This window comes from Benincasa hispida, chromosome 6 (assembly GCF_009727055.1).
Source record: "Benincasa hispida cultivar B227 chromosome 6, ASM972705v1, whole genome shotgun sequence".
Classification (NCBI taxonomy): Eukaryota; Viridiplantae; Streptophyta; class Magnoliopsida; order Cucurbitales; family Cucurbitaceae; genus Benincasa; species Benincasa hispida.
Window position 1 is genome coordinate 20,910,816 of NC_052354.1, and position 72,089 is coordinate 20,982,904.

General features: G+C 37.3%; 1 protein-coding gene across 2 annotated transcripts; it reads right to left on the bottom strand.

Annotated features, from left to right (window-relative positions):
- Positions 1-24,902: 24,902 nt before the first annotated feature.
- Positions 24,903-57,844, bottom strand: LOC120079753 (anaphase-promoting complex subunit 2). Of its 2 annotated transcripts, XM_039034119.1 has the most exons (16): positions 57,467-57,843; positions 57,296-57,388; positions 56,909-57,146; positions 54,796-55,091; positions 54,557-54,628; positions 41,486-41,727; positions 32,285-32,701; positions 31,967-32,168; positions 31,732-31,846; positions 29,971-30,053; positions 29,516-29,635; positions 29,303-29,391; positions 29,137-29,218; positions 25,515-25,706; positions 25,248-25,316; positions 24,903-25,168 (listed from the first exon to the last, which is right to left on the bottom strand). In XM_039034119.1, exons 1-16 carry the CDS (start codon positions 57,695-57,697, stop codon positions 25,046-25,048), a joined length of 2,664 nt encoding a protein of 887 aa, XP_038890047.1. In that variant the 5' UTR covers positions 57,698-57,843; the 3' UTR covers positions 24,903-25,045. The 2 variants fall into 2 exon arrangements, with proteins under 2 accessions (XP_038890047.1, XP_038890048.1); XM_039034120.1 differs by lacking the exons at positions 24,903-25,168; positions 25,248-25,316 and having other exon boundaries at positions 25,519-25,678; positions 57,467-57,844.
- Between the last annotated feature and the right edge of the window lie 14,245 nt (positions 57,845-72,089).

Below are 72,089 nucleotides of genomic sequence, written 5' to 3' on the forward strand. Positions count from 1 at the left end.
TACACGTTACTACCGCTGAAAAGAGAGGAACGTCCTCCAAAAAGCCTGATGTTGCTTCCTCTTCACAGTGTAAAGTATTTCTGTTAAGAAGAGCAAAGGGTAAGGGAAGAAGAAAACCGCTGGGAGAAAAGACAAGCCTAATGCTGCAGAAAGGAAAGTGTTTCCACTGCAACGAGGAAGGGCATTGAAAGAGGAATTGCCCTCAGTACCTTGTTGAGAAGAGAGCAGAGAAAGAAAAACAAGCAGACTAGTTCCTGAGGACTGCTTGCTCCAGTGGGAGATGTTGCTGTTTGAAGATAATTTTATCTACTTTTGTTATCTTGTAAAGAAAAATTGTATATATTTTTGTTGTAAATGAAATGTTCATTTTCGAAAATTATATTTGTTCTATCGCATAGCAACTTCTGTTAAAGAACCAACCTAATTAAAATCCATTTGCAAATATTCGGATATTTAAAATGGCTAAAAATCAATTAAGGTAAGTAGTTATTTAACCTATATGATAAGTTTAGAACACTTGAAAAATTCAGAGTGTACAAAACTTGTTAGGAAAATAAAACCAAAATACTTTGATTAGATCAAAAGTATAGAAAGTTTAAAAGATTTCTAGATCTATTTGATAGAACATGAAATCCAGTGAAAAACTTTCTAATTACCTTAAATTGGTTTCTCAACATCATTGAATATTGTTCCAGATCACCTTGTATTATTTGTTTCCATAAAAACTTGCATAAATCAATAAAGAGTTATTGAATTAACACTGTTAACAAGAGTTGTTTAGACAGGTCAGATGCATCTTACTCAAAGAGTTGTGAGTACCTCGATGTAATGGGAGGAAAGTATGACTTCCTGATCATTATTGAGAATAAGATACATTCTCTATATAGTTTAATAAGAAGTCTATTGTACACTAATATGTTTACAAAGATTCTCTCGGCTAAAGTGTTTGAGAATCACCTAGTAAGACTAGGTTGACCAGGTTAATAACCTAGGGCAAGTGGAAGAAAATCGGGTATGGGATACCGTATCATAAACCATGAGTATATGATGCCTTAGTTTGTTGTATTTCCCTGTAACACTCAGAAACTCAGTTTTATATATTCGGATATATAAGCTACCACTAGAGTTTTAGTACAAGTGGGAGTTTGTTGGGTTTTATGTCCTAAAACTCGTGGTTTGTAAACAATAAAACTTATTTTGAAAATTCAATAAGTTGCTATTGAATATATGTATTACTTATTTTGTTTTAGAAATAAATCCAATAAATTAAAACATTCATGACTATTACATGAGTACTTGAACTTTATGTGGAGATATAAAAGTGGATCAGGTTCAAGTAAATAATCAAAATGATTTATAGTATATGAATGAGGTTGGTGTCTTATTCTGGTAACACTATTAGACACGACCAACTCTGTAGTTGTTACAAAGAGTTGTAAAGTGCTATAGATGATGTGATCCTAATTCGTACATGTTATGACATGAGGAGTGAGGGCGTCTTGTGCAATGAGTTTGTACAAGATCGGACCACGAAATAAGTCACTCTTACTTTTTAACGTTGTTTACTGTTTAAGACTGACTATTTCAAAGCAATGACCTGAGTTAACTATGAACTCCTATTTATTCAAGATTATCTTTAGATTTGCATAGGTAATGTTTTTCTCAACAATGTCGGCTCTATAAACCTCCATTTTAGAGGTAAGACCAGATAGATAGTTGGAGACACAGGGTGCAAGACGAAATTCACTCTTACCATCTTTTAGGGATAGTAGAGAGGTTGTTCCCTTAAGTTCTGACTCCTGATCTTGAACAAGGGGCCCCACCCTCTCATTGGCCTGAGAAGAACTCGGTTTGTTGATCGGATCAAAAATCAATTGTTCATTAGAGGATCAGTGGGACTTAAGGAACAAGACGTAATCTCGGGGGTAAAACAAACATTTGACCCAACCATTATTACGAACAACCTGTGAAGGGTTAACATACTAATCATGGTTATATCGAATGGACATAATATACCTACAGTGAGGGGAGTGCAACTATGGGCTTTAGTGGAGTGACCCATTAGTTAACAAATGAGGGTTAATTCGGTGTAAAGTGTTTAGCCAATTAATCTCGGATCGTTAGAGCCCATGATTTGTAGGTCCACAAGGTCCCCCTACTAGCTCGTAAATGGATTAGCTTTAGAATAGCGTGATAAATTAATTTGAAACGTTCAAATTAGAATTAAGAGAATTAGTAATTATATGAGATATAATTACACGTTTAACTTTGGAATTAAACGGAATTGGAGAATTAATTAATATTTAAATATGATTTAAATATTAAATTCATAAAGGTGGAATTTGTGTAAAATTAATTTAATATTTGATATTAAATTAATTAGAATTAATTGAATTGTTTAATTATTTATTAATTATTAATTTTATTAGAAAATTAATTTATGAAATTAATTTTGTAAAATCAATAAAGTTTTAATTTGAAAATTAAATTGATTTTGGAAATCAATTTATAAAACAAAATTGAAATCTAAATTAGAAAAAACACAAAATGGGAAATATGGGATTTCTCCATTCACCTTCTTCAAGTTGCACACACTAAACCCACTTGACTCTTGCTTCAATTCACCAAGCATGAGCTCTCCATTGCATGATAGTCTTGCAATAAATAGAGTAGATTGAAGTGGAAATGAAGCATGCATCAATTGAGTTTTTGCTGAAAATTTCAAGTTGAAGAAAGTGTTTTTCAAGTGGGTGCAACAATGTGTTCTTCTCCAAATTCCCTTCATTCAAGCTTATTTTGAGTCCCATAACTCAATCTAAAGCTCCAAAAGAATAGTAAGGAAGATCTTGAGGTGGTTCACAAGAAGAATTGGAGAAGATTTGCAGCTGAATTCGAGATTACTTGAAACCCTCTTATTATTGTATGAGCATGCTTCATTTATAGCCAAAATTGATGAATTAGAATGCTTATTGTTCGTTGTTGCTTCTGCTGCATGTTGATATACTCCTACAAGATCTCTTCCAAAGAGCTTCTTAACTTTTTGCACTAACGTTGTAATGAATAAGATTGATTACAATTTGACAACTCTCTTAAATGAACTCAAGACTTATCAATCTTTAATGAAAAATAAAGAAGGGGAAGCAAATGTTATTACCCAAAAGAAATTTATGAAGGGACTTACATCGGGTACAAACCCTTCAAAAAAGAAGTCTAGTCCTTCAAAGGATAAAAGTATCCAAATGAAGAAGAAGGGAAAAGGGAAGAAGAAGTCTCCTGCTAAAAAAAGCAAGACAAAAATTGCAAAAGAAAAATGTTTCCATTGTAATGTAGATGGGCAATGAAAACGTAATTGTCCAAAATATCTTGCAGAAAAGAAAGCTAAAAAGGAAAACCAAGGTAAATCTGATTTACTTGCAATAGAAACATGTTTAGTGGAAAGTTCTCATGTGACCTAGATACTGGACTCAGGCGCCATTAATCATATTTTCACTTTCATTCAGAAAACTAGTTCCTAGAGGTAGCTGAAGGAAAATGAGATGACTTTCAAGGTGGGAACAGATGAAGTCACTTAGGCTGAAGTAGTAGGAGATATCAAGTTATTATTTGGAGAATCTTACATTTTGTTAAAAAAATGTATATTATGTACCTAAGATGAAAAGGAACTTAATTTATGTCTTCTATTTAGTCGAACATATGTACAAAGTTACTTTTGATATAAATGAAGTGTTCGGTAGTTCAAGAGGTGTTCAAATATGTTCTGCTAAACTTGAAAATAACTTGTATGTGTTAATCCAACTGAGGAAAAAGTTATTTTTAACATAGAGATGTTTCAAACATCCAAAACCCAAAATAAAAAACAAAAGATTTCTCCCAACGCTTATCTTTGGCATTTAAGACTTGGACACATAAATCTCAACAAGATTGAGAGATTAGTAAAGAATGGACATCTAAGTCAATTAGAAAACAAATCTTTACCTCCATGTGAATCATGTCTTGAGGGAAAAATGACTAAAAGATCTTTTTCAGCAAAGGATCTTAGAGCCAAAGAACCTCTAGAATTAATACATTCGGATCTTTGTAGTCCAATGAATGTTAAAGCTCGAGGAGGATCTGAATATTTCATCAATTTTATTGATGATTACTCTAGATATGGTTATGTTTACCTAATGCATCATAAGTCCAAAATTCTTGAAAAGTTCAAAAAGTATAAGATAGAAGTTGAAAACTTATTAGGTAGAAAGATTAAAACCCTTCAATCAGATCGAGGTGGCGAGTATATGGATTTACAATTCAAGAAATATTTAGTAGAACGTGGAATTCAATCTCAACTCACTGCATCTGGTACACCATAACAAAATGATGTAACAGAAATGGGAAATTGAATCTTGTTAGACATGATTCGTTCAATGATGAGTTATGCCCAATTACCTCAGTCCGTTTGGGGGTATGCAGTGCAAGCTATCGTATATATTTTGAACATGGTTCTCTCAAAAAGTGTTTCAAAAATACCATACGAGCTATGGAGAGGACATAAAGGTAGTTTACATCACTTCAAAATCTAGGGATGCCCGACACATGTTGTAACATCCCGAGTTGTAGAAAGTTTTAAGTTAATTATCTCAAATTTTTAGTTTTAATTTCTTCTAGGAATTTGGGATTAAATTGAGATAATTGAAAAGTTTTTATTGGTTAAGTGAATTTAATTGATCTAGAGATTTGAATCAATTATCTTGAAAATGTTGGATTTTATCTTCCTCTAACTTTAGATTTTGGAGCAACAATTAAATTAATTGGAATAGATAATTGAACTATTTGGAGAAAATTGTGATTGGAGGAGATTTTGATTTTTTTTGAAATTTTGAGTTTGAAGGAATTGATATAAGAAGGAAAAGGGAAAATTTGTGGTTTTAAAATTTTACCCTCTTTAATTTTGGAGTTTGGATCCAAAATTAAATTAAAAGAATTAGAAGAAGATAATTGGTTTATTGGGAATTCATTAAAACAAATATTTGAAAAGATTTGGAAATTTGGATTTAGTTTAAGGAAAGTTGGATAGATTATTTTGGAAACTGAATTTATATTTGAAGTTTGAGAAATTAAAATTTTGGGAAGAGATAATATATATATATATTATAATATTACTATATATAAACAAAGAAAGAATATATGTATATAAAATAAAGAAAGAAAGTGGAAAGGGATTATTTTATGTGTGTGTGTGTTAATTTTCTCTAGAGAAGCATGCTAAAAAAAAGAGAGAGAAAAAGAAGAATTTTCATTTTGTTCTTCGTGAAAGAATTGGCTATCATTGATGCGTTGTTGTTATGTGATAAAATAATGGTAAGAATGCGATGGTAGAAATGCGTTGTGCATGCAAGTTTTCTCAGTAAGATCCAAGTATAAATCCTACTGAGTTTCCTGGTAAGCCCAGGGTCGAACTTAGGGACTAAGGAAAACACTATGCGATTGTAATTTTTAGATCACTTTGCGGTGACAAATAAAATAAGTGGTTGGTTGGTTGGTTGTTTGAAATATAAAAGCTATGCGGCAGATTTGAGAAAAGAGTTAATAATACGGAAGATGCGATGAATATGCGGGGGAACGGGTTGAGAAAGGGTTTAGCTAACACTTCCTAGGAATGCGTTCATGTTATACGATCATGCTACACACATACAATAACAAGTCATCTCTCAATGTAAATGTTATGGCTTCTAGTTTAGAACACAAGCGATGTATGCAATGGTGTCTATAGGACCTACGTTTAAGCCTTTATTTTTGTCTATGCGGTGACGAATGACACACACATACACAAGGCGACCGCATACTATCATCCTATTTCTAGGCTACTTGCAATGCATGTTGGCAAACAGAGCTTATCTCTAAGTCTCTATCTCTTGCTTATGTAGATCTAATCTTGCTCTCTTGAGTCTAGATTCTAACCTAGCTCTCTCAAGTATTAGGTTCTTTCATTAGACTCTCTCTCAAGTCTTCGGTTCTTTCTTTAGACTCTCTCTCGAGTAGCTCTAAAGGACGATGGGCGCAACATAAGACAAGATGATCGCATGCAATGAAGATCCTAGGTTATGTTAGCTAAGTGCTTCTCAATCCATTCGACAAATTTACTACTCATGCGTATTTTACAGAGAGTGAACAGATGTAGAAGTGCAAGTTCCATTCTATATATATATAATCGAAGTACAGAATGATAATGCGAAATAAGAATAAAGAGCCTGGTAGCAATTTCTTGCTTCCCAAGGCTTTTACACTGTTCTTTTCTACTCTGCTCAAAAGATATTTTTGCTCTCGCAAGAGTCGGTCCTCTCTTTGCTTTTCCACTCCCCCTGGGTTCTCTCTCGAGCTGACCAGGACGATCTTTTGGCGTCTTTTCCCTTCTCTCGCTTCCGCCTTCTAAGTATAAAATAAGAACTAAGAACAAGGCTAACTAACTAACTGGTCGAACTCCTTCAGTGAAGGTGGCCCTCGATATTTATAGAGCTTCAGGGTGAGAAGCTTCTTCTCTTTTATGATTGCACTGATGGGATGACATTAATTCTCTGTCTGATGTGCCGAATAATTGTCATCGAAAAGTTAAGTGTACTTGTTACAGTAGGTCGTTAACGGCTTCTCAACTTAATTCGGAATCGACCGTCATTAGATTTCTATCCCATCGTGATTTATTAAGCTTTCACCCAAATGCGCCCACCTTGATGTGCTGGGTCTATGCGGCCACCTTCTCGAGCAGATTTTCGAACGCAAACGATCGCATAGCTTTGCGGTCGCAATCTTGAGCAGATTTCACGAGCGCAAATGATCCCATAGCCTTGTGGTCACAATCTCTTATGTGTTTAGACGTTAATTTCTTCGAATCGTATTTCTACCTTGTGTCAACGCATTTTTCTGCATAAAATACATAAGTTAGCTGTTTTAATGTGATGGACACAAGCGATCGCAATGTTGTGAACTTAGTGCTTTTGAACGCAATATTGTATATTTTTACCATCGCAATCCTACATTATTTTATAACGTAGCACTATAATAACGTGCATTTCTATCCGTTATCAGTCATCCCTCTCTCTCCAGCTCACACCACCACTGCTGATCGACTAGAACTTCGCCAGCAACCGTTGTTTATCCTGTCATCGATGGAGTCATTGTCTTCCACCACAGCTTCATGCCAGCACTCAGTGTGTGCCGGTCCTCGCGTTCGTCGGTAGGTGATCGCTGTTAGGCTATGCACGCACCAGATCTGAAGCCTAGCCATCCGCGTCTGCCGTTCGCGAGCCCATCCGACGCTGCCCGAAGTTGCCGCGTCAGTTTCTTCTTCACGACCTCCATCTGCCACTGCTCAAGCATTGTTTGCTTTTTCCGTCACTGGATCTATCGATTTGGGTAAGATTTCTACCGTTTGGGTTTGTTTTCGGTTGATTATTGAATACTCATTTACTTTTGGCATCAATTGGTTGATACCCATTGTGTTTCAACTTTGGATTCAAGTTTGTGAAGGTATTGAGGTGTTGTTCAGCGAAGTTGGAGTTTGTTTTAGCGAGTTTTGGTAAGTATTATGCTTTGATGACCCTCTTAGTAAAGTCATTTGGAAGTGATTTTTTGACGAAGCTACATATGAATAATTTATTTGAGACATTGGTAGTGAAGTATGTGTTTGATTCAAGCTTTAATCATGTAAGCCTAATTTCAAATTATGATTGGGGGGAAGGGGGGTTGATTCAAGAATTTCATTCAAGATGAAGAAGAGTTTGGTTTGCTAATTATTTGGGCTTAAAATTGGAGGTTTGGAAGGTGAATTCATATTGTTTGGAATTTGGCCTTAGTTATTAACTTTAAAGCTTGGTTTATGTTTAGGCTTGATTAAGGATTCAAGAATTTCACAAAGATTTAATTGCTTTTTGGTTCAACCTAATATCAAGGTAAGTAATCTTACTACTAGAACTACCCATGTGTCAGGCGATGAAAACTACGATTTATTGAGGATTTTTTTATTAGCAAGATGTAATGTATGCCTTCATTGACTGAGGTTTTAAAGGACTAGAGCTAAGTATTGATAATTATGATTTACTGAGGATTATTAGTTAGCTGCACATAGAGATATATGAATGCTAACATGATTTGAGTATATTATGATTCTTGGAGATTCTGTTGAATCTAAGGATGATGAGATGTATATGTATGTTATGGGACTAGGACGATGAGATATATATGTATGTTGTAGAACCATGATGATGAGATGTATATGTATGTTATGAGACTAGGATGACGAGAGGTATATGTATGTTGTAGAGCCATGATGTTGAGGTGTATATGTATGTTATAGAACCATGTTGTGATACTTGTGATGTTGAGATTGTGATAGTGTCCTCACTAATTAGTTAGATGCCCATTACAGGCTATGTTTCCTTCGAGATTCACCAAAGGTTGTGTTTCTTCAGGATTCACCAGAGGTTGTGTTTTTTTCGGGATTCACCAGAGGTTGTGTTTTTTTCGAGATTCACCAGAGGTTGTGTTTCCTTCGGGATCCACTAGAGATTGTGTTTCCCTCGAAATTCACTGGAGGCGGTGCTTTCCTTTGGGATTCACTAGAGATTGTGGGTCTTATGGGACTTACTAGAAGTAGTGAATAGGATAAAAATCAGTTCTTCATGTATGTATATGTCCCATGAGGACTAGAGAAGTTATATGTTCCACCAGAGGTAGGCATCTAGAGGACATAGATGCCTAGCCTGACCCCAGTAGTGGGGTTACTTACTGAGTATTTTATACTTATCCTTTCTCATGTTGTTGTTTCAAGTAAAGGTAGAGATGCATTAGTGATTGACAAGCGGAATTTGTGATCAAGCCACTGGGACCAGTTTTATGCTTCCACTCATGATATTTAGATTTCTTTTCATGTTTTTCAACCTTCAATTTTGATGTTTGAAACTTACTATTAAGATTTGTTTTCAGACCTATTTATTATCATTTATGATTTATGGGTACCCTATCGTCTGTTTTTAATATTTGAATTTAATGAATGTCTTTTGAATTTACCTTATTTATTTACCATTTAATTCACAATAAAAAGGTGTCATTTTAAGTTCTATGCATGCATGTGTTTAGTAACGGCCTAACTTGAGTCCTTGGGGGTTGGGTTGTTACACATTTGTTGGTGCAAAATCCTAAGAAATTGGAACGACGTTCAAAAGTATGCATGTTTGTAGGACACCCTAAAGAAACAAAAGATGGTTTATTTTATGATTCTCAAGAAGACAAAGTATTTGTATCAATAAATGCTACATTCTTAAATGACACATAAGAAATCATCAACCTCGTAGTAAACTGGTATTAAATGAGATGTCCAGAGAATCTACAGATAAATCAACAAAATTTCTTGATCAAGTTGGTCCTTCAACAAAATTGTTCATGAAATTGGACCGTCACATCCTTCTTACAAATTAAGATTGCCTCGACATATTGGGAGGGTTGTTCAACAGTATGACTGATACATGGGTTTAATAGAAATTCAAGTCATCATACCTGATGATGGCATAGAGGATCCATTGACTTTTAAATAGGCAATGGGAGATTTAGATAGAGACCAATGGATAAAAGCCATGGACCTTGAAATAGAGTCTATGTACTTCAATTCTGTCTAGGAACTTGTAAATTTTTAACCAGATGGGTCAAAACATATTGGTTGCAAGTGTATTTACAAGAGAAAACAAGACCAAACTGGTAAGGTGCAAACCAACAAAGCCAGACTCGAGGCGAAAGGTTTTACCCAAAGAAAGGGAGTAAATTATGAAGAAAATCTCTCTCATGTTGCCATGATTAAATCTATTAGAATACTTTTATTCATTTCTGCTTTTTATGATTATGAAATATGGCAAATAGATGTCAAGACAACCTTTTTGAATGGTCATCTTGATGAAAGTATTTATATGTCTCAACTAAAAGTGTTCATTGAACAGAGTCAAGGACAAAAGTTTGCAAGCTTAAAAAATCTATTTATGGGTTAAAACAAGCATCTCGATCCTGGAATATAAGATTTGACACTATAGTCAAATCTTGTGGCTTTGAACAAAATGTTGACGAACCTTGTGTTTACAAGAAAATAGTCAACAAGACTGTAGCTTTCCTAGTACTTTATCTTGATGATATCCTGCTCATTAGGAATGAGATAGGTTTCCTTGCTGATGTCAAGAGATGGCTAGCGTCCTAATTTCAAATGAAAGATTTATGAGATGCACAATATATTTTTGGAATCCAAATAGTTCGATATCGCAAGAACAGAACGCTAGCACTATCTTAAGCATCTTATATTGACAAAATGTTATCGAGATATAATATGCAAAATTCCAAAAGAGGTTCGTTGTCTTTTAGACATGGAATTAATTTGTCTAAGGAACAGTGTCCTAAGACACCTCAAGAAGTTGAGGGAATGAAAAGAATTCCTTATGCATCAGCAATCGAGAACTTGATGTACGCTATGTTGTGTACATACTTAGACATATGTTTTGTAGTCGGGATAGTCAGTAGGTTCCAGTCCAACCCTGGACATAGTCATTGGAGTGTTATTAAAAACATCCTCACATATCTTCGGAGAACGATAGACTATATGCTTGTGTATTGTTTTAAGGATTTGATCCTTATAGGATACACTGCTTCTGATTTGCAGACTACTGTAGATTCTAGGAAATCTACTTCAGGATCAATATTCACTCTTAATGGAGGAACTATAGTATGGAGGAGCATCAAACAGAGTTGTATTGCTGACTCCACCATAGAAGTTGAATACGTAGCTACATGTGAAGCAGCTAAAGAAGCAGTATGGCTCAGAAAATCCTTAACAAATTTGGAAGTGGTTCCAAATATGCATCTGTCAATCACCCAGTATTGTGATAAAAGTAGAGTTGTTGCTAACTCAAAGGAACCTAGAAGTCATAAATGCGGAAAACACATCGAGCGACAGTACCATCTTATTAGGGAGATAGTACACCGAGGAGACGTGATAGTTACGAAAATATCCTTTGAAGATAATTTTACTGATCTACAAAGACCCTCACGATTAAAGTCTTCGAGGGTCAACTGGTAGGATTGAGACTACGAGCTTCATCAATCTAAGACAAGTGGGAGAATTTCAAGGGTATTTAGATGCCCTAGTTTATTTTATTTTTCCTCTCACACTCAACATTATATATTTGTATATATTTGTAACTCACTTGAGTTTTAGTCCAAGTAGGAGTTTGTTAGAAATGTCCTAAAACTCGCAGTTTGTAAACATTAAACATATTTTATTTACAATAAAAGTATTATTAAGACTTCAATGAAAGTGTTATTGAACTGCATTTATTTATAAAATCCAAAAAACAAACCCATGGTTATAACGTGAATACTTAAACTTTATGTGGAGATATAAAAGAGGATCAAGTTTTAGTATATAGCCAAAAAGTCTATAAGTATATGGATGAGGTTGGACACCTTATCCTGGGGACACTATGGTACGACTCACTTTGTATGGATACAAACGATGTGATTCCACATGTGGAGACATGCGAGTGGGGGAATCCTATGCAAATGGCATTTGCATAAGACCAAACCATGAAATAATCCCTTTTCTTTATAACAATCGTTTACTATTAAAACTAACAATTTCAAATTGATAACCTAAGGTAACTCGATCTTAATCCTAAGCTAACTATGAACTCCTATTTATTCGAAATTATCCTTTAATCTACATAGGTGAGAGTGGCTCAATATCACCGCTCAATAAGCCTCCCATTTTAGGGGTAAGACCGAATAGATAGCTGGGGATATAGTCTTACAGGATAGAATTCACTCCTATTCATCCTAGGTATTAGCAGATAAGTTGTTCCCTTAAGTGACTCTTAGTCTTGAACAAATGGGCCCGACCTTTTCATGGTAGAGAGAGATTTGGTTTATTGATTGAACCATAAACCAATTGTTTGATAGAGGATTAGTGGAGACTTAAGGAGTAAGATATAGGGGTAAATCGGTAATTTTGACTTAGCTATAAATACGAACGACTTGTGAAGGATCGACTTACTGATTATGGTTAAATCAAGTAGACAAAAATATATCTATAGCTCAGAGTGCAACTACTGAGCTATAGTGGTATGTCTTGGTTGTTAACGAATATTGATTAATTCGGTTTAAAGAGTTTAGCCAATTAATCTTAAATCGTTGGAGCTCATAATCTGTAGGTCCATTAGGTCCCTCTACTAGCTCCTAAAATGATTAAATCTTAGATTAGAACATTGAGTGAATTTGAAATGTTCAAATTCGAATTAGGGTTTAGATAATTATATTTGATATAATTAATGTTTATATTTATTGGAATTAAACATATTTGAAGAGTTCAATGTATTCAAATATTGATTACATGTATGAGGATTCATGTTTGAATTAGGTGTTCTCTTAATTTAATATTTGATATTAAATTATTATTAATTAATTAAATTTATTTAATTAAATCAATTTTATTTTTTTAGATGCAATTTTAGAAATTGAATTTATATTGTATTTAATTTAATTATATTAAAGAATAAAATTAAATTAAACTAAAATTGAAAATTTGGTTTTTTAGTGGATTTATCCCAAAATCAAATTTTTAGTAGATTTTTCCAATTTTAAACACCTAGCCCACTTAGTTAGTGCTATTTGAAGTGTCAAATAGTTAACTAAGTAATTTTGTTTGTTTAATTTGATTAAATACCTAAGATTTCATCTGATTGAGAGGTATGCATTTGAAATTTTTTAGAAAATTTTTTGTTGAAAACCACTTGTCTGAAAACTCTCCAAACCAATCTAAATCTCATCTCATTTGGAGTTCCGCTACTCAATCCAAGGCTGAGATTAGTAGAAAAGATTCTCTTGGTGGTCTTCTGGTGGTCTTCTGCAAGAATTGAAGGTCAACTTTTTGTCAATTTCATGGAGAAAGTAAGGAACCAGTGAAAATCATCAAAGGTATTCATATTGAAGCCCTACTGTTGGAGACTTTGAGTTTGCATGTTTGTTACTCAAATTAATGGAATTAAAGTGCTTAATGATTGTTTACTTCCGTGTTATGCATGTTTACTCTAATAGTAAGTCTGTCCACTATAACCCATTTGCTGACATACTCAGTTATCTCCTGTTTTATATTGAACCACCAACAATACTACTTCAAATCTTGATACATCTTGGTACTGCAAGGATGTATCGAGAATGGGGAGCTATGGACTTCTGCCAACAATTCACTTTTAAGGCCATTATATGCAGGTAAGCATAATCGTCGCTGATATAGAAGACCGTGATCCATGTACACTAAAAATTCACTGTCTTGACCTAACTCCACCTGACGAAATTTCTGAACAAGGTACAAATTGCCCTGTTGCGCAACAATGATCCTCTACCTCAAAGTCGGTCATATCATCAGCGCTAGCTGCGAGGTGACTTCCCCCACTGCTATTGCAATTTTTGCTCGCTCTAGATCATTACATAGCATGACCTGTTTGGTGATCAAGGCAGCTGAATGAGCTGTCTTCCTACTGAGAGCATCGGCCACCACATTTTCCTTGCCTGGATGGTACAGAATCTCACAATCGTAATCTTTCACTAACTCGAATAAGAATCAAATGTTTAACTCCTTATGGGAAAGAAGTATTTCAAACTCTTATGATTGGTGAAAATATGAATCTTCTCCCCCATACAGATAGTATCTCCAGTTCTTCAGGGCAAAAACCACCGATGATAGTTCCAAGTCATGAATAGGATAATCTCGCTCATGGTTCTTCAACTGGTGGGAGGCATAAGCAACCACTTTAATGTGTTGCATAAGCAAACAACCCAACCCCTTCTTAGAAGCATCATTATAAATCAGAAAACTCTTGGAGCCATCCGGTATTGTAAGAACCGGTGCAAAACCAACTTCTGCTTGAGGTTCTGGAAACTATCCTTATAAGCCTTACTCCAAAAAAATGAAGCTCCCTTCTTGGTCAACTAGGTCAATGGGGTGGCTATGCGAGAGAAATTCTCTACAAACTGATGATAATAACCAGCCAACCCCTAGAAAGCTATGCACCTCACTGTCTGTTGTGGGGTGGGGCCAATTTGTAAGGGCCTTAATTTTTGCTTGGTCCACCAAAATCCTGTCCTTCGACACCACATGTCCAAGAAAGAACACCGTATGTAGCCAGAATTCACACTTTGAGAATTTAGCTTACAACTTATTCTCCCTCAGAGTTCCTAGGACTTTTCGAAGATGCTCCTCGTGCTCTGCTTCTGTCTTGGAATAGACTAAGATATAATCAATGAAAACAATCACAAAGGTGTCAAGGAAATCCTTGAACACTCTGTTCATCAGGGCCATGAACACTACTAGAGCATTGGTCAAACCAAACGACATTACAATGAACTCGTAATGTCTATATCTAGAATGGAACACGGTTTTAAGGATATCACTGCCGTTTATCCTCAGTTGGTGGTAACTGGACCAGAGGTCAATTTTGGATAATACAGTAGCTCCCTATAACTGATCAAACAAATCATCAATTTTGGGAAATGGATACTTATTCCTGATGGTTACTTTGTTCAACACCCTGTAGTATATGCATAGGCGTAACGAACCATCCTTTTTCTTCACGAACAACACAGGCGCACCCCAGGTGACACACTTGGATGTATCAAACCCTTGTCAAGTAGCTCTTGTAACTGAGTCTTAAGCTCTCTCAGTTCTACCAGAGCCATTCTATAAGGAGCTTTAGAGATCAAGGTAATGCCTAGTTCCAACTCAATGGTGAAATTTATTTTCCTGTATGGTGGCAACTCTGGGAGATCCTTTAGAAAAAAAACCGGGTACTCCTTCACCACTGGCTCGAATGACAAGGTGACCTCAAAGTCTCTAACATCAATGACACTGGTCAAAAGGCCCCAAGCACCCTGACTAACCATCTTCCTAGCTTTTAAAGTTGAGACTGACCTAAGTGAAGCATCAGTCTTAGCTCCCCTGAACTTAAAGCTAGCTTCCACAGGCAGACTAAACAAAACTTCTTTATGAAAACAATTTATGATGACATAGCTGGAAGCCAACCAATCCATGCCTAAAATCACATCAAAATATGTCATATCCAAGACTAATAAAGTCATATCTAACATACCCTCTGCTATTACAAGCTGACATACTTTTACTCTTTGTGTCACATGAATAACTTCTCCAGACAGAGAAGAAACTGACAATACATAATGCATCGACTCTAAATCCATACTAGCATATTTAACAAACATAGACGATATAAACGAGTGCGTCAAAATAAAGTCAAACAATACATAAGCATAATGCCCAAGATAGGAAGTGTTCCCATCATGTCGAGTATAGCATAAACTCGACCCGACTATTGCTGTCGACCTGAACTCCCATATGTGAATCTAGGGCATTGATCGGTCGTAGTTCTGCCTGCTTACACCTGAAGTAAATCCCTTTACCAATCAGTCAACGTCCCTAATGACCTTTTCCACACGATTTGCCCACCAGTTCATCTGTAAACCCCAAACCCTAAGTTTCCTAGATAAGCATGTTTAGCCAAGGGAATGTTATATTAAATATTTAACAAGTTGAAATCTATGTTTATTTATAGAAGTTATGGAGCAAGGAAAAGAAAAACATATTAAATGAGGAAGCTCACTAATTGGCTTGGTTGGAGGCACTAAGTATGGGGTGACGTGGCGGTTTACTGTTTGAACTCGGGAGGCGACAGGAAGATTAAAAGGAAGAGGAATTTCAAAAGCTTGGTTTCAGCAATTGGCATGGGAAAATTTAGTGAAATCGATGCCATTTGAAAGCTGAGAGAATCTAGTTTTCGAGGTTGTCTTGCCAGAGAAAGATTGTAGGAGGAGAAGAACAAAAAGTGAAGAATTTGCAGAAGAGGCAGAATCTCAGATTAATCAGGGCTCGAGGTGAAGATTGGAAGCTCCAGGCCAAACTATAAGGAATTTTCAGCTGAAATTTTAAAAGAAAGTTAACTCAATTCTAAACAAGTTTGTAGAAGGAAGTTTCTCGAAAAGAGTTCTGGATTTTGAGTTATGATTTTTTGAAGTTGAAATAGAGAATCTATGCATAAGCAGACAGCTACTTGGGAAGAACAAGCAAACAACTACCGTAGAGAGCGAGAGCGAGATAAAAAGGATGAGGATCTCGCTCAGGATGATAATCTCGCTGATTTTTGTGCTAAATCTCGCTCAAGAAGGAAATCTCGCTGGAAACTTGGGCTGAATCTCGTTGGTGAGGAAGCAAAGCTTGTTAGAAGAGGTAACTATTGCTAGGTTGAAAGTTTTGCTAGGAAAAAGCTTGATCTCGTTCATGAGGATCTCGCTCATGAGGATGAATTCACTCATGATGATTATCTCGCTAGTCATGTTGTTTTTGTTGATGAAAGTTCCATTAGTAAACGAGCCATCTGAGGTATTTTGCTAAGAATTTTAAGGAATTTAACCGGAAATTATGTCCTTTCAGGCCAAGAAGAGCTAGGAGAGGCGTACAAATTGTTAAGAGCCCCGACGAGCTGTGAGTGACTAAATGAACTTAATGTTTTCAATAATTATGCATATAAAGCCAAGTAAGTTACAGTGATGTTGATGATGAATTTATACTTTCTCAAGCAACAATTGGTTAATGAATAGCTTAACGTATCTTCTCCGGTTTGTATATGTTTTAATGCAGGCCAAGGTATGTTATGAAATCATTACAAAAGTTAAGTTTCATGCTTTCTAGAAAAAGGCTATAGTAGAATGAGTCCTTGTGTAAATGACATACAGTGAAACTTAATTTGATGTTACGAAATAACCCGATACTGAAGGACATGGAGAAGGTATCTAGGTAATAGTACCTAAGGTAATGACGGTACTTAGAAAACTCTACGTGCACGTAGGTAGTTCCGAATGAGAGGCCGAAGTTGGGTCTCCTAGATCGTATACCACCAAAGGGAGGCTGAAGTATGGGTCTCTTGTCCAGTAATAGACGTTGGGAGCTAGAGCGTTGTAGGCTCATTCTCAACTAAGGAATAATGATGTTTAGTGATGTCTAGGAATGGTTCTTAATGCTATATTTAAAGAAAGTTGCTTGAGATGCTCATCGGTATATTTACATGTTTATAGTGATGTAATGCATGGTGTATATGATTCTATAGTCACTCACTGGGCTACTAGCTCACAGATTTTCTGTGTTTTCCATTTACAAGTAGCGGTCAGATTCCTCAAGGTTGATCCTGCTGCTGCTTGCTACTGAAAGGCCCAGCTTATTAAGAAGACTTAGGTTGATGATCTGTTTATGTACACATGTTTTGAGAGGGACTAGGGCTTTGTTAGAGATGTTTGGGCCCAACTGTGAATATTTTTCCCATAGATGTTATGTCATGGTTGTATGCATGTGTTTATATAATCTTATGTAGAACTTAAAGAGGCATGCTGTATGCGTACATTATTAATGATTTAACAGGTTGGTATTTAAATTAGAAGGCTAAGGTGGTGAGTGCTGGTAGTAGGGGTAGTAACTACCACGGTCATATCCTCTTCCAGTTTAAGAGGGTAATCTGGGAGGGGGTGTGACACCATCCCTCTAGACTCCCCCTAAATTAGTAGCTTGCTACTTGACGTGCCCTAGCGGTCTGTCTGTGTTCTGAACCTTCAACAGAGGCTTTGGTGCTTTCTGATCAGCTTTCCTCTTCTGCCCTAAGGGGGGTTCTGTTGTCAAGGACTTCAGAAACTCTAGGCCCGATGGACAGCCTACTCATGCTACCGCAAGGAACGCTACTGCATAGGTGGTAGGCTCAAATGCTTACACAATGCCTCGTACCTCGTCTCAAAGTCCCTAAACAGATCTTTCAACTCTCTTTGCTTTAGTGGACACCAAGTTGGTGTTGGGATTGGTGTCCTAATTCTCCCAGAGTCTCGTTGTTTTGTAAAGATACACATTATTCAAGGAATAAAATGAGTGTTATTTAATTCTGGCATTTACTCATATTCAATAAACAAAGCTCCTTGGTTATCTTATATGAACTTAAGCATGTATATGTGATATACAAGTGGATCATGCCTTAAGTGATAACCTAAATCGGTCTGTAGTATAAGGATTAAGGTGGGATATCTGATCCTGGTGACGCTACGGATACGGCCTGCTTTGTAGAGGTTTGCAAGTGTTATAAACTACTACAGATGGTAGATCCTGATCATTCATGTGGAGACGTGGAGTAGGGTGTCCTATACAAAGAGTTGTATAAGGCCTGAACCACGAGATGACTAGACTCTGTATATAACACCGTTGATACTAGAGACTTGCATCTCACCTAAACGACCATAGGTGACACAACCTCAATCCTAAGTGTTTTGGAAACTCCTGCCTTTGAGGGCGATCCTTTGATTAGTATGGGTGAGAGTGGCCAGATTGCCAACTCAACATGCCTACCTTTTTGGGACTTGTCTGATCTGGGAGCTGGGAACTCAATCCACAAGATGGAATTCACTTCTTTCCCAAAGCAGGGATAAGTAGAGAGATTGCTCCCTTAAGGGCTGATTCCGGGGTTTGAGCATAGTGGCCACAACTTCTCTTTGGAAAAGAAGATCAGTCATAGTAGGATATGATTTATGTTCATTAGAGGGATCAGTGGTACTTAAGGAGACAAATGTACTACAGGGGCATAAGGTTATTGGCCCAGTTGTACTTACGGCGATCTATGAAGGGTTGTCGCACTGCTGATTGGTTAAGATGGACACATAATATATCTGTAGTAAAGAGAGTTCAGCTGTTGATCTTTAGTGGAGTGTCTGGCAGTTAACGGATGGTGGATCCCGTGACTAAGAGTTTAGTCAGTTATTCACGTATCGTTGAGCTTCGGAGCTACAGATCCATGAGGTCCCTTGGTAGCTTGGATTCTGTTGAGGATCAGCCCTTGGTGTTGATTCGAAATGTTCAAATTGACAAGAGGTATTTTGATTATATATGATATAATCGGTATGATGTATGAGATACATCTAGTGGAGGATTGATGTAAATGAGATTTACATTAAGTACCATGGAATAGAAAAAGAACTATGGTTTATATGTTTCATGAGATGAAATATTAAAACAATAGGTTATAATAATAGTATGATAAGTTGGTTATAATTTATGTTTAAAATAATATTAATTATTAGATAATTAATACTTTTTCTTTTAAATAACCAAGTAGTGTGGTTTTTGGATCATGGTAATCGTGAGTTTAAAAGAAAAGTGTTTCCTATTTTAAAAAAGAGGTTTTACAAAAGATTGAAAAGGATTTTGAGTTTTTCTCTCCGGCGAAAAAGAAACTCACGAAGTCGTCAAGTAAATTCAGATTTTTACTAAACGACGACTGAGCGAGCTAAATGATTGTGCAGTATTTATTAAACGATCGCATAGCTTTGCTAGACGATCGTTGGCCCAAGGTAACGATCGTGTAAAGTCTGTAGGCGATAGACTGAGCTAAAACGATAGGCTAAACATTGCATAAACTTTTGCTAGACGATGCATAGCTTTATCTAAACGATTGGGCATCGACTATACGATAGGTCTCAGCATCTCCCACTTTCCCAGTCGTGTACGCGATCGTTATTTCTCCCTTCGTCTGCTCATACCAAGTCCGAACAGAGCCATCTCTATATTCTTACACCGGAAATCAAGGTCGCCTTGTTTAGTGGTGTCAGACTCACTCGACACCGGTCAACGTTTTCTGGAGGCCATTTCGTGGTGTTGTGGAGGTCGTTCGTGTTACGAGAGAGTTCGTGACCGAGGAGAATTGTTGAGGACGAGCACGAAGTGTTCATTGCGGTGTTCGTGCTGTGTTCGTGCGGTGTTGCGGTCGTGTAGATCGAGTGTTTGTGGTCGTTGGTCGTTCGAGCTGGTCGCCAATGGAGCGCAGAGACGCTTCTTGTCTATGTGCGTAGAGTTTTTACTCTCTGATCTGTTGTATTTTACATGCTGTAATTTATGTATGAAATTGCTAACCGTTTGTTTGAAGTGACTGTAAATGATTGTTGATTCATGATTGTATTTGGAATAGGTCGTTGTGTTGCAAAAGATTGATCAATGATCAAGAAGAAAGGAGAACTTGTTCCTAACTTCAAGATTTCGAACTCTCCACAATCTAATTGATCAAACTAGATTGAAAGTTCTAATACATGCATTCTAAACACAAGAATACAAAGAAAAAACTTAAAGCTTGAGAGAATAAACTCTTATGAAATTTCATTCAAATTCAAAGTGTTCTTCTTTAAATGTAGAGATTACAGCCCTATTTAAATTAATTGAATAGACACCATGAAAGGATGCAACCTTTCACCTACATTGGCTACATTCATCTAACACCCTTTCAACTACTTAATAAATGTAAATTCATAACATTAATTAAATACATGGGATGTTAATAATGTAAATGAATCTGAATTTTTAGATTCATGGTGGCTTTTGGATGGCTTTGATTCTTGAAGGGTTGCAACTCTTCATATTTGGAAGCTTAACTTGGAAGCAAACCTTTTAACACTCTAGCTCCTAATCATTGCCAATTATTTGCTTATCATTCTCCTCTTCTTCAAGAAGATTTGTCCTCGAATCTTAGATGACCTTGTAACGCAACTTTGTAATCATCTTCTCGAACTTTGGAAGGAAGTTTTAAAGTCTCGTCTCCTCCAAAATCAAATGTGAAATTTCTTTGTAGTACATTCCACCCCAATCGTCTTTGATGAAAATTTTCAAACTTGGCCATCCCTCATCATGCCTTCAATGCAGTATATAAAACACAAGGAAAATAATAGGAAAAAATGTCAGTTGGAAAACTACTCCTATGATTTTTCTCGCATGAATATTTTCCTTCACCTCCACTCTTAATCACACTCTCTTCTTTTTCTTTTGACTCTAATTTCTCACTTTTTGATATTTTCTCAATTTCCACACTACCTCCACTTCTCTAGAGAATTTGTTATGGTCTCATTCACAACACATACTTCAAATTTCTCCACACTTTCTATAACTACTTTACCTTTTAATTCATCTCTCAAACTTTTTTGATCACCGTCATTCATTTCAATAACATCACCAATGGAATCTTCCTTTTGACTTGTGGATGAACTCCATCATTTGGAATTGGTTGATCAATTTCTGGCAATTGAATATTTTCTTGATTTTTAATGGCTCATGCGGCATGATTCTTTCTTGCTAGCTTTTGCAACTTCAATGTTTCATTCAATTGGCCTATGTAATCAATGGATTGGTGCAATTTAGCCAAACTTTCTCTAAGATTCTTCAAAAAATTATCATCATTGTCGTAAGTCACATGACAATTTCTTCTTCGATGAGACATATCATAAGACTTCTAATATCTCAAACTTCAGCAAATCTTATATTATTATTATGAGAACCATGCAAGAAATTTCAATATAGCCTAGAATGCGAAAAGTCACAAAATCTCGAAATTAAAAAAAAAAAAAGATATGGAAAGATGCAAAAGACTTTTATTTTTTTCAAATTTTTCCAACAAGTACACTTAAATATGAAGGATAAATAAAAGAAAATGAAAGGTCACAAGAAAACAATAAGACTTTTTTTTTCACGTCTTTGTTTTTTTAAAAAAAAAACCAGCAAGTGCACAAAAAAATGAAGGAAATTGAAAAAGATGGAAAGTCACAAGAAAGATAGATAGAATAGAGTTAGACAGAGAAAACAAAGATAGAACGAAAAATAGAAAGAAAATATATATATATATATATATAATTTGTTTAGAGCCAAAGCTCTGATACCAAAATGTTTAGAAAGCTTATAAGCTTTCTGATAACTTGTAGAAATACACGTTATTTATGTTGCATTATCTAGATATTGCGGCCAAAAGTGAAGGAATATGCGTCGATTGTATGAAAATTATCTCAAAAATACAATAATTATAAATTATCACAATTACGCCCACTAACATCGTCAAGATGGTAGAAGAAGATATTTTTACTCTGTTTTGCAGGAAACCAAGTCACTGCTTGCGATCAAGGCTTAACGAGAAACTGAACAACGCATCTCTGTTACATTGCACCCGTCAATCAACAATGAAGAGACGATTAATGCAATGACGGCGCAATGCGACAGTCGATCCAAAGCTGAATTTCAACTGCATGCGGTAATAAAAACAACACCGCATGCGAGCACCCGATCGAAAGATGCAGCTGAGCAACGCAAACGCGGAGGATGTGACACGTGTACAACTAACCATTGTGCAGATTTGACGGTCTGATTGCATAACAGAAAGAATACTTATTCCTTCATCTTCGAAATTTCCATAACAAGAAGTGGGGTCCACAAGCCAAGAGTCAAAGTTGTTCACCTATAAATACCCCCATAGAATTCAGAGAAGATATACTTGATACAGGTATAATTGATACGAGGGCTAATTGCTATTGGATTATTGAGAGAAAAGGCTGAGTTGAATACGGATCGGAAGAAATCCGGGAAGAGAAGAGACAAGGCCGAGAGGTAAGTCTCAGTATAAATCTGCCAGATCCTCGCCGTGAAGCTCTGTGTTTAGATTCCCTGCTACCGGTTGAGCAAGCCTGAGAGGGAAGCTCATCCATCCATTCACTTTAACCACGCCGGTAAGCAAATCTCCATCCAAATCGGTGCTAAGACATTGACGCTTATTTGTATTTGTTTCTAACTCTATTTCATCAAGTGTCCATCTTCTTAATCTCTTCATTCACAAATCATGTATCAGACGCTTAATAGTTTTATTGAATGTCTCGATCACTTTCATTACCACTTTTCTGCCTACTTTCATTCCTCCATTAATCGATTTCTCCATGAAGTTTTCTTAATACCTTGGTAATTAATATGGATTAAACGAGTAACTTAATCTGTGCTAAAGAGATAAATACATTTAGCTAAGGCATGCTAGACGGCATCTTCACCTATAAGAGCATAAGTGAAGATGTCATTCTGATCTGTCGAGAAAAGGTTAGAAGAATGCGTTAACTAAAGCGAGTAATACTTCCAAAGATGGAAGCAACCTTGCGTTCGTTACGTTCATCCCTGTTTCACCACAGAGATGTGGGAACTTGGCCGATCATCGAGAGGTGTACGCCAAAGGAAAAGCGGAACAGTACTTATATTTTTAACGCAATTAAGGAACTTGCGTTGTTTATATTAGTTATCTTTTCTGTTTCTTCTTCGTACATAAGACTTGTCACCGCATTACACGATCTTTGCATAATCTTCACAGCCATTCTTGACCTCAGTATCTTGTATCATGAATCCTATATCTTGTATCATCTTAGCTTAGATTTACTTTGTCGCAATTTGCTTTAACGCAATTTATGTTATTATCGCATTTTTACCGCTTTATTTTGCTTTATCGCATATTTAATTATTTGTACACAAAATCTTTATTAATTTGAAAAACCCCTGGTCGCATATATCACAAGCATAACGCAATAACCTAAAACATTCCCTGTGTTCGACCTCGAATCACACCGAGAAACTTGCGGTGAAATTATACTTGGTTTCAACGCAAAGAAACTTGTGACAACGCACAGCATACTACAAGAACATTTGTCAATAACGCATATCTAGAAGTAGTATCACATATCATCGCATAAAATTTTGCATGTCAAGTTTATGACGCATAAGATTACATTCTGCGTTTACAAGTTTATGGCGCCGTTGCCGGGGAACTGTTAACGGGGACATGAATTTGTAGCTTAGATTAAAATTATGTCATCAAGTTTATGGCGCCATTGTCGGAGAACTGGTAACGGGGACATAGCTTGTAACTTAGATCAATTTTTATGTAACAAGTTTATGGCACCGTTGCCGGGGAATTGGTAACGAGGGCATGGACTTGAACCTTGCATGCATCATTGTACAATTTTTCCGTTACAAGTTTATGGTGTCGTTGTCGGGGAACTGGTAACGGGGACATGAACTTGTAACTTAGATTAAAATTATGTCATCAAGTTTATGACACTGTTGCTAGGGAACTGGTAACGGGGAAATGGACTTGTAGCTAGATTAAAAGTCATCACTTTCAAGGTTTTAAAATCTAAGATTCTACATTTCAAAATCTTCTTCTATCTACCAAATGTAAAAAATACAGCACTATATATACTAAATGAAAAGACACCCTGAAAGGATACAATCTTTCACCTACATTGGCTACATTCATTTAACACCCTTTCAACTACTCTAATAAATGTAAATTCATAACATTAATTAAATACATGAGATGTTAATAATGCAAATGAATCTGAATTTTAAGATTCATGATGACTTTTGGATGACTTTGATTTTTGATTGCAACTCTTTATATTTAGAAGCTTAACTTAGAAGCAAACCTTTTAATACTAGCTCCTAATCATTGCCAATTATTTGTTTATCACCTATACTTTTGACTTTTGTTTATTTTGATCCCTATATTTTCAATATCTTCATTTTAGTCCCTATGCTTTTAACTTTGGTTCGTTTTGATCCTTTCAAAATGTTCATTTGTCCTTTTACTTTTAAAAAGTGACCATTTTAGTACTTTCATTTTTATTTTTATATGATTTTTAAGGAAATCAAAATGAACTAAAGTTGAAAGTATAAAAACCAAAATGAACATTTTAAAAGTATAGAAACCAAAATATTATTTAAATACAGAGAGCCACAAATGATAGTAACCTTATAGTTTTCAACCTAATCTTTTTTTCCTCTTTAATATAACATCAAATATAAATTGCTAAATAAAGCCAGTTCACAAAACAAAATATTAATGCCAGATCACCACTTATTTATTCAATTTCATAGGACTGCTATATTGGATTTCGATTGAAAGTTTTGATATCTATGGGAAAACTAGAACTTTTAAAACATAAATTGAAAGGGGAAAAAATAGTACATAGGAACTAAATTATATAAATAAACAGAAACAAATATTTAGACAGGATGGAAATCACAAGTTTGAGATTTTATTCTTTTACAAATAATTAATAATGAGGCATAGACATTTTCCCTGATGTAATGCTTATGGGGAAAAGCTTATTTCTTCAACAAGTACATTCCATCTCTGAGTTCTAATTTCTCTTCAGAAACAAGTCCAGATAAAAAGCTTTGTAGCTGTTGGATTGACTTGTCATAAGAAGGATCTGCTACACAAAACATCTGCACAAATGTTTTCATTTTGTTACCCTTCTACATTCTTCACATCCAGTTATGCACATCATGTTACAACAACTCTTACCTTTAGAGTATTATGAATTCGATCTAAAGCCATACTTCCAAAATTTGTAAGCATCCCCAAGATGAATTTCTATTAAGAAAGGGACCAAACAAAAAGAAGAGAAGAAGAGCATTTGTTAAACAGACTCCATTTGAGAAAGGAAGCTGCTTCAAAATCAAGTGCTTATTTGTACAGAATAGAACAAATAGCATTTGTTAACACAGACTCCATTAGAAAGGAACTACCTAAAGCAAATAGGCCAATACAATATAGCATCAGATTACTTACCTCGTAGACTGTCATTTCTTTACGTATTTGGTCCTCAACAGAAGCAACAGATCCCTCTCCCTCATCCTCACCAACCATGAGGTCCCCATTATTGCCATTATTCGAAACATTTTTACTTGTGTCAATCATACTTTCTACGAGGACGTATACATGGTCAGTGGAATCTGCAGCACGGGACTCTGTGAGAATTCCCTTCAGTGAAAACAGCATATGACAAAATTAGTTAGTCTTGCAAACTGGGAAAGGCGTGTGTTTTTCTGTGCAATACAGAACCTATCAACCCGGTATTAGAGCAAGGAACGTATTATGTAGCATTTAGGGAAAGAGAAATGATGAAAAGAAGGGTGGAAGTGTCCATGGCTCTTGGTGAAATATTGGTCCTCTCGTCAGATTAGCAGCTCATAAGATGCTTGACTGGACAAGTCACTTCTATGCAGCAGTCAGAACTTGAGGAATGTCAAATCTCGGGAGTTTAATGACTTCTTGACGTTGTTGGCAAATGAATTGATTGAGAAAGGAAATGATGAAAGAAAATGGACTTCACATTCCTCAGGAAAGTTCTCAATCAAATAGTTGGCTTATACCCTAAGTGATGCCAGGAAGTTGTTGGAGGTGCAAATAATGAATCTCGGGACAACTCAACCAGAAAACTTAGCCCTTCTTGGACTTTAATCGTTGACTCAACATGGGAATAGAGACTAGAATTTGATGTTCACTGATGGTTTTCCCTTTTCAGCCCCTCCAAGTGCTCTTTGTTTAGAAGGAAGTAAAGGAATAATGTTTTAGGCCCCCAGTCCGGTTATATTACAATATAGGAGGGGTAAGAAAGACGTTGTGCCTGTGCCTGTGCCTGCGCCTGCGCCTGCGCCTGCTGAGAGAGAGTTAGAGAGAACCAGCTGTGGGCTGTGTTAGGCCACCCATTACTCAGCAGTACAAGAGGAGGGGTAAGAATGTAATTGTGGAGGGAAGTTAGTTATTTTGTGGGAGTGAGGTGATAATGGGCATAAATGCCAGTTATTAGGAACCTTTTATTTAGAATTATGAAAGCTGACAAGTAGAAAATGCGGTGATAATACTTAGAATTTGCAAAAAATTGAGTTTTGCGTTAATTAGCACCTAAATCCTCACTGATCCTAATATTATGCTAACTCCATGCCAAAGTGTCTATTTTTGTAGCTATCGCAGAAATCAAACACATGCATTGGAAATAAGCAATAGCAGACAAACGCATGCGCTGAAGCTAGATGATCGCAAAGACAAACGCATGCGCTGAAGTTGCGGTGACCAAATGCATCCATCGCATGGAAGTTTCGGTGACCGAATGCGTCCATCGCATGGAAGTTGCGGTGATCAATTGGGAATTGCGGCCACGGAGTGACAACCATAATAGAAGGACGATCGCAAGATGGGTAGAACGCGTTGATACTTCAGTTGAATCAAGCTCGGATGCATACCTTGGGAGTGTCAACAAGATAAGACGATGTGACATTGTCCATACCGTGACAAAAGCAGCAGTGAGCCATAACGCAATCATGATAGCTGTCGGCGTTTAACTTCTATAAATAGCCTTTTGGACCTTCATTTCAAGGCATCAGAGGTTTGCGATCACAGATGAGAGCTTGAGCAAGATTTTCAGTGAGAATTCTTCATCTCCACAAACCAGACCAAGTGACGACCGGAGCTTTCGCCAAAGATAGAGCTCGAGAGAGACATCTCTACCATTCATCCATGGCACCACCGGCAGCCTTGACGCAGAGTCCTTCATTTCTCTTCTAATCTTTGTATTGTATTACATCTTAGCTTAAGATATTAAGACATTTTGTGATTAATGCAAATCTTGATTCCTTCATTGCCGTCTTCTTCATCATCTTCATCTCTATCATAGTTTATCTTCAACGTTTATTTATCAAAGGCAATCGCATGCTTAATCGTGTAGCCTAGAGATAGGATGCATGTAGCAGCCCACCGAGAGGTGTGTGTTGTGCGAGTATAATGAGTTAATCCTCTTTGCTTGGTAAAAAGCTGTAGCAACGCTTGTCTATGGGATGTTGCATAGCTTGTCTATGAGTTAAATAGCCGCGTCTAACTACCTGAGAAGGTAAGAGATGGAATGCACCAAAGCAAAGTTCGCATTGTTCCTAGAGATAGGCACAATCTTATGCTCGACGCAACCATGCACTATAGCGATATAGTCATGCGGCTGACCACCGAGAGGTGTGTGATGCGTTAGTGCAATGAGCTGGGATTACTCGGGCGATTTAAGATAATAAACATTATTATGCATTAATGGTTGTTATGTCTTTACCTATTCTCATCGCAGGTCTTCTACTGCTCAATTTGTTTAGTTAGGAGTAGGAGTAGTGTGTAATCCATTCAACTTATTCTTTTTATTTCTAGTCATCGCCTCAAACGCATTGCTTCACAAGCATTATTGAGTGACAAGTCCCTGTGTTCAACATCGGATTACCCGAGAAACTTGCGTTCGCATTATACTTGGTGCGAGCGTAAGAAAACTTGTGATAGGAACGCGTGGTCATTGCATACTAGATTAACGCATTTTCATTCCGACGCATGGGTGCAAACGCTTAAGTCAGGCAAAAACGCATGATTGCGTTCAAACCCTCATCAATTATAAATCCAACATGAGGGACGTAGGAGAATATTTGTCGAGGGGGGACCACCATGTGTGGGGTGAATATCTTTTCGTGTAGGGAGGGTAGTATACGAGTGTAGGAGGGGAGCCTTTCGTTTTCATCTTTTGGGTTAGTAGAAACTCTCATAAAGAGAGAAGTTGTATCACCTTAGGGCTTTCTTTGCTCAATAATATCACATTGTAAGAGATACCTTATATATTGGTATCAGAGCCGTCGATCTGGGAAAAGGGAAGAAAATGACATGGAAATTTGAAGAATGAATCAAGACGATTGATTGATATTGCTGAGACGAAAGATGGAATTAAGAAGATTCCGAAAGTGGAGGAAAGCCTTACTAATCTGACGAAGAGTAAGGAGAAGTTGAGCACTCAAGCAGAGCAGCAACAGAAATCAGCCGGTGAGACTCAGAAGGTACTGGCGATGTTGAGACAGAGCTGTTTTTGACAGAATGGAATGTCGATGGCAAGAGAGGAGTCGAATCCTAAATCGAAGGAAGGTATAGGGGAATTGCCTCGACTGATTAAGGAACTGAATTCTGTTATCAAAGAATGAGTGGAAGGAGGTAGCGATCGTAGTAAGTTCAAGAAGGTGGAGATGCCCATCTTCGACAGTGAGGAACCTGATTCATGGATGTTTCATGCCAATAGGTATTTTAATATTCATAAATTATCTGAAACCGAGAAAATGAACATTGTTGTTATAAGTTTTGAAAGTGTGGCTTGGTATTGTTGAAAGAACATAGAGTAGTAACATGTAACTTTTATTTATTTTATATTATTTTATTAGTTCCTATCAGATTTCTGTAAACAGTGACTTCAGCCCCTTCCAATTAATACTAAATGGGCTGGATCTATTAGTTTCGGGAGTGGCTTATTTTTTAAGTAACTTCTGCTCCCTTGGTATTTTCCTTTATGGAGCTTTTCACCAATAAATGAAGCCATTTCTTGTAGTAAAGAATCTCAAAACACCTTATTAACCCAGAAGTTTATCCGCCGAGAAAGGACATCTACTGGCAAACCAACGGCAGCTGCAAGACTCTTAGCACTCCAACTGTAAAAAAGTTCACATTAAGCCACATATAGTTAGCGTAATACACAAAGCATAACTAGTTGAGCTGAGTTTAAAGATTTCAACCTTTTTTGCTGCTGAAATTGCATAATAATCACTGCATGTACAGGAGCTACAGTGAACTGCAATTCTCTATCTTCAAATTGCAACTCCAACTACAACAGATGAATCATAAGAGCATTTAAGGTGAAAAGAAAAGATTTGTCCTGAGTTTCAACTCCGAGCACAGAAACATTTTGCAGATTCATATTAATAGTAGAATGATGTCTATTAACTGACCTTTACTGTTCCAAGATTTCTCTTCCACTGTAGCTTACGAGGTGTCTTAATTTCATGAAACCTCTGAGCATAATCTGTAAGCAGATGATCCACTGATGCAGGTAGATTTATGTTTTCATCCTAAAATTTTCTGTGGTTAGAAGGTTTACAAAAGAAATTAAAGCATCTGAAATCTACTTCCAAGAATAAGTGCAGACAAATAAAGGGCATTTTTTCCCCAAGAATAGTCCAGTTCTGAGTAGAAATCTTCTTCCCATGCCCACAGAAAAGCAAGAAAAAAAACATGCGGAAGTATAAGGATCATCGCACATTATATACACAGATTTATATGAGATGTTTCATTCCAAAGGACAATTTTCATTGCTAAGACAACTAATGTTCATTCATTATTGGGCAACGAAGTGTGAAAGTTCTGCATAAATGCCACCCCATTTTTTACAGAAATATTTTCTTACCTGAATTGGAGGCCAGAAATTTGAAGAGATGATAGTTGCATCGAGGTCATTCATTGAAATCATGCTGTCCTTGAGATCAACAGCTAGATGAGCATACATCAAAAAGGTTCTAGTGAGCACTCTCGGCGTATAACATGATACTTCAGGTAGAGTAGCAAGAGTGATAAATAATATGATGAGCTTAAGTGTGATGTAAGAAACAGGGGTCGAGAAACTTTGAGCTCTCAGGTTAGGAAAATTGGTTTTGTGAGAGAAGTACCATTCTCGGGACATCTCTATATTCAGTAACAGTGGGAATATGGGCGGGAAGGAGGGAAAAAGAGATGGAAATAGTATCAATTAACCTTCTGAATTATTTAGAAGAACCATTCATTGGTTTCCTCACCACAGCAATAATATCATGTTTCTTCTACTTAATTAGATAGTTTATATCTCAGTCATAGTCAATGTTTTATCAAACCATAGGAAGAGGATACTTTTACAACTACAATTTCAAATATCAATATACCTTAATTAATGGAAGATAGGAAAGTAAACCTAATACTTAATTCAAACAAAGTTTAGAGGTGTAAGACAATCAAAGTTTTAGTTTTTTCCATTTTAAAACCCTATTGACTCAGTTGATTTCAATTTACTGGTGCATAAGCTGAATTTAAAAATTGAGCTAACTGAAGTATCTAATATATGGTCAGCTGCACGGCTATTCATGTCATTGTTCAGCTCAGCCCAAACCAGTGGAACACCTCCTCAATAAGCTGTCCAGATTTTCAACCCACCCAGCCCCAGTCCATGCGCACACTTGATGTCCTAGCCTAACTTTTTATGTCTCTAGATAGCTCTCAAATCTCAGTGTCTCATGCCTCCATCACACTATCTTGCCCTTCACTCTGATCTCTTACACCTTCATTGCACCTGATGTTCTCATCTCTATTCTCTCCCTCCTCGTGAAATTTTTATCCCATCAGCTGGAGCAATGATTTTTTTTTTAATGAAAAAACTTGACTTTCTTTGAGAAAAAATGAAAAAAAATAGCCGGGACTTAAAAAAGAAGTTCACAAAAGGGAGGCTGAGTCCAGAGAAATAAGACATGGTGAATAATTACAAGAGTCTAGAAACAAAAGCCCAAAGAGAAAGAGAGATAGGGGAAGGGGACCATCTGCAACAATAGTTCTCTCCCTGGGTCCCTATTCCCTCTCTTGCTAAACTGACTCAAGCAGTTAACTCGACCCAAACACTCTACTTGTAACAATTTTGTGAAACCACTCTCCTAGGTAGAAAGCTCGAATTTTATGAGGAAATGTTGTTCTGGCTATCATTCAGGAGGTTTTAGAGAGAGACTAAGATTTTGTTGATTCATTTGGAGAATAGAAAGTTCTTTGTAAGATCTTATTAAACTTGTAGCTCTTTCCGAAGTTCTCCTAAACTTTTTATAATTATGATTTATGATTCCCTACTGTTAAATCAATTATCTTCACGTTCTCAACGGGGAGAGCTTGAGAGTTCCTTTTTCTCTTCCGGAAAGTTGTAAACATCTAATATCAATCTCAGCTCCCACCCCCATTTAACCATACTCTCCCTCTCTCTGTTGCAAGTAATTATTAATCAAATAAATTTCCTACTAGAGGCTGGAGTACGTAAAATGCCAATTTACCCAACCCAGCAGCTCAAAGTCTCTCTTGTCCTGTTCCTTTCAACATGGTAAAGGTAAGATAAGCAGATGGGAGTCATTTAAAAAAACCACAAGTTTTTTCTTCAACATACCTGTTTGACATGGCAGGTTTATTGTTGCTTTAATATTAGAGTTAGTTCTCTTGGAATCAATTAGATCATTGAGCATAATTTCACACTTCTGCATGCTACTTTCTCCAAAATGAATCTGAAAATAACACGGGTATAATAAGACAAACAATTTGAACATATGAAAACACGGAAAAGTTCACTAATTCTTAATCTTGTGACATGCAGGTTGTGGTTTAGAAGGGTGAAAAACACACACCTTGAGTAGTTCTAACGTTCGTATCTCTGAGTCAATGTCATAATCAGACTTATTTAGAAGTTTTTCTGCCAGCATGACACGATACTCATTAACTAGTTGGTCTTTTGAACCGATTATGCTAACTAGCATCCCAAGTATGTCAACCTTCCTTCTAGTCCTCCCACCCTTCAGTGGATCAGCTTCTACAGGGTCAGGCTCCCATCTGAAAAAGCAGAACCCATTACTCCATTTAAAATGATAACAATGAAGAATGATTACTATCAGCTTAGGGTGAATTCTACAAAGATTCATACTGCAACACCCTACATATACACGTACCTTGAAGCATTAATCCAGGCTTGCTTGTCATCAGCGTGAAAATCATCATCTAGACCTACATTTTCTTGACCTTCTTCGTCTCTATTTAATTCTTCAAGAAGGCTATCACCAGTATTTCCAGATACATTTGAATTTCCACCAGTCCCGTCAGTAAGCATCGTCACAATACATTTGATGGTATCTTTTCTTCCCCTTAAGTATTCCCTAATTGGCTCACCCACTGCTTCAAGAAAAACACCCGCTGAGTCAATTGTGCGGAGTGCTTTGATAGTGGAAACATATTGATGCAGTATATCATTCGTTGATGCTCCAGCAGTAAGTAGGCGATATCGTAGCGCCGAGATGAAAGATTCAACAAGCTTAGAATGTTGCCCAGTGTATTCAAGACACTGTTTTAAGTCTTCAATTGCCGGAGAGCTGAAATTAAGTTTACAGATTGAATTAGAAAAGCGCTAATAGTAATAACTTCTTTTTTTTCCTTGTTTTGAAAAAGAAACAAATATTTCATTGGTTCTTTTTTTTTATTGAAATAATTTCTTTCATTAATGAAAGCATACAAGCGCATACAAAAGAAATCCAGCCCACAGGAAAAACCCTACGAGAGAAAAAGTTCCCAACTAAGTAAGATATTGCCTATAGAATAATTACAAAAAGTTTTTGAAACCGAAACTTAAAGGGAAACATGGACCTCACTAAGGACTAGACCTCAAAAGGGTCCCTATTCACCCCATGAAACACTCTATTGTTCCTCTCTCCCCAAAGATCTCACAACAAAGCATACACTTCCACAAACCACAAAGAACGACCTTTCTTTTTGAAAGGCGGATGGAAGAGGAACTCCCCGATCATCAAACAAATGTCCCTTTGGCGAGCAATCACAAGCTCAAACTCCTAAAAAAAGAAAAGAAATTCCACACTGATCTCGCAAACTGATACTTCCAAAGAAGGTGGTCTAGGTTTACCTCTGTCTTCTGACAAATAATACAACAAAATGGACCCATTAACGACCCATTAACAAAGGCACTTTCTCGAGAGCCTATCCATCGTGTTCACACACCTAAGCAAAATTTTCCAAGAAAAGAACTTGACCTTCTCTTAATCCTTCACAAAACATCAAAAACCGACTCAACAACAGGAGAGGGATTAAATAAGATCCTAAAGAAGACTTACAAGAAAAGCCTTCTAAAGGACTAGGACTCCAAACATGAACAACCCGTCTCTCGAGTGTCGAGTCTGAAGTTAAAACCATCAACCAAAGAGGCCACCAGTGTTGTTTCCCTATTGGACAACAAACGACAAAAACTAAAGGAAAAGGAAACATAGTTTCCCGACCAAACCAAAAAGCCTGACACAATTTTTTAAGGAAAATAACTGATACAACCGAGGAAACATAGAAGAGAGGGGTCTATCCTTCACCATCCCCCACAACACAAAAAACAAGATGGGAAAAGAAAGGGAGCTGAAGAAAAATATCCTTCAAGAGATTTCAATGCGTGCCTTTAACCCCTTTTGTCACCATTCATAGGGAAAGGGACCGTGCTTACTCACAATAATCCTCTGCCACAAGGATTCAAGCTCAAGGGCAAAATGTCAAAACCATTTAGCCAACAAAGCTTTACTACGTGATCTTAAATTTCCGAGCACTAACCCTCCACGATTCACAAGCTTCCCCAAAACTTCGCAACTATCCAAATGAGACCCTTTCCCAGAGAAAGTTTCTTGTGAGCTTTTCAACGCTACGAACCGAGATAGATGCGCAAAAAAGAGAAAAGTAATAAATAGGAATTCTACTCAACACCGACCCAATCAACATCATTCTCCCAACTTTGGAAAAGAAACTTTTCTTCTACAAGGTAAGCCTCTTCCTTATCTTCTCAATGGGGGCATCCCAAAAAGAGATGGAGACCAAGGTAAGAAGAAGGAAATGAGCCTACCTCACAACCAACTAGACCCACCCATCTATTAAGCTGCTCCTGATCACTGTTAATACCTAATATCTAACACTTACTCCTATTGATTTTAAGCCCTGACATCGCATCAAAGAACCCAAGAATGTGATTGAGGGTGATGAAGGAATCCTCTTTGCCATAACAGAAAAACATCATATAATCTACAAACTACAAATGAGACAAACCCACCTCCTTAGACCCAACTTAAAAGGCTTAAGAATTCCACCATCCACCCCTTAAAGATGATGCAACTTAAAACATCCACAACCAAAAGGAACAAGAAGGGAGATAAAAGGATCCCCTTGTCACAAACCACTAAAAGCCTTTATCAACCCCTTCGGATAGCCATTGTTAAGGATCGAGTAATTTACATTCCTGACACGACCCCACATCCACATTCTCCATCTATGCTTGAAACCTTTCTTTTCCAACACCCTGTCCAAAAAATCACCGATAGCTTAAACTTTTAGATCAACCGGTGATTTATGCCCGACACCAAGAAACTCTGAAGGGAGAAAGCCCTTATGAGAGGGAAATGAGAGCCAAGCAAATGGGACCTGAAGTATCTCTAAAAAAACACCTTAAGCAACCCATAGAAGTACTATTAGCTCTAAATGAACATGTTGAAATTTCTATATTTGTGCATGAATATTAACCGTCAAATATTTTCCTTTAGTATTTTTATTATTTTCCATGTTTGTAAGAGGTCTTTCTCCTATATAAAAAGACTACATTCCACATATTTAAGAAAAGAAAAATAATTTTATACCCTCAAATTCAAGATGGTATCAGACCCAGGTTACGATCTTGGGACCAATGGGTTATGGTCTCCTGGAATGTTAAATGATATAATATTAAATTGAAATATGATATAATATTTTTTTCATTGAAAGTTTTGTTTCCGTTTAAAAAAAAATGATATGATATTAAATTTATCTCCACCCATCAACTTCTTCTTAGATCAATTGACGATTTAAGATGGTATCCGAGTAGGTGGTCCGAGAGGTCCTGTGTTCAAATCCCTACAATGTTATTTCCTCCCCCAATAAATATTGATTTTCACTAGTTGGATCTTCTACGTATTTCAAGCCCACAAGTGAGAAGGAGTGTTAAATTTACCTTCACCCATTAGCTTAAGCTTTTGGGTCAATCGGTGATTTAAGAGACCAAGATGAACACCATTAAGCTGCAACACCCGAAAAAATAGAAGGAATTTCCCACAATGGAAGACCACAACCCTTAAGCAAAGAAGAAAATTTGTTAGGAATCAAAGGAGAGGACATTGGTGAATCTGCACCAAAAGGCTCTAAACTAAGTGAACCAATGTTTTCACTTGCGAAAATATGATTATAGGCTTCTAGAAATATATCCTCTGGTAGTAATTCTGTTGCATTTGTTCCTCCATAGGCAGTTATACTTCTTCACTGCTCACACTTACCATTGATTCCTCACCATCATCGAAAGAAGATAAAGCTTCTTCAGAAGAAGGGGGTTGGATACACCTTTAATAAATTGAACATTTGATCCAGGAAAAGAGGTAATAAATTGCTTAAGGAACCTGTCAGGATTCAAACATTGATGTTGTTTAGAAGCAAACGGATGAAGAAATCAAAACATGAGTACAAGACTCTTCTAAAGCATCAGAATTTCTCTCTTCGTAATCAAGAATACTGAGAACTTATTTCTTTCGAGAATAATGCAGAAGGCTTTCATAAACCTTGGCTTCACCCTGTTAGAAGAGAACTCTTTGTAGGCTGATAGACCTCAATCATGAGTGTATATACTCAGAGGAATAAGGAAAAGAAAGGGGGGCAAAGTGGGCAAAATGAGAATGTTGTTACGTGGGAGTGTGAGTTTGAATGATTGGGTGGGCCCATAGGGATTTTGTTGGTTGGTATTTAGACTTTTAAAGGGGCAGAGAGGTAGACATTCTTTTAATCTTTGGCATATACATTTTATGGCTCTTTTGAGCATTGAGAAGAAGGGGGAGATCTCAAACTCCCATGGTTTTTGCCTAAATAGTGAATATATAAGTTTGGGTACTATTAGAGGCTCTACTTGTGGAGAAGAATCATCAACGGAAAGAAACTATTTGCATATAAATAGAAAGGTTTTTTATTGACGTGATCCAAAACTGAGCTTTTGAAAAAAAATGTTTATGGTTAAATCCAAAATGTTTTTTAATATAAAACTTCAAAAAAAAAAATGAAAGAAAAACAAAAAGATGATTCTAAGATATTGAAACTGTGTTTAAAATGTATTAATGTGAAAAGCACATACCATAGACTGGTGGGACTCCCCAGATTTGTCTGACTTCCCATCTGCTTTCCCACCTGTAGTAGGATTCTGATCAAACGTTTCAAGCTGAGGTAGAATTTCACTCTCTTGTGTTTCTATCGTAGTCTCATCACTGTCAGCCACCCTGTTATTTTCTGGAACTAACACATTGGTCCTATCATTCTCAGTTACATCCACAATATCATCCTCAACACACAAATTGTTATTATCAGAGACACACTCAATAGTACCTTGAGCTTGTGTTGATTCAGATTCATGGACCAGAGTCGATAAAATAGTAAGGGACACAATTTCCTTTCTGAGATTCTTCCTGTAATATGTTAGCTAGAAGACCTGTTTAATAGGTAGAACAGTGTCATGGGAACTCAAGATGAGCTCAGGAAGATCAATAGGAACTGAGAATGTTGACCAGTTAGTCTCTTCATTAGTACTCTCCCCTTGAAGATGACTAACAGAGAAGAAAGGTTTATCCTCAAGGAATGTGACATACATAGAGATAAAGTATTTCCAGGAAGAAGGATGGAAGCATTTATAACCTTGCTGGTGAAGAGGATATCCAGGGAAGACACATTTTTTAGCATGTGGGATAAACTTAGTTTGGTTATGGGCATAACTATGGACAAAGACAGAACACCCAAAAACCCAGAGGAACATCAAGAAAGAGTCGTGTGGTCGGGTCCGACTCCTTGAGGCATTCAAGAGGGGTTTGGAGTTGGAGAACACGAGAAGGTATTCGATTAATAAGATGAGCTGGAGTAAGAACTGCATCTCCCCACAAATAAGATGGAAGAGAGGTAGATAGCATGAGAGACCAGGCAACTCGAGGAGGTGACGATTTTTCCTTTCAGCCATTCCATTCTGTTGAGGTGTATAGGCACACGAACTTTGGTGAACAATGCCTTTGGAAGACAAAAATTCAAGAAGAGTATTATTGAGAAATTCACAACCATTATCACTTCAAAGAATAGAAATTTTAGCATTGAACTGAGTTTTAATAATGGTGTAAAATTGTTGAAAAATCGACAAAACCTTTGATTTGTCGGTGAGAAGAAAGACTCATGTAAGATGGGTATGATCATCGATAAATGTCACAAACCAACGTTTTCCTGAAGAGGTGGTAACATTAGAGGGACTCCAAACATCACTATGAATAAGATTAAAGGGCTGAGAAGGTTTGTAAGGTTGAGAGGGAAAGGTGACCCTATGTTGTTTTGCACGAATACACACATCACAAGAAAGAGAAGAGAATCAACTTTATGGAATAAATGAGGAAATAAAAATTTCATATATTGAAAATTTGGATGACCAAAGCGAAAATGCCACAACATACAATCTTTTTCTGAATTTGAAAAATACGAAGATAAAAAAACTAGTCCTATAGTTGTTCCTCGAAGAAGCATCATCATCAAGGAATTAGAGTCCCCTATTGTACCAGGCAATGCCAATCGTCTTCCCTGAGCTCAAGTCCTGAAAGAAAACATTATCCGATGAGAAGGCAACTTGACAATTTAGATCTCGGGTTATCTTACTACTAGATAGAAAATTGTAAGATATTTTAGGTACATGCAGCACATTTTGTAAAGTTAAACCATGGAAGGGAGAAATATGACCCTTGCTCGCAAATGGAGCAAAAGACCCATCTGCAATTCTGATTGTTTCATTATCAACACACGGAAGATTCGATAGAAAGTTATCAAATGGCCCAGTTAAATGATCTATAGCCCTTGAATCAAGTATCCATGGTTTATTGTCATTTATACTTAGGAGACTTGAAGGGTTGTGATGTACCTGATTGAGCAATTGCCCCAAGAGAAGAGACAGCAGAGTCACTTTGACAATTCACCTGAGATTGTGACTGGGAAGCACTCGCAGATTCACTTACAAGTGCACAGCCGGGATTGGACTTGTCATTCGGAGGGCGTCTTCTACCATTCAATGGTCTACCATGTAATTTCCAGCACTGTTCCTTTGAATGTCAGGGTTTCTTGCAATGTTCACACACTGGAGTCTGTTTCCCATTGTGCTTGTCAGCATCATTACCATATAATTTTGCACTAAAAACAACAGAATCAGTAGGTGACACAGTAGTGATATTCATAGCACTGGATCAATCTTCCTCAAGGCGAACCTCAAAGCACACTTACATAAAAGAGGATATAGGTCTCTGTCCCAGTATACGGTCTCGCACTGCATCGAAATTGGCATTCAAACCAGCTAGGAAATCATATATCCTATCTACTTCCTCAATTTTGGAATACTGGACACCTCCACATGGACAGTACAAATAATTTCGCAACACAAGTCCATCTCCTGCCAGATTAGGGACAATTTATTAAAGTACGAAGTGACATCCATCATCCCCTGTTTGCACTCGTGAACTTGTTTGTACAGAGTGTAAAGACAGGATGCATTCTGCCTTCTTGAATATAATTTATGAACAGCATCCCAAATATCTCAAGCGATGGCAGCATACAATAATGGTTTCCCTATCTGAGGCTCCATACTATTAATCAATAATGATCGTAGCAAGGAGTCCTCTTCTTTCCAAATGCGCTCTTGAGGATCCCCTGACCAAATTTGTGACGCTTTTCAAGGTCCATTTTAATAGACTGAGACCAGAAGAAATAATTTTGGTCGTTTAACTTTTCTTCTGCAATTAAGCCTGTGGAATTTCCCATAGAACCACATAAATAATTTGCAGTAGTCAAAACAAGGAAAGAAGGTTACTTGATTCTCTGAATACATCGGTAAACCGGAAGGAATGTTTGAATTTAATACACTTGAATTTAAGTTTATGGTTGTAGAAGCACCTAGAGCTACTCCAAGAGCGGTGATTTGTTGTTGAAAACTCGCCTGACGATCAGCCAACTGTTGTTGAACCATTGCCAAAGAAAAACCCATGGACCCATGATGTTCATAGCTCGACGGTGACGGATGGAAGGGCCCAGGCGGCAACAAGCTGTTATAGGCAACTAACGGCACATCACTCTCCATCATGAACTTGCCTCGGTGATGCGTGGAAGATCCGTAGCAGCAGCTTCAGATTCCGACATCTGGATGAAAAAGGCAGCGGTGGTAGGACTAGAGGCGACGATGGCGGCACTGGGAATAAAGTTGGAGGCACTAGGGTTCCCGATTGGCTGCTATTGAGGATGTATTTGCACTGGTCGAAGATACCGATCAACGACAGTATGAACGACAGTGGCGGCGACAGTCGGAAGCTGTGGCGGAAGCGGTGTTGGTGCAGCACTAAGGTTATCTTGCACCGATTAGTTTTCGCCGATGGCGGCTAGGGTTTCGTCACCACGCTCTGATACCATGTTAAAAGAGAAAAGAAAGAAAGAGGAGACACAAGGTTTACATGAAAAACCCTAGAACAGGGAGAAAAAACCACGATAGAGAGTCTCTGTTTTATTAATTTTTTTACAAAATATGAGAGATGCAAGAGGATTCTTATTTATAGGCTCCAACAAGCCTAAATACAAAAAAGGAAAGAAAAATAGGGTAAAGTAAATAACTATAATACCCCAGGACTATAAACAATCAACTAAGTCCCTTATTTCCAACCAAATATAACTTTCATTATCACAAAGAGCGATACAAAAGGAAGAGGAGATGAGTTATCCCATACAACAAATTACAAAAAAGAAGCCCAACTAGTATAAATTTGGGTTAAGTTACAAAAGAATTTAGAAGTGGGGGACCACGTAGAAGCAAAAAGAGTAACCAAACTCCAAAAACGATCAGTATTAATTTCTTGATCACGAAATATTCTAGAATTTCTTTCAAACCACAGCCTCCAAAGGAGGGCGAATATCCCATTGGACCAGAGGATTTGCACCTGAGCATTTAACTGAGGACCTTCAACTAACTGTAAAAGGGCATCTGAAGCTTTCTTGGGCCAACACCATTGCATTTTGAACAAGCTAAACAGTTTCCCCCAACAATCAGCAGCAAAGGGACAGAAGAAAAACAAGTGCATCAAAGATTCCTCATTGTTCTTACAAAGAACACACCAATTAGGAGAGAGAGCATAACTTCGAAGGATTCTCTGGATTCTACAGCAAGTGTTTAACCTTTCAGAAGAGAAGATCCACAAAAAAACCTTGACTTTCTTAGGACAAAAGGTCTTCCAAATAAGATCAGATTTTTGCCTTTCCAAAGCTATTTGCTTCACAATGAGCTTGGAGAACAAAGTTTGATTGAAAAGGAGCCGTTCTCCAACAACCACACCAAACACGTCATCCCTGTTTTCGGTCTTAAAAGTTTGAAGCTTGTTCAAAAGAGCAACCCAATCATCAAATTCAATATCAGTAAAATTTCTTCTAAACTTTATATCCCATGCATAAAGGGAATCAGACCAGCATTGACAAACCAAAGAATCCTTGGCGGTCACATTTCTGAAAAGCCTAGGAAATTTCAAACAAAGGGGCAGTCAACCAACCATTTGTCCTTCCAAAATCGGGTTTTGTCTCCACGACCCACTCTAACTCTATACCATTCCTCTGAAATGAGGATGTTTTTCATGAATTGGGGCCAAGGATGTTTTTTCTTTTTCTTTTTGTCATAAAAATACCACAAAACCATTTTCTATAATAAAATATCATATAATCCAGTTTGAAAAGAACCATTTTAGCATCTCCATTAGTTATCTAATGGAAACCTTAATTCAAAGACCAATTTGAATTATTTCATAAATCCGGGGAATAATAAGATTGCATGATTTTGAAACCTAGAGACAAAATTGACCTATTGCCTAGACCCTAGGACCAAAAGTATAATATACCTGAGTTTACATGTTACTATAAGTTCGCATTAAAATAACCATATTAGGATCTCAAGATGGCTAATAACAAAATCATAATTTTACAGTGATTAGCATCCCATTTGATATAAGAAACTTATCAAAGGGAAAGTAAGCAAGAGAACTAAGTTGAAATATAGATGGCATTACCTGTCGGGATAATCCACTATTATCTCAAAAAGTTTAGCAATCCTCAAGTCTTGCAAAGTTTCATATGCAAAATACTCCAGTCGAGATTGCCACCTAATAAGTCCTTCAGGAGTATCAACTCCAGAGTTGAATGAGGATGCATGGGGGGCCAACGATGATTTTAGACTATGCAAAGGACTGTTGTTACCAGCAGAATTTCCAAGATAAGCAAGAAGGGAATGCAAAAAATGGAGTGGCACAGCCTGAGTAGCATACAAATCCAAAATAAACAACCATTCATCAGGGATGCAGCTTTAAAAGCTTATCAACTGAAGAAAGCAATGGAACATTGTATGAGAATCAAGCAAGGGATGTCAAAATTGAGAAATAGTTTACAAATGTAAAGAGCTAGTGGTATTGTTCCGACTCTTAAATGGGAAAATGAAGAATCTCACACTAATTTGACCAGTTCAATTCAATACAACAAAGCGACTAAACAAGATGTAAAGAAAAAAATGGAAACAGGAATATACAAGGAATACCCAACACTCCAAAAATAATATTATATATATATATATATGTATGTATGTATGTATGTATGTATGTATGTGATGAAAAAGACAGAGTAGAGATAGAAAGTAGCACACACAAAGTTTACGTGGAAAAACCTTAATAAGGGAGAAAAAACCACGGGATAAAGGATTCTTATTAAAAACTGATACAAAGAATACACAGAGACTACCAGCTTAAATAGAAAAAGGGAAACCCTAGGGTATAAGGAAAAAGACAAAATTGCCCCTAGAGTAAAAAAACCCTAATTTCAACACTCCCCATCAAGTTGGGGCGTAGATGTCAATAAGACCCAACTTGTTAACACAAGAGTCAAACAACTATCTAGACAGTCCCTTTGTTAGGACGTCTGCAATCTGTTGGCTGGAAGGAATATAGGGGCCACAAACATTACCATTGTCAAGCCTCTCCTTGATGAAATGCCGATCAATCTCCACATGCTTTGTTCTGTCATGCTGAACCGGATTATTTGCTATGCTTATGCGGCTTTGTTATCACAATAGAGTTTCATCGGACCGGTGTGACCTTGATCAAGATCACTTAAAACCTTTTCTAGCCAAATTTCTTCACTTATCCCCAGACTCATGGCCCTGTACTCAGTTTCGACACTACTTCTGGCAACTACCCCTTGTTTCTTACTCCTCCATTTGACAAGGTTACCCCATACGAAGGTACAATATCCTAATGTCGACTTTCTATCTACCACAGAACCTGCCCAATCTGCATCTGTATATGCCTCGATGCACCGTCTATCAGTTTTTCTAAACATCAAGCCTCTCCCTGGAGACGTTTTCAGATACCTCAAGATGCACTCCATCGCCCTCATATGTTCTTCGTAAGGAGACTGCATAAACTAACTCACAATACTAACTGCATGTGAAATGTCTGGTCTAGTATGAGAGAAATAGATTAGCTTTCCAACAAGCCGCTGATATCTCTCTTTATTAACTGGTACACCTTCACTCATATTAAGAATTCACTTCTATGGGGTGTCAACTGGTTTGCAGCCTATCATACCTGTCTCCTTAAGTAAGTTCAGAGTATATTTCTGTTGGAAAACCGAAATCCCTTCTTTCGATCGAGCCACCTCCATTCCAAGGAAGTACCTCAGTTTTCCAAGGTCCTTGATTTCAAATTCCTCAGCCATTTTCGTCTTTAAGTGGTCAATCTCTAAAGCATCATCACCTGAAATAACAATATCATCTACATACACAATCAAAACTGCAATCTTCCCGGATACTGACCTCTTTGTGAAGAGAGTGTGATCTGAGTGTCCCTGACCATACCCTTGTGACTTTACAAAGGTAGTAAATCTACCAAACTAGGCTCTTGGGGACTGTTTTAACCCATACAGGACTTATTTAGTCTACATACTTGGTGGTTAAATTGTTTCTTGAATCCTGGAGGAGGACTCATGTAGACTTCTTCCTCCAACTCTCCGTTAAGAAAGGCATTCTTCACATCAAACTAGTGCAGGGGCCAGTCTTTGTTAACTACAACTGAGAGCAGAACCGTATTGTATTCAACTTTTCTACTGGTGAAAATGTCTCGGAATAATCAACCCCGAAGATCTGAGTAAAACCTCTGGAAACAATTTGGCCTTGTATCTATCAATCGTTCCATCGGGCCTATGCTTCACTTTGAACACCCATTTACATCCAACTGCTTTGTGTCCATTTGGAAGAGTAACTTGGTCCCACGTATGATTTTTCTCAAGCACCCCCATTTCTTCCACGACTGCGACTTTCCATTCGGGAATCTCTATTGCTGTGTGTATACTGTTCGGTATTACAACTGTGTCTAGGTTCATAGTGAGGGCCTTGAACCCAGGAGACAAGTTGCTATAAGACAAGTAACTCTGCAGTGGATATTTCGTACATGATCTGGTACCTTTCCTCGGGACAATCGAGAGGCCAAGAGATGCATCATGGTCTTTATTCTCATCGGACTTCATACTGCACTCAACCTCGTGCTCATAGGTCTCACGCTCTGTCATTTCTTTTCCACTCTCAACGGTGTTCTTTGCTGGAATAGGTGACATTTCTTTTCTAGTTTCAACAATGTTCTCTGCTGGAACAAGTGTCTCACAATCATCACTCCTTGCCTCAGTCACATTGTTCCTGGTGCAATCATACTTGTTGTCATTGTCTTCCCCATCTTTGCTCTCATTATTTTCAACATAAGCATCAGTTTTATCAAAAATATTACCATCATCAGGAATAGAAGTACTAGTACCTAGAACTGACACCCGTTCTGACTCATGGACTGGAGCCATAGAAATATCAGGCGGCACTATTTCCTTTCTGAGATTCCCCCTATAGTATGTGATCCATGGAACTTGTTTGGTAGGCAGAATGGATTCGTTGGTACTTATGTCAAGAATGGGTTCAGATAAGCCGGATAGACTTGGACCCCAATTGGTTTCTTCACTAGTATTCTCCCCCTGGAGGAAACCATTGGGAAAGAAGGGATGATCTTCAAAGAACGTCACATTCAGATGATCTTCAAAGAATGTCACATTCATTGAGACAAAGTATTTTCGAGAAGAAGGATGGTAACACTTGTACCTACGTTGATGAAGAGGGTACCCCAAAAAGACACATCTCTGGGCACGAGGAGTAAACTTGATTCGATTAGGATTATGAGTATGGATGAACATAACACACCCAAACACCCGAAGGGGAACATCAGAAATAAGTCGGTTATTAGGGTAAAACTCTTTGAAATAATCTAGAGGGGTTTGGAATTTTAGAGCCCAGGACGGCATTCGATTTATCAGATGAGCTGCTGTCAGAACAGCATCCCCCATAAATAGGACGGAAGAGAAGTTGACAACATAAGAGACCAAGCAACTTCAATAAGGTGACGGTTTTTCCGTTCGGCCACTCCATTTTGTTGGGGAGTGTACGCACAATAACTCTGATGGACGATTCCTTTTGAGATTAAGAACTCCCTAAAGGAATTTTAAAGTATTACCGAACATTGTCACTAAGAAGGATAGGGATTTTTGCATTGAACTGGGTTTCTATAGAATAGTAGAACTATTGAAAGACCGATGTAACTTCGGATTTGTCTGTTAGAAGAAAAATCCAAGTTAACCTAGTATGGTCGTCAATGAAGGTTACAAACCATCGCTTGCCAGTGGCTGTAGTAACAGGTGACGGACCCCAAACATCGCTATGGAAGAGGGTGAATGGTTTGGAAGACTTATAAGGCTGAGGTTTTAATGATGTACGAGGTTGTTTGGCTTGGACACACATCACAATTTAATTTAGAAATATTAACATTATGAAAACGATGAGGAAACAGATAATTCATATAATGGAAACTAGGGTACCTAAGGCGATAGTGCTATAACATATAATCAGTTTCAGAAACAGAAAAACAAGATGAGAGTAAACTAGTCCTATCACATATCCTAGATGAGACTTCTTCAGTGAGGAAATAGAGCCCCTTATCATGTCGGATGGTACCAATCGTCATCCCCAAGTTCAAATCCTGAAAAATAACCGCATCGGGTGAGAAGATAACACGACATCTCAAATCCTTTGTAATTTTACTAACAGATAAAAGGTTGTAAGAGACTTTAGGCACATGCAACACATCTTGAAGAACTAAGCACTCAAAGGGAGACAACCGTCCTTTTCCGACCACAGGGGCAAAGGACCCATCAGCAATTCTGATCCTTTCATTCCTAGCACTTGGTTGATAAGAAAGGAACTGGTCGGAAGAGCCAGTTAAGTGGTCTGTAGCCCCTGAATCTAAAATCCATGGTTTACTACCAATTATGCTAACAAGCTAAAGGAGTGAAGAGTACCTGATTGGGCGATTGCACTTACTCCCACTGTACCAGAAGTGCTTTGACTGTTTTCTTGAATCTGAGGTTGCGGGCCTCCAGTTGCTAATTCACCTACCAGTGCCCGACCCGACTGTCGTTTTTTACTATTCAGCGGACGGTCATGCAACTTCCAGCACTGATCTTTCGTGTGTCAGGGCTTCTTGCAATGTTCACACACTGGAGTCGACTTGCTGTTCTGTTTATCATGGACAGGGCCTAAGGTTTTAAAAGCAGCGGAGTCTGTCGGCGTCACCAATGTATTATTCATTGCCCTAGATCTGTCTTCCTCGAGACGTACTTCAGAGCAGACTTCCATTAAGGATGGTATTGGACAGGTTCCTAGTATACAACTTCATACTGCATCAAACTTAGAGTTTAGTCTGGCAAGAAAGTTGTATACACGGTCGGTTTTCTCAGACTGATAATGCAAGACTCCTCCACATGGACAATTCCAAATCATCTCACGACACAAATCCATCTCTTGCCAGAGAAGTGACAGTTTATAGAAGTATGCTGTAACATCCATTGTGTCACACCCTGCCCCAGACCACCTTCTTAGCCTAGAGAAAGGCGTGACTACAGTAATTACCAACCCTTGGGCTGATACTTACTGCCTAACAATTCCTGCGGAATAACTCTGACACCAATTATAATTCATATGCAACGGGACATCCTTAGGCCTACAATTTATTGACTTAGAAACATAATATGTTTAGAGTCATTACAACACTAAATTTACAAGTCTCAAAACTAACAAACCCTAGTCCCTATATGAACAATAGTAACATGTGTACAATATTAACCGTAACCACCTAGCAAACGGTTACAAGTCTTTTAGTCCTTTAGTGGCGGAGCAGATACTAAGCTATTTTCAGAGGATTTGACCGCTACCTATGGGAGAGAAAAACAAAACATTTGAAAACGGGATAAGCTTACGCCCAGTGAATGACCGAGAAAACATAGTAAATTCTCATGCATGATTTCAGTAATAAGTTTTTAACTGAAACATAAACTTTTACAGTACTTGTACTGCAGTATAAACATTTTCCAAGCGTAAAACATATAAAGTTGTTTTAATCATAAAACAGTAAATTCATTTCTCAATCCAACGTACCCCACTGTGGGTAAAACAATCCCAACACCAACTACTAATCCAGAGAGAACCCTTTTGCTCAATCTCTGACTCTATTCACCTGTGGCCACACTAAGTACCCTCACACATTAGGTACTTCTGCTCAGATACCTTCTCAATGTCCTTCAGTATCGAGCTACTAGGATACCTTCTCAAACGTCGTTCAGTATCCCGTTGGCTTTTTACTCTAGTAGCTCCTCGGGCTCCTTTTCACCCCTAGAATCCAGATTCCACTTACAGCTTAGATTACTCTAGTAGCTACTAGAGTAAAAAGCCCCTAAGAAATCGAGGTGAGTGGCTAAAATGTTTTGACTAAAACGTTTTACTTAAACTGTTTGATTTACACCGTTTTACAGAAAGCATGTTTGTAAAAATATTCTCATGCCTACTAATTTTATGAAGTGGTTTCCAAGCAAGTTTTGAATTGTGGTTTGAACGCATGCATATTGTTGAAAAACTATTTACATATGTTGATTTTATCCAGCATGCGTTAACATCTTTAAAGTCATGTTTTATATGTGTTATACTTTACATGCTTTAAAGAGAAAAGCCGTTTATAAATAGTTTTGGAAAAATGTGATACCGAAGAACACTTGAGAAGGTATCCGCCCAACTAGATACTGAAGGACATTTGAGAAGGTATCTATTGGTACTGAAGGACGTTTGAGAAGGTACCAAGCCAATGGGATACTGAACGACGTTTGAGAAGGTATCCTAGTAGCTTGATACTGAAGGACATTGAGAAGGTATCTGAGCAGAAGTACCTAATGTGTGAGGGTACTTAGTGTGGCCACAGGTGAATAGAATCAGAGATTGAGCAAAAGGGTTCTCTCTGGATTAGTAGTTGGTGTTGGGATTGTTTTACCCACAGTGGGGTACGTTGGATTGAGAAATGAATTTACTGTTTTATGATTAAAACAACTTTATATGTTTTACGCTTGGAAAATGTTTATGCTGCAGTACAAGTACTGTAAAAGTTTATGTTTCAGTTAAAAACTTATTACTGAAATCATGCATGAGAATTTACTATGTTTTCTCGGTCATTCACTGGGCGTAAGCTCATCCCGTTTTCAAATGTTTTGTTTTTCTCCCCCACAGGTAGCGGTCAAATCCTCTGAAGATAGCTTAATATCTGCTCCGCCACTAAAGGACTAAAAGACTTGTAACCGTTTGCTAGGTGGTTACGGTTAATATTGTACACATGTTATTATTGTTCATATAGGGACTAGGGTTTGTTGGTTTTGGGACTTGTAAATCTAGTGTTATAATGACTCTAAACATATTATGTTTCTAAGTCAATAAATTGTGGGCCTAAGAACGTCCCGTTGCATATGAATTATAATTGGTGTCAGAGTTATTCTGCAAGAGTTGTTAGGCAGTAAGTGTCAGCCCAAGGGTTGGTAACTGCTGTAGTCACGCCTTTCTCTAGGCTAAGAAGGTGGTCTGTGGCGGGGTGTGACACATTGCCCCTTACTTACACTCATGGACTTGCTTACGTAAGGTATATAACCGAGAAGCGTTCTATCTTTTAGAGTTAAACTTTTGGACTGCCTCCCAAATGTCTCGAGCCGTGGCTGTATATAGTCAGGGTTTCCCAATCTGAGGTTCCATACTCCCTACCAGAATAGACCGAAGTAGAGAGTCTTCTCCCTTCCAAATTCGTCCTTGGGGATCGCCTAGTCTTGGCTTTGGTATCTCACCAGTTAGATACCCAAATTTGTGACAACCCTCAAGGGTCATTTTAATGGATTGGGACCAAGAAAAATAATTATTACCATTTAATTTTTCTCCTACAATAAAGCTAGAAGAGTTTCCTATTGCTCTAGAGAATAAATTTGAAGAGAAGGCAGGGAAAGAAGTTACCGAATTTCCAGGGTAAATTAGTTGATTCGGGTTTAGATCTGGCTAGGCATTGGATGTCAATCCCAGTGCTTCCCCAATGGCAGCTATCTGCTGCTGGAACATCTCATTCTACTGCTTAATCTGGAGTTGCAACTGAGTAAACTGGTCTTGAATTATACTCCCTTGATCCCAATGATGGGACGATGATTCTCCCCCTCCGAACCCACCAATGGTCTCAAACTACTATTCTCATCTGGCTAGAACAGGGGATACCGATTGATGAAGTGGTAACCACTGGTTGGATCCATTCCCAGCTGATTCGGCTAATGAAACAGGCTACGGCTAGGACCAGCTCTAGCGCTATTGACAACAGCGTCAATCAGAGAACCTCAGTTCGGCAGCGGTTGAGAGGAATCTGATGAATTCGCGCCAACTGGTTGCATCGGCTGGAACCGGCCGGAAAACGCCGTTGGATTGGACCGCACGAGAGGGATGGCGCCGGTCTGGAGCTGTGCGACCTAGAAGGCGTCGACTGGCTGAGGCTGAATCAGGTTTGATCTTTGCAGTGCAGAAGGAATCGGATGAACTTGCCACGAAGCGCTAATCGTCCGGAATTGGTTAATCGGTTGGTCGGGTTTGGTCGACTGGTCATCACGTTAAAGGTGGGGAAGAACAGATTGAAAACATCAATCAATGGCATTTTGGATAACAATGGCTAGATCTGTGCCACTGGTTTCACCTACTAGTAATTGGGATTTTCCTATTGGGTTTTCCTCAATGGTGGTCAAGGTTTCGTCTCCATGCTCTGATACCATGATGAAAGACAGAGTAGAGATAGAAAGTAACACACACAAAGTTTACATGGAAAAACCCTAATAAGGGAGAAAAAACCACGGGATAAAGGATTCTTATTAGAAACTGATACAAAGTATACACAGAGACTACCAGCTTAAATAGAAAAAAGGGAAACCCTAGGGTACAGGGAAAAAGACAAAATTTCCCCTAGAGTAAAAAAACCTAATTTCAACCGTATGTGTATATATATATACACACATATATATAATTAAATTTAAAAAAAAAAAACAAACAAAAAAAAAACCAATAAGAAACTTTTGATAAAGACTAATCAGAAATGGGCCTTGTTGGGTTGTATATGATGACCAACTCCAACTTCAATCTTGATCTTCAAATTTAGTTATTGTAACAGCTTTGTTCAATTGCGAGAAATCTGCTTTAATTGGGATCAATGTGGATGATTCCAGGTTTCTTCATTATTCTTTAAGGCTTAACTACAAGGTGGAATCTTTGCCTTTTCTTTATCTTGGATTACCACTGGGTGGTTATCCCAAACGTGTTACCCTTTCAAGAGGTGATCCCTTGGCTTTGTTCAACTCGATTTTGGGTAATATTCCTACTTACTACATGCCAATTTTTCTTTTGCCTTCTTCTATTAGTATGGAGCTTGACGGCTGATGCAGAATCTCTTTTGGGAAGGAACGGATGGCAGCAAGATCTATCATTTGGTTAGATGGGATTTGGTGTCAAAAGCTAAATCTCATGAAAGGCTTGGTATCGGGGTTTTCATCTCAGGAACCAAGCTCTTCTCGCCAAATGGGGATGGAGGTTTTTAGAAGAACCTAACGCACTTTGGAGGCAGGTTGTTATTAGCATTCATGGTTCCAATGAATTTGTTTGGCATACACAGTGGTGTAGACTAAAATCTTGGAGACAATCTTGAAACAGAGTATTATTGATCTCTCTAGAAATGTAGACAATGATCCCTTTAAATAGACCCAAAGGGAAAGGGTTGTTTCACACCTAACTACCTAACTAATTCTAATCCTAAAACCCCTTTAAATAGACCCAAAGGGGAAGGGTGTTTTAACATCTAAACTAAAAAGAAAACAAATTAAAATTGCAAATTAATAATGGAAATAACAGAATATTCCCAAATGCCCGAAATGCCCCTACATCACAAAGCAATGGGCTTTCTAGTGTCTAGTCCTTGGAGGCCTTGGGTTAGCATTTCCAAAGCTTGGAAAAAGGTGGAAAGTCTTGCTATTTTTAAAGTTGGAAATGGTACTCGTGGAAGGATCCTTTGCTTTGTGGTGCTACTCTAAAGAATCGGTTCCCTAGACTATTTGCCATAGTTGTTAATGTAATCGGGACAGTTTTTTCTTATTGGGATGTCTCGACATCTTCCTGGAACATCATGTCAGGAGATTCTTGAAGGATGAAGAGGTGGTTGAGTTTCCTGTGACTCTAATACTTTCTCATTTACCTCAGAGAGCTAACCTTTTAAGATACATAGTAGGCCAAACTTGGGTTAGCTAGAAACTAGGAATTAGATCTAAAATAAAATCTAAATAATTAACAACTTATCTCAAGTAACTAGATATACCTAAAAAATAATACAAATAAATAAAAAAAGATAAACTAAATATACGATTCTATACTCCCCCGTAAGTTGATGCATAGATGTCATGCATTCCTAACTTGCTTACAAGATCCTCAAAGTTGGTTTGAACATTCTCTTGGTTGAAATATCTACATTTTGATCATTAGAGGCAACAAATGGAATGCAAATTACTCCATTCTCCATATTCTCTTTAATGAAGAGTTGACCTACTTCTACATGCTTTGTGTGATAAATTTTTCTTTTTTTTGAAAAAAAAAAAAAGGAAACAAACAGGCAGAACCCCATGAGGGGAAAAAAAGAAAAATAATGATGATTTTCCTAACTTCTTCAAAAATATTAATGCTCAAAAGAAAATATTGATGAAATGAAAAGAGATTAATGCTCAAAAGTACAAAGAGATTAATGCTCAAAAGTACAACCCCGTCAAGGAAAAAAAGAATGTAAAACAAGTGATAAAAGAAAACGTGATACAAAAATAATTTAAGAGGGTAACATAAAGACATTCTAATTAGGACAAATATCCTGAATAGTATATCCTGCAAAGCTTTTGGAGAGAGCACACCATGGAGTGACCTTCAGATAAGAAGAACTGAACCAATCATCCCACAATAAAGATTTATTATGCAAAACCTTTTGGTTTCGCCCAAACCGTGGTTCTAATAATAAAGCTTACACCGAATTAGACCATAAAACTTTTGACTTTGATACTACGGCTGGACCAACCAATAAATGTAAGACATTCTCCTTAAAAGAATTGGAAAAGACCCACTGAATGTTGAAAATTGAAAAAAGTTTCCACCTACATTTCCTTGAATACCAACAATCAAAGAATAGGTGCTGCAAAATTTCAGGACACACTGAAGGAGATGAGTAATGTGAAGAAAGATTTCTTTGGAGAACCTCAGAACAATTCAACAAACCGTTCCTCATTATCCAGACAAGAATATTAATTATTTTAGGAGCTTTGGAATGCCATAAAGTTGTGAACACATAAAAGCTTAAAATATTTGAGTATCTGAGACACAAAAAAGCTATTGAACAGGATTTTAACCGATACTTATTGTTGCTTTGTTATCACCAATGTTTCAAAAAGCTATTGAGGCTTTCGGCTTGAGGCAAGACTCTAAGTTTTAGCCTTGAGACTTACGTCTTTGTTGAACCATAAGAGGCTTATGCCTCTCATAGATGAAGCTTACGCCTTTGTAAAAATGCATCGAGGCTTAAAATCTATGCATCTCATCTAATGATTAGAAAAATAATGATGATTTGCCTAACTTCAAAAATATTAAGGTTTGTATTGTGACAATTTGAATTAGGACTACTTTTACTATTGCGACTTCAAACATTGAAAGCAAAATTTTATAGTATAAATCAATCCTATTAATGATAATAGTAGTAGTAGTGATGATAAAAATATCCTTTTCGAATTTTTTATTAAGTAAAAATTGTGGGGGTGAATTTTCTTTTTACACTTTTATATGACAATCATGTTAAGTAGTACTTAGTTATACCAATTTAAGATTTTAAAATCTTTTTAATTCACTATTTGAGACTTATACCTCAGACCGCCTCGAGGTTTACGCCTTGCCTCTTCAAGAGGAAAAGCCTCAAGGCTATCCTTAACATTTTAAAACATTGGTTATCATAGAAAAGCTTCTAGATTCAATTCTTTGAGTAGTCGTCGGATCCACAATATGTCACACAACCCATTAGCCATTGCCTTACACTTTGCTTCGGCACTACTTCGTGCCACTACATTTTGTTTCTTGTTCCGCCATGTTACTAAATTCCCCCAAACATGCATGCAATATCCTGAGGTTGATTTTCTATCTGTTATAGAACCTGCTTGATCAGGATCAATGTAGGCTTCCACAGATCAATTATCTCCTTTCCTAAAGAAGAGACCCTTTTCAAGACATCCCTTGAGGTATTTGAGTAACTGATATACTGCTTCAAGATGTTCTTTAAAAAGATTATGCATGAACTGAACCATACTTACTGCAAAGGCTATATCCAAAGGGCGTCAGAAAATCGACACTGCATGAAAGATGATCAAGATCCTCCTCTTGCTATCTACAAAGGACACACCACTGCAGATGGAAGAATGTTGTTGGATTGTGAATGTTCTCCTAAGTAAAACTTTCTAGATAAAGAATTTCACTTTCTCAATGGTTTGTACCTTCCAAATTGGGGAAAAATTGAGGCCCCTAGGATGGAAGAGTAGGAAAAATGAATTAGAAAGAGCGTACAACAAAAGAAACACTCTGAGGAATTAGATTCCCAATCTTGAACATCCTTTCACCCTAAAAAAACCCCTCTAACTGGAAACAATAGAAAGAAGGTTCATCACTTCAAAGACTCACAATCATTAAGAGGACGACAAAAGCCAAAAGAAATTGAGGGAGAAGGCTAGAAGGAAATCAATACCAACGCACTCAAGTGAAATCTCTTCACAAATAAGTGATACATCTGTAGGAACAACTTAACAAAGAGACTTATCCCCCACTCAACCAACCTCCCAAAAAAAGTTATAAGCCCCATCCCTAACCCCAAAACAACACTTAGGAGGTGTTTGGGGCAAGGAGTGGAATAGTAAGCTCCAAGGAGTTATGATGTCTAGGAAGTTGTGAGCTCTTGGAGAACTTCTGGGACTCGCAGTGTAAGGAGTTGATAAGGGATAAAATTGATGTTTTTTAGTAGTGGAACTCACAAACTCCTTAGGCCAAACAAGGAGTGGAATTTGCAACTCCTACTTCCCAACTCCTTGGACTAAACACACCTTAACGAACTAGGAAAACAAAGAGAAGTCCAAAGCAATCAATAGCGATGGAGAGATTTTTACTATAATCTTTCAACCCACTATGTGTCCACTCAAAAGGGTGTGGTCCTACACCACAAAGCATTAGATTCTCTAGAGAACCGCTACAACCAATATGCCAGCAAAGCCTCATTTTGTAGTCTCAACTTATCAATGCCTAAACCTCCAACCTCCACCAGCTTCAAAACAACTTCCATCCTCACCAAGCGTGACCCCTCACCCTCTTCAATTCCTTCATATTTCCATCATCAATAAGTACAATGGTACGTGTATTTACCAGATTTGGTCAATAACATTTCCCTCAGTGCCAACATCCTTGTTCTTACAAGATAAATATGCAAAACATGACTCTAGTTAAAGAAGTCAGCTCGTTTACTTGACAGCCCAAAACAAAAACACCACTGAATAGATAACCCATTGAGCAACCATCATGAGTTAAGTTCACGCTATCACACAAATCAGAAATATCTTACCTTTATCCACTCTTTAATAGGCTCCAAAACAGAGCTCCTGTAATCATCGCCAGCAAGAGAATCAACCTTTGCCTGCATAGAAATAGGAAAGCTAGAATGAAACCCAATTAAATTTTAAGTATGAAGATGACTCCTATAAAATAAGGTGCGCTATACAAAAATAATAAAGAGATGGTATGAATTTATAGAGAGAAAAGAAAAGGATTTCATGAGTGAGAATATGGCAGAAGCACATTCACCTTTAGGAGTGAGAATATGGCAGAAGCATAGGCATCTTCAGCCATAGATGTAAACCCAAGACTCCTAAGATCGAGAACAACCTTCCCGATGTTCTTCACTAATTTATGGATATTAGAGAACTTCTCCAACTGATAGCACTCATTAAAATCCTTTTGACTACTTTTGCTAGAGATTCTACCTTTTCCATCAAGTTCCATATCATCTTTACATTGAGACGTATAATCTTTGTTCAATTCCCCAGCCATGATAGCACTCAACTCTTCCAGATTTCCCTTAAAATACCAGTGGAGCAAATCTAAAAACATTAAACTATAAATTAAAGAACATAAAATATAATAGAAATCTTTCAGAGCTCGAGTGAAATAAGAGAGATACACAGATAGTTATCAAATGTTAGACACAAAAGCTTGACATGATCATCTTACAAGCAAGCATGCAGTAATAGTCATCTTAAAGGAAACAAGAACGTTCAATAGGTCATTGAAAAGTTACAATGAAGAAAATAAAAACCCTGTTAAGAGAATCAGTAGCACAGAAAGAAAACCTCATTAAATTTATATAATATATATACATGCATTGAGAAGAAAAATGAAAGAATACACGTACATACAAAAAAATCCAATCCACAAAAACACCACCCCCTAAAGAAAGGGCAACTATGTAAAATATTACCTATAGAATAATTACAAAAGGTCTCCAAAACCGAAGCCCACAAAGAAATGTGAAAGTGAACAAGGGACCAAACCTCACTAGGGTCCTTATCCACCCCTCTAATTATCCTACCATTCCTCTCTCCCCCACAAAACCCACTAACCATAAAAAGCACCCCTTCATTCAATCACTCATGGAGTTTATATCTTTTGAGCATTAGTCTCTTTTCATTTTTTTCCACTGAAAAAGTTTCATTTTGTGTTCAAAAGAGGTGGTCAAACGATTCTATGTCTCCCAACAGGTCTGATGTGTAGATCAAATAAAGAAAATCATAGTCACTTGTTCTTTAATGTTCTCAGGCTTACACTTTATGGAAGATATTGTTGAATTGTTTTGGATTAGTTGGTGCTTTCAAAAAGAAACGATGAGGCTCTTCACCAACTTATTTTTGGATCTCCCTTCAAGGACCGAAGGTCATATTTTGTAACTTAATGCTATTTCAGCGACATTGTGGAAACATTGGCTTGAGAGGAACTAGAGGGTCTTCTCAAAGAGAAAACAACTAGCCTTGATGAGATGTGGGAGTCCATTAAGCTCTTTGCCTCCATCTGGTGTTCTCTCTCCAACTTTTTTGCAATAATGACCCTGTGCATAACTTGGCTAATTGGGAATCTTTTTTGTAAACCTTTAGCCTTTTGGGGAAATCTCATCTCCCCCGTATGGTCTTCTTGCTATCAATAGATATTCTTGTTTCTTATACCCAAAAAGAAAAAAATAAAATAAAAATCTCTAAGGAAACATACATCAGCGATATAAATAACACAGGTTGCTTTTAACAAGCTAGGGAATTAGACATCTTGTTGATTCTATCAACTACAATTAAAACCAATTTGTGCCCCCACTGAGCTTTCAGAAATCCAGGGATAAGTATCCCAAATGGACAAGAACTTTTTATTTTTTGTCTTAGATGTTCAGTTCAACCTTGTAGTAAAAGTTATGAGCTATACTATCAATTCCTGATGTATTGATATTAAACGCATAGGTGAACTTTCCCATTTTTTAGAATATGGAAAATTGATAATAGTCTTCTAATCATTTCACGAGGTCCATAGACTCAAAGCTTTAATGTGTTGTTGTAAAGGCCTAAAGATCCAAAGAATTTTTTTTATATATAGAAATAATAACTTTTATTGAGATAAAAATGAAAAGAATATAATGGCAAAAAAAACAACAAAAGAGGAAGGAATCCCTCTAAAAAAGGGACTCCAAATATACACAAAATAAACACCAAAAGAAATGTAGACGCAAGTAAGGAATTTGAACCACACCCTGAGAGAAGTCTCAAGGCATAAGCATCAAAAGTCTTCAAAAAATTGGCAATTGGAAAAAAATTCTACCAAGCACGAAAGATAAAGAATGGTCTATGTAATGCATATGAGCAACTAGTGAAATTATAGGTACCAGGAAAATGTCGAGGAAGAGTAGCCATGAGAACTGAGGAAACAAGTAGTTGATACTTTGCAAATAGACGAACGACTTCCGTTTCAGTGTCATACTGACGTCCTTTCTCCAATAGATCATATCTGTATGACAGTAAAGCATGAACCAGTATTGACAATAACTCCTCCTGACATTTCTTTTTCGAGGAGATCTCTTCTAAAGCTTTACAAAGCACTTCTCGAACATCCTCTTCCGAATGCTGTGTTTAAAACTGTTAATATAAGCTAATTCATGAAAATAGCTAGTTTTTTCAACAAAGCACCGAGCCATTATCTATCCAGAAACTAAAAAGTAGTAGGAATTCAAACAAATATCGTTCATGGGTGGGAGAGGTTTGTGCCAACATACAGGTGGGTTGTTGCAGGTGTTTAGAATTTCATTGTTCTCGTAAGCGTCAAAATGCCTCCAAAATTCCAAAGCACCATTTTTCTCGAAATTTTCCTGAGACCCAAAACACCAAATGTTGCTATTGCTAAGATAAACGAAGAAAGAAACGCATTGCGAGAGAAGTAAAAGGACCTGTAGCGAACGAAGGAAGTGATTGAGGAGAAGAGATTCGAGGCCGTGTTTGCAGAGGGATTGTACGTGAGCAACGAATTCCGATTGCAATGATACATCTGCAGTGCCGTTGAGAAGCGCCTGAGTAGCAGCAGAGAAATAGGCATAGGAATTGAGAATTTCTTGAACTTCATCGTCGCTGAGGGAATCGAGAACCCTTAAATTACAGAAGAAAGAGCTGGGTTCCTCCATAACGCTTCTGGGAAGTTGGAAGTGGAACCAAATCACAGGGTTTGTGTTCTCAGTGAAGGGTTTTGGATTTTGCCGCCACTTTCGATGCCTAAAAAATTATTGAATGGGGGCAGTTGAGGAATCCTATTTAGGATGATGCCTAAAAAGTTTTTCACTACAAGCTTCACTTCCTAGCTTTATCAAAATAAAAGAAAAGCATAAAATAGTTAAATAATCCTCAAAATTTAAAATTATCAAGTTGTGAATTCATTTTCAATGAAGTTTACATTTACATTTGTACTTATTACCAGCGTTTGGAGGTTGGGTCGATTATAGTTAATAGTTATTACAACCGATGAGTTATTATAGTTTGTATCTGAGTGCAAACTATTTTCGTCTCGGTTACAAATGAGGAGAGAGGATGGTTACAAAATAAACATTATAAACAATAGGGAATAGTTATATGTGTGTTACAATAATTGAGAACTTCAACTATTATAATGGGGGCTCAAACATTGAGTTGACTATAATAGCACACTCCACCCAAGGCAAGTTGGGGGCTCAAACATTACCTAATGGTTTTTGTGGATGCACTAAAAAGATAAGTTAGCTTGATCGATTGTATTTGCATTGTCACACTGATGTAGAAAGCTTTATATATTCCTTTTAATTGTAACGTTAAAGCTTAGTTTTATACCTTCTTAGTTCAATTAGTTTAGATTTTTGTAACCGTTTACTCAGGTTATCACAACTGGTTGCCTTAATTATTTAACCATTTGTAATTGGCTATCTAAGTCACCTATAACTAGCTACCTCGGTCTAGTATAAATTGGCTTTTAGCCAACATATTCAATTCATTAATAATATCATCTTTGAGATTTATTGGAGTATTCTCCATTAAGTGGTATCAGATCATAGATCAAAAGTGTATTCTCTTTGGATTCAACCGTTCAATGGAAGCGGAAGCCTTCTCGTCCAAAGCAATAGAAAATCGTATATCTTCTGTGGAGAAATCAGTTAGCAAAATGAAGGAAGAGATGGGAGAAATTCGGTCGATGCTGGCACAAATTCTACAATAGATAAATATCCATGATGCATCGTCAATTCACAAAGTCGAAAGACAGAGAAGCAATGATGGAATTCAAATCAAGAAAACTCCTCAAGAACCACAACTAAACAAAGATAAGGCCCCTGTGCAAATGCCTTTAGAGATTCAAGAACCTTGACAAAAGCAATGGAACAAAAGTCAATTTCCAGGATTACCCACCAACAAGAAGATTTGTCTATCAAAGAGAGAACAAACATCAAGAAATGCAAATCCCTGGGTATCGGATGCAAGATTCAGACTCGTCAAGTGAGGCAAAACCCTATCACGGGGGTATTCAAGAAAGATCGGGTTGGAGATATGGTAGACAATAAGTTTAGCATGAAAATGACTACCAAATGAAGGTTGACCTCCCAATTTTTTATGGTCGAATGGACGTCGAAGCTTTCTTGGATTAGATGTTCACCTCATGATTTGTATCTAAAAGTGCTTATGAATGAGGGTGAAAGATGATAGCTAGATGAGTGGAGATGAATGACAAATTGCTTCTCTATATGAGAAGAGTAGGCGATGCGTCGTAGTGGATGTAGCGCACTTGTGTAATGCGTACAAGCTTTCCTAAATCAGACCCAAGTATAAATCCGACTCCGGCTTCCTAATAAGTCCAGGGTTGATTACAGGGATTTTAGACTATCTAATGCAGTCCTTATGTTGCTTCAATTATAGATGGTTCCCAGATTAATGAGAGTGAATATTATTTGCACTAAACTCAATGCACGCATACAAGAAAACATAGGAGTTCAAGGGGCAAAAAGGGGAATTTATGAGTGAATGGTGCTAAGTGTTCGAGGATGCAAGATGAATAAGTGTGTGTGAAGGTGTGAGCGTGGTCTGAAGATGATATGAATGCTTGTTTACAAACCAAGTGTATGTGTATGTGCAAACCCCGAACTTAGGTTCCCTAGATAAACATGTTTAGGCAAAGGAATGTTATATTACATATTTATTAAATAGAAATTCATGTTGTTTATAGGGATTATGAAGGAAGGGAAGGAAAATATATCAAAAGAAGAAACTCAATCATTAGTCTGGCTGGAGGCACTAAGTGTGGGATGACGTGGCAATTTATTCTTTGAACTCAAGAAGCGACAGAAAGATTAAAAAGGGGAGTGAAACTTCAAAAGCATGGTTTTGGCAATTGAAAAGGACAAATTTAGCGAATTCGATGCCATTTGAAAGCTGGGAGAATCTAGTTTTCAAGGTTGTCCTGTTGAAGAAAGATTGCAAGAGGAGAAGAACAAAAGTGGAGAATTTGCAGAAGAGGCAGAACCACAGATTAATCAGAGCCCAAGTTGAAGTTTAGAAGTTCTAAGCTAAACTATAAGGAATTCTAGGCTAAAATTTTAAGGTAAGGAAGTTAACTCAAATCTAAAAGAGCTCTAAATTTTGAGTTATGAATTTTTGAAGTTATAACAGGGAATTGGATGCATAAGCAGATAGCTGCTTGTGAGAAATAAGCAAGCAGTTCATCATGGAGAATTAAAGTGAGATTTGGGCATAAGGATCTCGTTTATAAAGGAAATCTCGTTGATTTTGTAAGGAGGATCTCGCTCTAGGGGGAAATCTCGCTAGGGATTGAGGTGAGTATTGCTAAGAATTTCACAGGAAAAGTTTGATCTCGCTCTAGAGGATCTCGCTGATATCGCTCTAGAAGATCATCGCTCTAGGGGATTTCGCTAGCATCACTTAGGGGGGATCTCGCTAGCATCGCTCAGGGGGAGATCTCGCTAGCATCGCTTAGGGGGATCTCGCTGACCTCACTCAGGGGGATCTTGCCAGTAAAGCTGTCTGTATTGATGGAAGTTCCTTTAATAAATGAATTATTTGAGATATTTTACTAGGAATTCTAAGTAGTTTAATCGAGAATTATATCTTTTCAGACCAAGAAGAGCTAGCGGAAGCGTATAAAACCAATTAAAAGCCTGACAACGGTGAGTGACTCAGTAAACTTAAGGTTTCCAATACTCATGCATAGGTTTCCAATACTCATGCATATATGATCAGTAAAGCAAGTGACATTAATGATGTATTTTATACTTCCTCAAGCAACAAATAGTTGGAGAATAACTTAATGCATGTTTCCCGGCTTGTATGTGTGTAACACGAGCCAAGGTATGTTTGGTAACCATTACAAAAGCTATGTTTCTGATTTGTTATATGTTTCCTAGAGGAAAGCTATGAGAGAATGAGTTTCTATGTAAATGAGTGGCAATGGAATAGCTCTTGTGTAAATACTAGGCAATGGAACTCAATTTGATGTTACAAAATATACATTAGATAGAAGGACGTTTAAGAAGGTATCTAATCAATTAGGTACCGAAGGACATTTGAGAAGGTATTGGCCAATTTGATACCGAAGGACATATGAGAAGGTAATATAGTAGCTCGATACTGATGGTCAAATTTGAGAAGTTAGGTTCCCTAGATAAGCATGTTTAGCCAAAGGAATGTTATATTACATATTTATTAAATAGAAATTCATGTTGTTTATAGGGATTATAAAGGAAGGGAAGGAAAATATATCAAAAGAAGAAACTCAATCATTAGTCTGGCTGGAGGCACTAAGTGTGAGGTGAGTGGTAATTTATTCTTTGAACTCAAAAAGTGACAGAAAGATTAAAAAGGGGAGTGAAAATTCAAAAGCATGGTTTTGGCAATTGAAAAGAACAAATTTAGCGAATTCGGTGCCATTTGAAAGCTGGGAGAATCTAGTTTTCAAGATTGTCCTGCTGGAGAAAGATTGGAAGAGGAAAAGAAAAAAGTGGAGAATTTGCAGAAGAAGTAGAACCATGGATTAATCAGAGCCAGGTGAATTTTGGAAGTTTCAAGCAAACTATAAGGAATTCTGGGCTGAAATTTTAGGGTAAGGAAGTTACTACCAAATATAAACAAGTTTGTTGAAGGAAATTTCTTGAAAAAAGCTATGGATTTTGAGTTATGATTTTTTAATTTATAACAGGGAATTGGTGCATAAGCTGACAGTTGCTTGTGAAGAACAAGCAAGCAGTTCATCGTGGAGAATTATAGCGAGATTTGGGCATAAGGATCTCATTTATAAAGGAAATCTCGCTGATTTTGTAAGGAGGATTTCGCTCTAAAGGGAAATCTCGCTGGGAATTGAGGTGAGTATCGTAAGAATTTCATAGGAAAAGCTTAATCTCGCTCTAAAGGATCTCGCTGGTATCCTCTAGAAGATCTTGCTAGTATCGCTCTAGGGGATCTCTCTAGAATCGCTCAGGGGGGATCTCGCTAGCATCGCTCAGGGGATCTCACTAGCATCGCTTAGGCGGATCTCGCTAGCATTGCTTAGGGGATCTCGCTGACCTTGCTCAGATGGATATTGCCAGTAAAACTGTTTGTATGATGGAAGTTCCTTTAATAAATGAATTATTTGAGATATTTTACTAGGAATTCTAAGTAGTTTAATCGAGAATTATAACTTTTCAGGCCAAGAAGAGTTAGGGGAAGTGTATAAACATTGAAGAGCCTGACGAACGGTGAGTGACTCAGTAAACTTAAGGTTTCCAATACTCATGCATATATGATCAAGTAAAGCACAGTGACATTAATGATGTATTTATACTTCTTCAAGCAACAAATGGTTAGAGAATAACTTAATGCATGTTTCCCGGCTTGTATGTGTGTAACACGAGCCAAGGTATGTTGTGTAACCATTACAAAAGCTATGTTTCTGATTTTGTTATATGTTTCCTAGAGGAAAGCTATGAGAGAATGAGTTTCTATGTAAATGAGTGGCAATGGAATAGCTCTTGTGTAAATACTAGGCAATGGACTCAATTGATGTTACAAAATATACATTAGATACCGAAGGACGTTTGAGAAGGTATCTAACCAATTAGGTACCAAAGGACATTTGAGAAGGTACCTGGTCAATTTGATACCGAAGGACATATGAGAAGGTATCATAGTAGCTCGATACTGATGGTCAAATTTGAGAAGTTAGGTTCCCTAGATAAGCATGTTTAGCCAAAGGAATGTTATATTACATATTTATTAAATAGAAATTCATGTTGTTTATAGGGATTATAAAGGAAGGGAAGGAAAATATATCAAAAGAAGAAACTCAATCATTAGTCTGGCTGGAGGCACTAAGTGTGAGGTGACGTGGTAATTTATTCTTTGAACTCAAAAAGTGACAGAAAGATTAAAAAGGGGAGTGAAAATTCAAAAGCATGGTTTTGGCAATTGAAAAGAACAAATTTAGCGAATTCGGTGCCATTTGAAAGCTGGGAGAATCTAGTTTTCAAGATTGTCCTGCTGGAGAAAGATTGGAAAAGGAAAAGAAAAAAGTGGAGAATTTGCAGAAGAAGTAGAACCATGGATTAATCAGGGCCCGAGGTGAATTTTGGAAGTTTCAAGCCAAACTATAAGGAATTCTGGGCTGAAATTTTAGGGTAAGGAAGTTACTCAAAATATAACAAGTTTGTTGAAGGAAATTTCTTGAAAAAAGCTATGGATTTTGAGTTATGAGTTTTTTTAATTTATAACAGGGAATTGGTGCATAAGCTGACAGTTGCTTGTGAAGAACAAGCAAGCAGTTCATCGTGGAGAATTATAGCGAGATTTGGGCATAAGGATCTCATTTATAAAGGAAATCTCGCTGATTTTGTAAGGAGGATCTCGCTCTAAAGGGAAATCTCGCTGGGAATTGAGGTGAGTATCGCTAAGAATTTCATAGGAAAAGCTTAATCTCGCTCTAAAGGATCTCGCTGGTATCGCTCTAGAAGATCTTGCTAGTATCGCTCTAGGGGATCTCTCTAGAATCGCTCAGGGGGGGATCTCGCTGAATCGCTCAGGGGATCTCACTAGCATCGCTTAGGCGGATCTCGCTAGCATTGCTTAGGGGGATCTCGCTGACCTTGCTCAGATGGATTGCCAGTAAACTGTTTGTATTTGAGAAGTTCCTTTAATAAATGAATTATTTTGAGATATTTTACTAGAATTCTAAGTAGTTTAATCGAGAATTATAACTTTTCAGGCCAGAAGAGTTAGGGGAAGTGTATAACACATTGAAGAGCCTGACGAACGGTGAGTGACTCAGTAAACTTAAGGTTTCCAATACTCATGCATATATGATCAAAGTAAAGCACAGTGACATTAATGATGTATTTATACTTCTTCAAGCAACAAATGGTTAGAGAATAACTTAATGCATGTTTCCCGGCTTGTATGTGTGTAACACGAGCCAAGGTATGTTGTGTAACCATTACAAAAGCTATGTTTCTGATTTTGTTATATGTTTCCTAGAGGAAAGCTATGAGAGAATAAGTTTCTATGTAAATGAGTGGCAATGGAATAGCTCTTGTGTAAATACTAGGCAATGGAACTCAATTGATGTTACAAATATACATTAGATACCGAAGGACGTTTGAGAAGGTATCTAACCAATTAGGTACCAAAGGACATTTGAGAAGGTACCTGGTCAATTTGATACCGAAGGACATATGAGAAGGTATCATAGTAGCTCGATACTGATGGTCAAATTTGAGAAGTTAGGTCCCTAGATAAGCATGTTTAGCCAAAGGAATGTTATATTACATATTATTAAATAGAAATTCATGTTGTTTTAGGATTATAAAGGAAGGGAAGGAAAATATATCAAAAGAAGAACTCAATCATTAGTCTGGCTGGAGGCACTAAGTGTGAGGTGACGTGGTAATTTATTCTTTGAACTCAAAAAGTGACAGAAAGATTAAAAAGGGAGTGAAAATTCAAAAGCATGGTTTTGGCAATTGAAAAGAAACAAATTTAGCGAATTCGGTGCCATTTGAAAGCTGGAGAATCTAGTTTTCAAGATTGTCCTGCTGGAAGAAAGATTGGAAGAGGAAAAAGAAAAAAGTGGAGAATTTGCAGAAGAAGTAGAACCATGGATTAATCAGGGCCCGAGGTGAATTTTGGAAGTTTCAAGCCAAACTATAAGGAATTCTGGGCTGAAATTTTAGGGTAAGGAAGTTACTCAAATATAAACAAGTTTGTTGAAGGAAATTTCTTGAAAAAAGCTATGGATTTTGAGTTATGAATTTTTTAATTTATAACAGGGAATTGGTGCATAAGCTGACAGTTGCTTGTGAAGAACAAGCAAGCAGTTCATCGTGGAGAATTATAGCGAGATTTGGGCATAAGGATCTCATTTATAAAGGAAATCTCGCTGATTTTGTAAGGAGGATCTTTGGACGCATGCCCTTGCGTTAGCTTTGCAACACTTGGTGAAATTTCTTGAATTCCTACAATCAGATGCATTAGTGAAGTAGATTTAACGAGAAGGCTTCTTTTGTATGTGTTAGTGATGTGTTAAGGAATTTCATGCGTTTTTTCTTAAGATGAATGCGTCTTTATCACTAAGAATCCTAATTATTCCAAATTTTAAGAGATAACAACTTGTATTTCTACAAGTTATCATTGGACAAAAAAGGTGGAGAACTTTTTTTTAGTATGTCAACACTCTAGAAGAAAAGAAAGTGAAGCTTTGTGGCTTTTAAATTCCAACGAGGCGCATCCACTTGGTAGGATCAACTCCAAACGAATAGAAGATACTATGGTAAACCACCCATGAAATCTTGGTCAAATTTATTACGGCTAATGAAAAACTGATTCCTTCTTATGAATTACCAATAGATTTTATACAACCGATATTAACTTTGCAAGCAAGGAAATTGTTCAAATTTTTACTACACCAAATAATTCCACCGATTGGGTGCTCGAAACAATCTTCTTAAGATCGAACAACAACTCATCTCAAGATTTATTCTTGGTCTTCATGAGGAAATTAAAGAAGTTGTAAAAAGGTACCGTGTGGCTAACTTGGTTGATGTTATCACATTAGCTACCACCATTGAAGAAAGTGAAATAGAAAAATAAAAAAAAATACTCATAAAGAAAAAAATAAAATAAACTTGGAGACTATCAACAACCCACATTTCAAAGAGCCTTGACTGAGCAATCAGGAAACACCCCTATGGAACCTATTGCCACTCAACCAACCAAGAAAGATGATTTCCAAGGGAAGCAACAGGCAGCAAGAGGGACTGAGACTAACCTCCCCAAAAGACATTTGAATCTATTTTTGTTGTGGACAACAAAGCCACCTCTCCAATGAATGCCCCAATGCAGAACTTTGGCAATTTAAGAAGAAGAGGCTAATGATGGAGATGACTTTGATGAAAACAACACAGAGGAGCATGCTTACATATACTCAGATAATGGTGACCAACTCTCTTCACTACAAGAAATAACGGATACAATAGCTAATGAAAAAAGCTATAATAGACCTTTTATAATCTTTTTCGAAAGTCTTAACAGCCCATGTTATTAAAATTCTGAGACTTTTTATTGCGTTTTTGTAGCTATAATGGGTGCTATAATAGAGTATGAAGATATAGCTTATATATATTGCTATAAAAATTTGAGGCCCCTTATTCAAGACTAAGAGTCAGTATTTAATGGAACAACCTATCTACATCCTTGAAAACGGGTAGGAACGAATTCCATCTTGCAGGACTATGTCCCTAACTATCTACCTGATCTTACCTTTAAAGTGGAAGGCTTATTGAGCGACGATGTTGAGTCACTCCCACCTAAACTCGGCTTACCAACTCAATAGGTGTGAAAACATGCCTCAAATCAACTCAATGTTGGGTTTTATGTCCTAAAACTCGCAGTTTGTAAAATTAAATATATTCTATTATCAATAAAGATGTTATTCAACATTTCTTCAATAAAGGCATTGAATCTATTAATTGCACTCATAAAAGTCTAAATCCAATAAACTAAGGTCCATGACTATTATATAAATACTTGAACTTGAACTTTATGCAGAGACATAAAGATGGATCAAGTTTGAGTAAATAGCCAAAATGGTCTATCATGATTAAGGTTAGTTACCTTATTCTGGTAACAGTATTGGATGCGGCCTACTCTGTAGCTGTTACAAGTTGTTGTAAAGATACTACAAATGAAGTGATCTAGATTCATTCATGTACTGACATGGGGAGTGTGGGTGTCCTATGCAATGAGTTTGCATAAGATCGGACCAAGAAATAAGTTACTCTTACTTTATAGTGTTGTTTACTATATAAGATTGACTATTTCACTTAGATGACCTAGGTAACTCAATCTTAATCCTGAGTTAACTACAAACTCCTGTTTATTCGAGATTATCCTTAAATTTGCATAGGTAAGGGTTGACTCAACAGTGCCAGCTCAATAAGTCTCCCATTTCAAGGGTAAGACCGAATATATAACTGGGGACATAGAGTGCAAGATAGAATTCACACCTACCCGATTTAAGGACAGGAGAAAGGTTGTTCTCTTAAGTACTCAATCCAAGTCTGGGCCCCACCTTCTCACTAGGCTGGGAGGGATCTGGTTTAATGACTGGGTCACAAACCAATTGTTCATTAGAGGATCAATAGGAACTTAAGGAACAAGACATAATATCGAGGGTAAAACAGCATATTGACCCAGCCGTTATTACGAACAACTTGTGAAGGGTCGACTTACTAGTTATGGTTAAATCATATGGACACAAATATATCTACAGTGAGGAGAGTGCAACTATCGAGCTATAATGATGTGACTTGATAGTTAACGAATACTGATTAATTTGGTCTAAAGAGTTCTAGCCAATTAATCTTAATCGTTGGAGCTTACGACCTGTAGGTCCATAAGGTCCCTCTATTAGCTCGTAAAACACAAACACCTTGAATTATTAAATTGAGTGAATTTGGAATGATATCAATTTGAAATGTTCAAATTGAAATTAAGGTTTGAATTTAGATAAGTTCAAATTCAAATTAGGGTTTGTATAAATTACATTTAATATCATTATTTAACGTTCAACTTATTGAAATTACACAAAATTGGAGACTTTATGCTATTTAAATATTAATTTAAATATCAATTACATGAATTAAATTCATGTTTAAATTTAATGTGTGATTAATTTGATATTTAATATTAATTAACTAATTAATTAATTATGTTTAATTGATTAGAATTCAAATTAATTTTCAATTTTAAATTCAATTTAAGAAATTGAATTTTGATATTTGATTAATTATGAATTTGATTAAATCAATTTATTATTATTTTTTAATTAATTGATTATTGAAATGAAAAATTGGAAAAACGAGATTATATGGGTTTTGCCCACAAAACACCTTGAGTGGGAGGTGTTCTTCCTACAAGCATACACAAAATCCCACTTGAATTGAGAAGTAGGTGTTGGCCTTTGATGGTTGAGGAATGTTTGCATGTTGAAGAAATATAAAGGGATAGTTGCAAATATAAACATTAAACCCAAAGTATTAGTAGATATAACATAATGTAAAAAAAAATGCAAATATGACCAAATTTAAATAGTCTATCAGTGATAAACCATATTATTGGTAGGAGTCTATCAATGATAGACCATATCAATGGGAAGAGTCTATCAATGATAGAAGTCTATCACTGATAGACTTGGGGGTCTATCAACGATAGAAGTCTATCGCTGAGAGATTTGTCTATATTTGCATTTTTTTTAAATGATGTTATACACTTAGTTTTTATTCCTAAAAATGCTACCAATTGCAGTTACCCAAATATAAAACTCTTAATTTTAGAGAAGATCTGTGTGGTGCTTGAGCTGGAAAGAGTTTATGCTTCTTCATCTTCTTCCTCACAAGAACCCTTAATATCCTTCACCGAATTCACTCAAATTCGAGTTCCACCACTCAATTTCAAGGTTGAGAATAGTAAAGAAGATCTCTTGGTAGTTCATTATCAGTTTGGAGCTGATTTGGAGTGAAGAGAAACTTGGATTTGGGAGAAATCATCAAAGGTATGTTCTTCTTGAAACCCTCTTTTGAATTTATGAAATAACATGCTTTAGAACTCAAATTAAATGTAATTAGAGTACTTATTGATTCTGTTTCCTTCCGTTACATGCTTGTATATTCCATCAATCAAGATAGCTTGAACTCCAAGTTCTTCCCACATCCCTAGACATCCAAAGTTAGTCCAAAATCTCCCCTTTGAATGCACTTGTTATGTGTTCAACATGCTTCCTCTACTACACCATGCATTGAACTCATCCAAGATTCTCCATCCTCTCCTATGCTATGAATCCAACTCTTATTCTCATAGCATAGTTTGGACACTTAGCCAAATTTTTTACTCCAAACTACTATGGCACCAACACTTAGAAATTTTTCTTCCTTCAAGGCATAGTTTAGGTACTTAATTTAACTCTTCCCTTCCAAAGCTTGAACTCCGAGTTCTTCTCTCCCTCTAAGGAAATCTTGTGAGGGCTCGAGTGTTAGATTTACCCTTTTTAGGCTTTTGATAACGGGCAGAAATGTACGTTATCATAGTACTAAGTTCTTAAACAATGTTGGATTGCGTCGATGAAATATGTTAAATTGCGTCCATTAAGCATAAATTCTATAATATTGCGGTCGCATGCGTCCAACGCATTAGAACAGTTGATCTTTATATTTTTGTGCAGAATATGCGTTAACGCAATGTAGAGATTGGGATCATAGGAATACATTAGTCGAGCGCAACTTCACCGCAAGACTTTGTGAACCCCGAATCCCAATTTCTCTACTTGAGTATGTTCCCTATTGAGATTAGTGTGATGAGTAGGTTGATGTGGAAACTAGGGTGAAATGGTAGAGAAAAGAGTGGAAATTAGAAGAAAAGAGGAAATTTGTAAGGTTAACTTTTGGGGAAAATTTTGGAAATTTGGCTAAGTATAGAATTTTGTGTGTTAGAGTGGTGTTGATGCATTGGAAGAGTTGTTGGTGAAGGCATGCGCATGAAGAAGGAAAAAGGAGATGATGTGTTGGAAGGCACACATGTAGGCGAGGCATGCATGGAAAGACAGCCATGCGTCGAGTAGCCTCGGCCAGCGCCCAAGCCATGCATTGAGCAGCCTCGGCCAGCACCCAGGCTATACATCGAACAGCCATGGCCAGAGCCCAAGCCATGCGTCGAGCAGCTCGGCCAGACGCAGTGCATCAAGTGGATATGCCGTGTGTTGAGCGCACTACCGAGCGGCCACACCCATGTATTTGAGCACACTGTCGAGCGGCCACGCCCATGTGGTAAGCACCCTACTGAGCAGCCATGTCGTGCATTGAGATGCCCTGCCATGCAACCAAGCGCAACCCATGCCATGCGCCTATGCGAGCGAGCGAGCGATGGCCAGCACACGCCACATGCCCATGCGTCGAAGTAGCACGCCCATGTGCCTAAGCACTCGACCAAGCGTCAAGGCGCTGCGCGCAGCCCATGCGGCCAAGCACGCCCATGCGTCGAGCAGCCAGCCTATGCAGTGCGCCTATGCGTTGGTGGCCAGCACCATGCGCCTATGCCAAACAAGCCGTGCGAGTGAGCCATGCGTCAAGAATGGATGGTCACCCTATGAGTTGGTGATGGTTAGCTCCTTGCGATGGCTAAGTTGAATTGTCATGATAGTGAATTGGCTTTCTATGCGTTGCTTATGGACTAGGCGTTGAGCAACCAAGATTTGGACGCATACAAGGATGAAATCATCAGTATAACATCATCAAAACCACGTGTCTTCTTGGGAGGAAAGCCTTAAGCCTTAAGAATTTGAGGTGGTGGCATCAGATTGGAGGCCTATGCGTTGGCAAAATGGGAAGAAGACATTTAGCTTGCGATAACCACAACATTACATTGATGAGATGAGAAGGAGACCCTTTGCCATGCAGCCAAGTAGGTGGTGTCAACTCCGGAGAAGGTTTGGATGCCTATAAATAGAGCCAAGAGACTTCATTTTTTAGATCACAACTCAGAAATACCGTAAAAGAGTTGGAAAGTGGAGCAAACCTTGCGTTGGAGCCAAATCCATGCATTAGTCATAGAGGACGCATTGGACAGAGAAGTCTGAAGAGGATGCATCAACTTGGGACGAGGAGTTCTCCCAATTTACTCATACGTTTGGAGTGATTTCAAAGCCACTTGAAATCTGAAAGTCTAGTTTTCAGGATAGGGTTGTCGGAGGAAAAGCTCGAAGCGATCGGGCTGAAAACTGAAAAGAAGACAGAAGGGTCAGGCTGTCGGATCAGTTTGGGCCAGTCTTGAAGATTCTGTGATTCTGGCCAAACCACGAGGAGTTCTGAGCTCAAATTTTAGGGGGTGAAAAGGGAGCCCGAGGTAGAAAATGGAGCTACTAGAGTGAAAAGCTCCTAAGCAATCAAGGTGAGTGGCTAAAACATTTTGACTAAAACATTTGCTTAAATGTTTGATTACAACGTGTTATAGAAAGTATGTTTTAAAGAAGAATATTCTCATGCCAACTAGTTTTACAAAGTGATTTTCAAGCAAGCTATGAATTATGTTTTAAACGCATGCATGAGTGAGAGGTTTGTTAAAAAGCTATTTATGTGTGCAGCATGCGTTAGTACCTTTAAAGCCATGTTTTATATGTGTTATACTTTACATGCTTTAAAGAGAAAGTCATTTATGACTAGTTTTACTTAAAATGTGATAACGAAGGACATTTGAGAAGGTATCCGCCTAACTAGATACTGAAGGACATTTGAGAAGGTATCTATTGGTACTAAAGGACGTTTGAGAAGGTACCAAACCAACCGGATACTGAAGGACGTTTGAGAAGGTATCTGAACAGAAGTACCTAAGGTATGACGGTACTTAGTGTGGCCACGTGCACGTAGGTAGTTGGAGTCAGAGATTGAGCAAAAGGGTTCTCTCTTGACTAGCAGTTGGTGTTGGGATTGTTTTATCCACAGTAAAGGTTATTCTCAACTGAGAAATAGTTTTACTATTTTATGATTAAAACAACTTTATATGTTTTATGCTTGGAAAATGTTTATGCTGCAGTACAAGTACTATAGAAGTTTATATTTCAGTTAAACTCTTTATTGAGATTTTGCACGAGAATCAATTATCTTTCTTAAGTCACTCACTGGGCACAACCTCACCTCGTTTTCAAATGTCCCCCCACAGGTAGCAGTCAAATCCTCTGAAGATAGCTCTGCATTTGCTCTGCCACTAAAGGATACGAGATTTGTAACTCATCTGTTAGGTGGTTACTGTTAATATTGTATACATGTTACTGTTGTTCATATAGGGACTAGGGTTTGTGGGTTTTAAGACTTGTAAATCTAGTGTTGTAATGACTCTAAATATGTTATGTTTCTAAATTAATAAATTTTTGGCCTAAAGACATTCCGCTGTAAATGAGTGATATTTTGGTATCAAAGTTAGTCCACAAGAGTTATTAGGCAGTAAGTGTCAGCCAAAGGGTTGATAACTACT

Bases quoted from the DNA above. Each gene is read 5' to 3' on its own strand.
- LOC120079753 (XM_039034119.1), bottom strand. From the start codon at position 57,697: ATGGAGGAACCCAGCTCTTTCTTCTGTAATTTAAGGGTTCTCGATTCC. The intron at 55,092-56,908 runs GTACCTATAATT...TAATGTTTTTAG, and splicing joins TCTTCCTCGACATTTTCCTG to ATTTGCTCCACTGGTATTTT. The intron at 31,847-31,966 runs GTGTGTGTTTTT...TGTTATTTTCAG, and splicing joins GAACGTTAGAACTACTCAAG to ATTCATTTTGGAGAAAGTAG.